Source organism: Xiphias gladius, chromosome 15 (assembly GCF_016859285.1).
Source record: "Xiphias gladius isolate SHS-SW01 ecotype Sanya breed wild chromosome 15, ASM1685928v1, whole genome shotgun sequence".
NCBI lineage: Eukaryota > Metazoa > Chordata > Actinopteri > Istiophoriformes > Xiphiidae > Xiphias > Xiphias gladius.
Genome location: NC_053414.1, coordinates 5689305 through 5757016, shown reverse-complemented (window position 1 = coordinate 5757016; position 67712 = coordinate 5689305). Strand labels below are relative to the sequence as shown.

At 43.5% G+C, this 67712-nt stretch overlaps 4 protein-coding genes across 9 annotated transcripts in view; 3 read left to right on the top strand and 1 right to left on the bottom strand.

Moving 5' to 3' along the window:
- Positions 1 to 4989, top strand: part of LOC120799845 (E3 ubiquitin/ISG15 ligase TRIM25-like) — a 12941-nt gene extending 7952 nt beyond the window's left edge. Inside the window, exons 7-9 of the mRNA XM_040145277.1 lie at positions 209 to 283; positions 1740 to 1817; positions 3068 to 4989. Of these exons, the coding sequence (XP_040001211.1) occupies positions 209 to 283; positions 1740 to 1817; positions 3068 to 3621 (707 nt within the window). The 3' untranslated portion in view covers positions 3622 to 4989. The remainder of the gene's footprint in view (positions 1 to 208; positions 284 to 1739; positions 1818 to 3067) is intronic.
- A 2110-nt stretch (positions 4990 to 7099) lies between these two features.
- man2b1 (mannosidase, alpha, class 2B, member 1) lies at positions 7100 to 18969 on the top strand. 3 transcript variants are annotated; one of them, XM_040145533.1, is made up of 23 exons: positions 7100 to 7326; positions 7861 to 7963; positions 8177 to 8350; positions 8438 to 8631; positions 9286 to 9418; positions 9598 to 9743; positions 10171 to 10370; positions 10503 to 10623; positions 10847 to 10925; positions 11101 to 11210; positions 11311 to 11418; positions 11632 to 11748; positions 12328 to 12510; positions 12855 to 12952; positions 13049 to 13169; positions 13568 to 13686; positions 13848 to 13949; positions 14492 to 14579; positions 14790 to 14870; positions 14975 to 15199; positions 15851 to 16000; positions 16283 to 16385; positions 18177 to 18969. In XM_040145533.1, exons 1-23 carry the CDS (start codon positions 7150 to 7152, stop codon positions 18278 to 18280), a joined length of 3036 nt encoding a protein of 1011 aa, XP_040001467.1. In that variant the 5' UTR covers positions 7100 to 7149; the 3' UTR covers positions 18281 to 18969. The 3 variants fall into 3 exon arrangements, with proteins under 3 accessions (XP_040001467.1, XP_040001468.1, XP_040001469.1); XM_040145534.1 differs by lacking the exon at positions 7100 to 7326 and adding an exon at positions 7410 to 7564; XM_040145535.1 differs by lacking the exon at positions 7100 to 7326 and adding an exon at positions 7591 to 7707.
- Positions 18694 to 35491, bottom strand: trmt1 (tRNA methyltransferase 1). Of its 4 annotated transcripts, none has more exons than XM_040145537.1 (16): positions 35298 to 35491; positions 33637 to 34035; positions 31976 to 32165; positions 29079 to 29266; positions 28446 to 28561; positions 27211 to 27323; positions 25668 to 25816; positions 25140 to 25223; positions 24782 to 24851; positions 24357 to 24491; positions 24042 to 24127; positions 23209 to 23317; positions 22958 to 23127; positions 22556 to 22675; positions 21946 to 22060; positions 18694 to 19682 (listed from the first exon to the last, which is right to left on the bottom strand). In XM_040145537.1, the coding sequence occupies exons 2-16, from the start codon at positions 34020 to 34022 to the stop codon at positions 19608 to 19610; spliced, it is 2106 nt and encodes a 701-aa protein (XP_040001471.1). In that variant the 5' UTR covers positions 34023 to 34035; positions 35298 to 35491; the 3' UTR covers positions 18694 to 19607. The 4 variants fall into 4 exon arrangements, with proteins under 4 accessions (XP_040001471.1, XP_040001474.1, XP_040001473.1 ...); XM_040145540.1 differs by having other exon boundaries at positions 22958 to 23034; positions 35298 to 35489; XM_040145539.1 differs by lacking the exon at positions 35298 to 35491 and adding an exon at positions 35035 to 35248.
- A 3004-nt stretch (positions 35492 to 38495) lies between these two features.
- Positions 38496 to 59471, top strand: nacc1b (nucleus accumbens associated 1, BEN and BTB (POZ) domain containing b). The gene is made up of 8 exons (XM_040146644.1): positions 38496 to 38595; positions 47099 to 47249; positions 48393 to 48635; positions 50175 to 50396; positions 52220 to 52673; positions 56412 to 56709; positions 58375 to 58472; positions 58714 to 59471. The coding sequence occupies exons 1-8, from the start codon at positions 38498 to 38500 to the stop codon at positions 59040 to 59042; spliced, it is 1893 nt and encodes a 630-aa protein (XP_040002578.1). The 5' UTR covers positions 38496 to 38497; the 3' UTR covers positions 59043 to 59471.
- The last annotated feature ends 8241 nt before the right edge of the window (positions 59472 to 67712 follow it).

Below are 67712 nucleotides of genomic sequence, written 5' to 3'. Positions count from 1 at the left end.
AACTAATATGGTGAACATGGCAAACGTTACGCCTGCTAAACATCAGCATATTAGCGTATTAGCTGTAATTAGTTGGTAGTGAAAAGAGCCCACAGCTGACGGGGACTAGTGGGACATTGTTTTGTCATTTTGTTTTGTCGTTATTGGCATTGTTGAGTTTTTAAAAAATATATCCAATACCATTCATATCCATCGTATTGGGGGGGAGGTGCCGGAAATCTGAGAGTGGAAAACGCCAAACCTCAGCAAATGCAGACACCTGCAGGGCAACATACTAATAGGGGTAAGTGGAAAAATGTGGTTTTTTTTTGGTAAATTTTGGTGAACTGACCCTTTAACTCACACAAACAGCCAATTTTGGCTGTTTTTTTTTTTTTTTTTTTTGGTCAAAGGGCTAATTTAACAAATCAGCCAACGTTAACATTAAAGCTGCTATGTGTAGAAAAAAAAATATCTGCACTGTTAAATTCTTTACTCTGGCGCCATCTGGTGGTTGTAGCAAAAACGTCACTGTGGCAGACAGAATGCACACACTATTGAATATCCCCATCCCCATCCCCTCCCCGTCCCGCCCCCCTTGGATCTGACCTGGGGAAACAGACCAAAATATCTGCATGAAATTTTGCACAGACATTCACAATTCCTAAAGGAGGTATTCAAATATCATTGGCGATTCCCTGACTTTTCCTCTAGCGCCACCGGCAGGTTCACATTTGCGGTTTATAGTGAAATGTCTTGACAACCATCGGATGGACCAGAATTTTGATTTTGTTCTCATACCTAGCACGCTAAAACACTAAACTCAGATGAGGAACATAGTTAACGCCTGCTAAGCCTCACCATGTAAGCGCTGTCATTGTTTGCATGCTGACATTAGCATTTGCTCAAAGCAGCAACCTAAGTGCAGCCTTACAGAGCCGCTAGCATGTCTGTAGACTCCTAGTCTCGTTCTACGATCGAAAACATAGGCCACCAAAAGAGATGTAAAGATGTTTCTTACGCAAAAAATTGTGCACACAGTTGATTTCATGTTAAGACTTTACACTTTTACGATTGCTAGACAGGATTTGCTTGTTAACGTGGTGTTAAGTTAACTAGGTAAAAAAAATCAATGAGATGTATTTTCATGAAGTTCCTTCTCTTTGCCTGTCTGTTGATCTCACTGCCTAACAGCCTGGGACAGGGATGGTCCGCCGTGGCCACGGAGGGCCAACGGCATCTTAACAGGGATCTTAATGCACTGCTTCAGTGCATGTAAACGCATTTCCTCTGTAACCTAATTTTTCCTCCAATTCCCTGGTCTCTCCTGCGCATGTAAACATACTGATTGAAATCCTTTGTCCCCCCATGGCACCCGGTCTGCCGACCGCTGGCTTAAGACCTCCAATCAAAAACACAAAAAACTCCTTTCCTTTTGCTACCTTGAAATGTTTGGCAGAGCTTTGTGAACGTTCTATTTTGAAATTCCTTATTTTGCCCCCTTTCTTTTTGTTGTAGCTCCTCCATGATTTGCCATCCATACACACACATTTATCTTCATTTCTCTCATTTGTGCTTTTTTCCCCCACATTTCTTTTTACTTGACTTTCTCCTTTGGCTTCCGTCTTTTCCTTCTCTGCCACTCTTTTCACTCTTATTCGGTTCATTAAAGTTAAGCAGTTTTTTTTCCTCCGACGCAGACAAAAGTTTTCAATAACACCTCTCTTTGTTTTGTTTTTTTGTCATTTGTCCCCTTTCAGCAGTGCCAGTGTCATTCCCTCTGTCCTCTTTGTCTCTGCAGCCGGCTGATCAGAGGATGAGGGCAGCTTTCCTGCGGTGTAAGTGCTTCGTCCTTCTGTCTATTCTTCCTGTAGTTGTTTCTTTCTTATTTTGTGGCCTATCCCTCCACTCCCTCTTCGTCTTCCACCCTCTACCGCTTCATTTAATCTTTCCCTTCCTCTCTGCATCACTTCTACTCTCTCTTTCTCTGGTGCGACCATTCAGTATGACTGTCCGGCATGTCATTTCCCATCTTGCGCTCGCTCATCCTCCCCCCCTTTCTTTGACCCTCTTTCCTCCTCCTATCTCCTCTCCATGCTCCTAGTTCACCACATAATGAGAGTCCTGCTGAGAAATCCGAGAGCCCGGTCTGGATCCTCATCAATGATGGATGGCAATCATACTGTCTTTATGACATCCAGATCCGTCATTAAGGCCGGTGCCTTGTCCCGACAGAAGCGAGCCGGCTGACAGGATGACAGCGTAGCGGCGCCCTTGTTAGGCATTAATAATTCATTCGGTGAAGGGAGGACCAAGGCCGTTTGTGTCATTTATCCTCTCTGTGCCAAAACGCCAACCGATACAGTGGACGGCTTAACATGCTATCTGTCTGTGCCCCACTCAGCCCTTGGAAAACTTGGGGAAAAAAGAGCGTGAAGAGCAAAATCTTTTTAAGTACACCTGAGTCCACTTTTCCGCTGGTACAGATTTCAATAGCTGTTGCTGAGGTATGAACCAAAGCAGTGGACGGAAAGATAGACGGACCGACGTTACCATCCTTGGAGCCAAGCTGCTAGCGTGGGCAAATGTTATCTGTGTAGCCCCAAATCACAAATTTGGCTCAAAGGGGTTTCACAGTCTGTACAGCATTAAGAACCCTCTATCCTCAGATCCTCCCTCGGTATGGATCCGGTAAAAGAATTAATTAATTGAATATCACAGTTGCTGCGAACCGACTTTTTGGTCGATCAACTAACCGATTAAACAACTGATCATTTCACCTCGTTATTTGCTAAACAACCACCGACTGAAAACACAATTCCCTCCTGGGACAATAAAAAAAAAGTACCTATCTCTCTCTCTCTGACTGGCTACTGCAACAACCAAACTTTTGGGAATTGGGACACCGGTTACATTCATTTCTGCAGGTCAAAGTGAGGGTCTTGGATGCAGATAATTGTGTTTTCGTAAACACGTGTTTATGCCACTACTCCGTCAGTCTGCCTTGCAGAATATCACGGCCGTTTAGTTTGGGGCAGTGAAACTCCCTATTCCCGCCTCTTAAACTCTTCGCTTTGTTCCCTCTCAGTTTCTTGTCGTCTGTCCTTGGACCCCGATACGGCCCACCCTACTCTGATTCTTCTGGAGGGGCCCCAGGGCGCCCACTGTGGCGAGGAGCCGCAGTCCTACCCCCCTCACCCCCAGCGCTTCGATTCAGTGGCCCAGGTCCTGTGCAGGGAGGGCCAGTTCGGCGGCGCCAGCTACTGGGAGGTGGAGTGGCGGGGCGGGGGATGGATCGACATCGGCGTCACCTATCGAGGTATTGGGCGCAAAGGTGGCGGAAAACCCTGCCTGCTGGGGCGCAATGAGAACTCCTGGCGGCTGAGGTGTACGCACGCCGGATATGCCGCCTGGCACGACAACCGTAAGACCACGGTGGCTGCGCCGCCCTGCCCCAGGATCGGCGTGTTCCTGGAACGCCAGAAAGGGGTGTTATCCTTCTACAGCGTGTCGGACACAGTGGTGCTCCTGCACACGTTTCAATGCCTGTTCTCTCAGCCACTGTACCCGGCCTTCCGCCTAGACCTGGACTCCACCCTGCTCATCTGCCCCCATGAGGGAGTCAACGGAAACCCATTCTAGCCTTCCCTCCCTCCTCCGTCCAGGACCTTTCATGTAGCTACTGCAGGAAGGGGCTGTTCGCTCCGCTCATGGATACGAACATTCAAAAATAGAAGCAACAACATCATGACGAAGCATCACAGTCGGGAATCGAACAGTTTTCTTTTTCCATACATGTCTGTCTGCATATTTCCTCCCTGTCGGTGTCTCCGGTGACAAAAACATATTTTTCTTTGTTTTTTTAAAACAAATCCTCTTAATTGTAAAATGGGTCAGATGGACTGAGCCGTGTGATGCACATTGTAGCCGACTTTTTCGCGTTGCGCGTTGTGACCCGTCCTGGTAGGAAAAGCCCAGGTTTTGCTAATAACGCGCGGGTGTCCCAGGAAACCACCACAGTGTGACAGTGGGCCGGCATGCAAAATGTCAGGACCACGGAACTGAAACACCTGAAGGGAATTCAGCCACCATTCGTTTTTGCTACTTACACCTGCGCTTTTCCAACCGTGACGTGCAAAGCGTCTTCCGTGGAAAAAGGCCCATTCAAGACAGACTGGCTGAGCAAAAAAGTGCAGTGGAGGATTGAAACTTGTGAAAACCATCCACTTTGATGGTTCGATACTAAAAAGTATTCACCCCTGTTTGTGTTTTTATATTGTTTTCTTTTTCGTAAAAAAAAAAGAAAAAAAAGAAAATAGTTGCAAGTACATTTATTGGAAATGTTTTGTATCAGAGGGTGGATTTTTTTATTTTTACTTTTTTATTTTATTTAGCGCTCTACAACGACAGGCTGAATATTTGGTACCTGCGACTACTTGAATACCCACAGCGAGAGATTTTTCTGAATCGGCCTCGCTGCCATGTGATATGGGAAACCTCACTCAAGTTTTCTTCATAATGAAAATGTCACCTGTCAAAGTGGCCTCAGCTCCAGATCTAGACAAACTAAATGCCTTATTATTGTAGTGAATGTTTTTCTTTGGGGTGGTGTCTGTCATGTTTTTTTTTTTTTTTTTGGGGGGGGGGTCATCTGGGGTCATTTTCTTTTCAGGTGGGTGAGCTTTTGTGTACAACACACTGCCGGTCTGTCTTTAAAGTAGAATAGCATGAATTAAAAAAACAGTTTGATATATCCGGGAAATGTGCTTCTTCGCTTTCCTGTCGAGGGTTAAATGCGAAGATTGACGCCGCCCTCGTGTCCGTACAGTAGCTAAGCTACTCTCAGCGGCCGGCTAGCTTAGCTTAGCGCAAAGACTGGAAGCAGAGGGGAGAGAGCTAGCCTAGCTCCGTCTAAAGATAGCAAAACTTCTTACTTTTACACTTTGGCCTCAGCAACAGTGAGTGCTGATGAGTGTGCGTTAGAGCGGCGGGTAGCTCCGATTTTGTTACCTTCGGACAGAGCCAGGCTAGCCGCCCCCCCCCCATTTCCAGTCTTTATGCTAAGCTAAGCTAGCGGTGGCTTCACATTTACGGTGGTACAGATGTTCTTCTGTAACTCTAGGCAACAAAGCGAATAAGCCCAAATCCAAGAAAGTCAAATATTCCTTTCTTGGCTGCGTTCACATCGCAGGTTTCCATTTTCAATTTCAAATTTTCAATAACGTGATTTTTTTTTTTCTTTTTCTGGGGAACATCATATCTATGTCAGGTGTATATGTCACCCATATTCATTAACAATATATGATCACATATTCTAAATGATGACATGTAAGCCCTGGTTTTCATTGTTGTCTCCACCGTGCTAATGCTGGCTCAGGCAAGTCACGCAAGCCACGACGAACTGGCAATAATCCGATGGTTTATGGCGAATGATTTGAAACATACTTAGTGTCACTGGAACACTAGTTCCTATCACGCCTCATGTCCAGTCGAATCTAATCGAGTCCAGCCCTGCTATTACCTCCCCGCAGTCAGGGTTGGATTTGAAAAGATGTGACCGTTCCCATGGATAAGAGAACATCAGGCGGGCGTTAAGTGCGAGGAAACGTAGCGGAAACAAGAACCTGAACATTTGAAGTCTGCCAGTGTTTCCACCGACTCCTCTTTGCTTCTTTGAAACGGTTTGACTGGGGCACCGCCGGGGGACAAGGACGCATGTGTAACGCTGGTGCAAGAGTCGCCTCGTCTCCCATCCGCGTGGATGCCATAACTCTCGGGTTGTGGTATCGTCTTTCACTGAAGCTCTGTTTTCCAAAGGTGCTACTCCAGCGGCGTCGTGACCACTTGACCGAGCGCTGTGTGGGGCCTTTACTTCAGCAATTTATAAATCCAAAGACAGGACGGAACGACATAGGCACATGTAGTCTATCAACTTTACATGTATCTGTCCAATGCACGTCCAACCAGAGTGGCACCCAGAAGAGCTCCTACCTCTGCCAAGGCCAAACAATCAAACAATCTCACTCGTCTGGTTTTTGTTGTTTTTGTTTTTAACATCGAGGTACGTGCGTCGTTTCCTGAGAAACTGTGGGGAAATGCCCTGTCTCGCAATGTTAAGGTAAGTGAAAATTTAATAAAATCCTGGATCTGCCCCTTAAACCGGATCAGCACCAAAAATGTCACGGGTTCTTACCTGGCCCCTGGCCCCGTCCCTCGGCCAAGCTCGGCGCAAATCGGCTCAGTACTTTTTTGTGTAATCCTGCTGACAAACAAACAAACAGACAGACAGAGGGGGTAAAATAAAAAACAAAACGAAAAGGTTCCAATGTATTACAGCAATGCTACACATTAACCTGGGAGTTACAATTCCACACAGGCAGGTCTAGAAAACCATTTTTCTGAGCCTGATTTTATCCTGCAGGTCAATCCAAAGTTTTATTTATTTTATTTTACCCTTTTATTTATTTGCAATGAAGTGCATTCTCGCACGAGCTGCAGCCGACGACCGTCACGTGAACTCAGCCGTCCACGCTGCCCCGTTAGGACTGTATCTCCCTGTGGCCTTTGTCGCCCCCCCCCCCCAGGGCGACTTCATCCGGCCGCCGGTCGCAGTAGACTGCCCCGGGTCTGAATTAGCAGTCTGGGGTTATTATTATTATTATTTTTTTTTTTTTTTGTTCTGTTTGAAGGTCAGACCAGCTCCTCGGGATGCATCACAACAAATAAGACCCGCGTCCAGTTGTCAAAATAAAGCTTAGTGCTTCAGCAGCTCATCGACTTCCTTCAAACATTTAAAAGGTTTGATCAGTTGACATTAAAAAAAACAAAAAACAAAACAATTGACAGCAGATTTAGTGATCAATAAATTATTTAAGTAATTTATCACGACCAACTGCCAAACGCTGCTTAGTTCCCATTTCATATTCAAACGTGTGAGCTTTTAGATGTGTTTTTAATATATTTGGGTTGTGTACAGTAGGTCCAACAAAAGAAGAAATTATTGACAGACTTGTGAACGTTTTAAAAAAAACATTTTCTAGATTAATTCAATTAAAAAAAAACTTAATAGATCAATGTATGGAAAGGAAAAAAAATGAATAGTAGAGCTAGTATTTATATAATCATTAGTACGAGAATGTAGTGTGTGTACTGCCATCAACAGCATGATTTATGAGAGTATTTTTCGGTTTGGGGAAAGAATTCCGGTCAGGTGACCGACTACAAGGGACTCGTCTACGGAGGGACTCATCTTATTGCAGCGACACTCTTTGGCTGGGGGGGGTTGGTGGTATACGGCAGTGCTGCCTGAGAGTCTCAGCTGAGGGAACAAAACTGCCCCAACCCACGGTTTGTTTGTTTTGTTTTTTTGTTTTTTTTTCTCCACTAGGCCCAGTGGAAGTGTTGTCAGCTGACCTCCATAGTTAAAAAAAAAAAAAAAAAAAGTGTCATATGATTTGCAGTTTTATTTTCCAACATGGCGGCCGGGTCGCGGCAGCTGGCCGTGGCTCTCCTGTCCGTCCTCGGTGGGGTTTTGAGTTTGCCCCTCGGCCAGGAAACGGAGCGCGCCGCCACCTGCGGATACGAGGTTAGACGGCCTTCGCGTTTTCCCGTCGCCGTGTTGTAACCGGGTCCATTTCGCTCGTTTAACATCGCTGGTTCGCTAAAGCTCGGGACTTTTCGTGTCCCTGCTACTTTCAGTTTCACTCATCCGTCTTTTGTGCTTTAGCGGTTTGTATGAGAAACTGAAAAAGCTGAAATAAACTCTTTAATAAAACTCTTTATATTTATTATCATTGTGTCTCTGCAGACTTTGTACCTTCCTCTGTCAGTTTTGTCAATGGCGTGTACTCTATCTGTGTGTGTGTGTGTGTGTGTTTGCAGTCATGTCATGCCACCAAACCCAATATGCTGAATGTCCACCTGGTCCCTCACACACATGATGATGTTGGCTGGCTCAAGACCGTGGACCAGTACTTCTATGGGGGTCAGTCTCTCTCTCTGTCACTCACACACACAAACAGTATTTTTCTGCGTTTACTTTAAGCAAGAATGTGTTTTATCAGTTTAGACTTTTGTCTTCAAACCCTGTGTGTGTGTGTGTGTGTGTGTGTGTGTGTGTGTGTGTGTGTGTGTGTGTGTGTGTGTGTGTGTGTGTGTCTGCCTGTCTGTCTGCCTGCCTGCCTGCCTGCCTGCGCAGACCGTAACAACATCCAGCATGCCGGGGTGCAGTACATCCTGGACTCGGTGGTGGATCAGCTGTTGAAGAACCCGGACAGGAGGTTTATCTACGTGGAGACGGCGTTCTTCTACCGCTGGTGGAAGCAGCAGAGCTCCAGTGCACAGCGGACGGTCAAACAGCTGGTAAACGAAGGTACGTGAACCCGTGCTGAGCCGTCGCATTTTACACTGGACGGGTTCCGGTCCGTAACCCGGCCACACTCTCCCCGCTTCCTTCCAGGCCGTCTGGAGTTCGTGAACGGCGGCTGGTGTATGAGCGACGAGGCCACGACGCACTACAGCGCCGTCATTGACCAGATGACCATGGGCCTGAGGTTCCTGAACGAGACGTTCGGGCCTTGCGGGCGTCCCCGAGTTGCCTGGCACATCGACCCGTTTGGCCATGCCCGCGAACACGCCTCCGTGTTTGCGCAGGTAGCTTAGCCGGGGACCCAGACCAGAGCCAAGCAAGTCCTGCATCTCTGTGAAAAGACAGTGGAATGCGTACATTTTTTTGCCACTCTTAAAGAAATATGTAATTAATGAAGGAATCGATTTAGGATCATGGGAAACGAAAACATATCAGAGCCTGCGATTCTGCCCCTTTTTTGAAAGCTAACTTATCAGTACCACAGATTTTGTTATCGGTGCAGTTAAGTTGTAGGAGTTGAAACTAAGACAACAGACATCCTATTACTGGTTTGGAAACAACTTTTAAAAAAAAACAGCCATTTTGAACAAATATCAGTGTTGTTCATGTTTGAGCATTTCAAATACAGTTTATTCTTTATCTATTTATATCATTACTTTTTTGTAATTACATTTGTTGGCGCGCTTCTTTTATTATTATTATTTTGTTCATTTTTAAAAAACTTCTACTAACTTCTGTGTTTTTATGTTATGCGTGTCTGATACAAGCCATACAAAAACTAGAATAAATATTTTTTTTAAATAAACTTTTACTTTACACAGTGAAAATTGCTTAGCATTTTAGCACCCGTTTCCAGTCTTTGTGCTAAGCTAAGCTAACCAGCTAGTGGCTTTCCAGTCAAGCTCTGCCCGTACGCTTTTTTTTCACCCCCCCCCCAGATGGGATACGACGGCTTCTTCTTTGGTCGTCTGGACTACCAGGACCGGGCCCGCAGGATGGTGGAGAAGGAGCAGGAGCTTCTGTGGAGAGCCTCTGACAGCCTCACACCCCCCATGGCTGACCTCTTCACCGGTAACAAAACTCCGCCACATGCGCAAACGCTACCTCTCTCTCCTATTCGTCTGTTTTCCTAAGGGGTCAGTCCCCCTGAAATATTTTCCCCATTCAGGGCCAGACATCACATGGGGTGAGTGACAGGAGTGTGTTTTTTTTGTAACTTGGGCGACTCGACCCTTCAACCTTTCCAACAGGGATCCTTCCCAACGGTTACAACCCTCCGGAGGGATTCTGCTGGGACCAGCTGTGTGATGACCCCCCAATCAGAGACGACCCTGACCTGGAGGACTATAATGTTGATGATGTGGTGAAGCGCTTCCTCGCCATTGCCAACAGTCAGGTTCGACACACACACACACACACACACACACACACGGACGCAGCCATGCGCTCACTTAAACATAAACGTACCCTATCTTATTGGGGAATGCGTGAAGGGTAGGACGACTGATGACGAGCTCACTGTACACAATCCTGCGTACCAAAGCATAAATATTTCCAATGAAATGTTTCTGAATTTTAACTTTTATTACAAGCTAAATGAATTAACAAGCTTCAGCCAGAAAAAAAGTCTCCACAAGTATTTTCTGCCGCGTTCGAGATTTCACCAGATGCCGACATGACATTTACGCGACGGTCAGACGACTGTATGAGCGAGGTTGCGTGAACTGTTTAATGCCGATGGACTTGATATCCTGCATTTATAATCCACAGACGAGCCCAAAAATAGACTGATAACTCGTAACCGTCCATCCCTCCCGTGTCAGGCTTTGGCGTATAAGACGAATCACATCATCATGACCATGGGCTCGGACTTCCAGTACGAGAATGCCAACCTGTGGTACAAGAACCTGGACAAGCTGATCCACTATGTCAACGCCCAGCAGGCGAACGGCAGCAAAGTCAACGTGCTCTACTCTACCCCCTCCTGTTACCTCCAGGAGCTGCACCGAGCAAACCTCACCTGGTAGTATGAACTTTAAATGAGCAGGGAAAGTGGTATTACTGGGGTAGCAATGTAGCAGAATCCTACCCAGACGGTATAAATACCGTTCTCGGGTTGTTTTTTGGCTGCAACGTTGTCGTCTTTTCAACCCAGGGCTTTGAAGACGGACGACTTTTTCCCTTATGCAGACGACGCTCATGATTTCTGGACCGGCTACTTTACCAGCCGGCCGGCGCTGAAACGCTACGAGAGGATCAGCAACGGGAATCTGCAGGTAGTTTGGGGTTTGAGTCCAGACCCGGATCCGTTCGTATTTAAAGCCAAAATCAATCTACTTATCAATCACACATGCATAAAGAGGTGGAAAACTTTGACCTCTCGGTCGAAGAACTGGTCTTTTGCATTCACACTCTGGGACCATGAATATTAAAATATAAGTTGTATTAAATATAGTTCCTTTTTTTTGTTTTTAAATCTTCGTCGTCTTCGTGTTTTAGATATGTAACCAGCTGGAGGTGCTCGGTGGCCCGGTCTCCAGGAAGGGACCCTTCGGGGAAGGCGACAGCCAGACCATGAGTGAGATTTTGGTTTCCATCACTTTTCAGTTGTAAAACATGACTACCGGATCCAGACCAGTGGGGAGAGACGCCAATGTGTCTCCCCCTTGTGGCGGTCTCTCACAGACAGACCGACATGAGTCGGTTCTCAGTGTCGTAATGGTCTAATGGAAAGCTACTTGTTTCCTTGGCAGAGAAGGCCATGGCGGTGGCTCAGCACCACGACGCGGTGTCGGGCACAGAGAAGCAACACGTAGCCAACGACTACGCCAGGAGGCTGGCTAACGGCTGGCAACACTGTCAGGTAGTTCAAACTTCACACCGGCGTGTTGCTCCACATACTCCTCAGGTCGGATGTGGTCGTGGATCGTTCCGTTCAGTTCTAACCCACGGTTCTCCCTCAGGTTTTGGTGAGCAACAGTCTGGCTGCTCTGAGTGGCTCGTCCGCTGAGCGGATCTACTGTGACAACCTCAACATCAGTGTGTGTCCTCTCACCGAGTCCAGCAAAAAGGTGAACCACATTCTCTCTCTCTCTCACACACACACACACCATGCAAACAAAAACAGATATCAAAATATATATTCCTGTCCTACAGCAAAAGTTTGTGCACTTTAAATTAAAAACAGCACATGCCATAGCTGCTTTAGGTCTGATGTCAACTGACATCATCTCATTGGTTGATTGGTGCTCGACCCCGCCCCCCTGTTTCTGTCCCGCCCCCAGTTCTCAGTCAACGTGTACAACCCTCTCGCTCGGCCCGTCACTTGGCCCGTCAGGCTGCCCGTGAATGGAACCGCATACACCGTATCTGATGCTAGAGGCGAATCTGTGGACTGTCGGGTGAGTGTGTGTGTGTGTGGCATCTATAGTGTTGGGTAACTGACGACAGGCTGTGCATTTGTAAGACACATAATGTGGACGACACTAACTAGCCTCCGATCTACATAGACTTTTTTTTATTTGATAATGAGTTGAAGGCGAATATCCAGCTTTTATGGCAACTTGCTAGTACTTAAAATATATTGCTTTTTAATTCATAATTCTGGGCAGTACACATTCTATAAGCAAATGTTTTTGTCCACCTACGGATAATAATTTTTTACAAGTGGAAGTTTTCTGTGGTTATAATTTACAATAACTGTAAACTCCAATAGCTTTCAGGGCTAAATATCATATCACATCTGGCCAGCATCACTGATGGCTGTAGCCGAAAATCAGTACAATTTCAATATGTGATGTCAAAAGTGCTGTGAAATAAGATGTTTTTTCAAATAACCACAACAATCCCGCAGTCATGTTGTGTGCGTGCGTCATTTGTTTTCAATATTTAAAGCGTTTTCTGGCATTTAAATATAAAAGTAATGATATAAAATGAAAAAGACTTAACCAGATAACGGCTTCTTTGTGTCTGTGTTCCAGGTGGTTCCGGTGTCCAGAGCCACTCGGGGGGTGAGGCGGAACCGGGGCTTCGCCGTCAACGAGCTGGTGTTCCAGGTTCAGGCTCCCCCTCTGGGCTACAGCACCTACTCCGTGTCCCTGCTCCGGGATGGACCTCCACCCGCCTCCGCACAGCACCGCACTCCCACAGTGATCCAGAACAAGGTCCCAACGCAGCAGCGTTTTTTTTTTGGAAAATTGCATTAAAACTCTGAAGGATTTAAAACATTTGAATCCAAAACAAGTTGTCCACATTCAGAAATTCAGAAAGAGGTGTATTCTGCACACATTACAAAATGATCAACAGAGACAAGTGTAAAAGAAATTTGATTTCACCTTTCTCACAGAATGGAGCTTTTACACTTTAGAAACTGAGCGGATGAATTTCAGGTTTAGAAGGTCTGCCTGAAGGGGTTAATACAGTGTACAACACGCACCTGTCTGCATTTTCCAAGCCGTAAAGTACATTTGTGTTCTCTCCTGAAAACTTGCGTGTCCATGTGCTGCAGTTCCTGCAAGTGACCTTTGACCCGGATACCGGCCTCTTGAGCAGCCTCAGCAACCTAGAGACCAAGCAGAGCATCAAGCTGACGCAGAACTTCTATTGGTTAGTGTGTCTAGAAAAAAAAAAAAAACCTAAAACGCGTTTGCATCCTCTCTTTTTGTTGGTAACGCGTAGGTTTGTGTGTGTCGCACGTTCCAGGTACAATGCCAGTGACGGTAACAACTTGGAGAGTGCTCAGCCCTCGGGAGCCTACATCTTCAGGCCCAACTCGTCCGAGCCTTTCGTCATCAGCCAGACGGCCGAGACCGAGACGGTTCAGGTACAGAGGGAGCAGCGTCCCAGCTATGTTCACGTTCGGTTTTCTCTCTGTGCAGCGATTCCCCACTCGCATCCCTAAAAGACGACGACTAATTGAGTTAATTATACATCTTCATTTTGACATCGGGCTGCTGTGCCGCGTCTGTGTGTATCAGACGTGACACGCGAGATGCCAGGCTACTGGGATTCCACATGTAATAATTGGGCACCAGCCTGTCAGAGATGTCATTCCTTAAATACGTCCAAACCCGACAGACTTTCTAAAATGTGCCTAAAAATGTCGAGCGTTCTGTTGTCTGTCTGTCTAGTCTTCAGATTTGTTTGTTTTTTGTTTAGTGGCGAAATAACGGAAACATTTTCAGTGTTAAGTGCAATAATTCTTATCCATTTCTACTGCAGACCTCGGCGGTGCAGGAGGTGAGGCAGCGGTTTTCCCCCTGGGTGTCTCAGGTGGTTCGTCTCTACACAGACAGCAGAGCTCTGGAGCTGGAGTGGACGGTCGGACCGCTGCCCATACAGTGAGCGTGTGCTTACCACGGCGTCGCCGCACGGCGTCGCGGCAGACATGCCAATAGAAACGGCAGCACATACGTGTTCTAGACGTTGGTTTCATCGCGTCGTTGACCCTTGTGTTGTGTTCATGACTGAAACCACTCTCTCTGTCTTCTCTCCCAATCAGCGACAACCTGGGGAAGGAGGTAATCACACGTCTAGACACCAGCATCAGAACCTCAGAAATCTTCTACACCGACTCCAACGGCAGAGAGGTGCTGCAGAGAAAGTAAGCTGGCTGCCTACAGGCCGGAGTTTAACAACCTCACCCTAGTAACTCTGTAAAAATCTGCACCGCCGATGTGAAGGTTCAACTGGCTTGTCGGCTTAAGTCGTCGGATAGGATGGATTTGCCGCGTTTCCCCCAACGTCTGGGAGCGCGGTCCAAAACTGTCACTCAAACCCAACGACTCGGCGTTTTAAACCGAGTTGGCCCACTTAAAAATCTGCCCATCAAGTGAAAAAAGTTTTTGTTTTTTTGAACAGTTTTCTTAATTCTCGTGACATTGTTTTGATACCAGCAGTGAAGCCATCAGCCTCACGACAACATATTTTCAGTTTCTCCCGGAAAATGCATTCTAGAAACGGTCGGGGTTACACGAGGAACATGTCGCTCTTCACACGGAACACGGTGCTGGATTAAGATTGTTCCGGCACCGGCTGTCCATCGGGCAGAGCGCGCCTGAATCGGACTGAAACTGTGCTTTCCCTGAACTCACAAACTCAGGTAGTGACTGTGAGTGTGTGTGTGTGTGTGTTTTTTCCCCACAGGAAAGACTTCCGGCCCACATGGCACCTGAAGCAGTCGGAGCCCATTGCTGGAAACTATTACCCCATCAACTCCCGTGCATTCATCAAGGTGTGCGTGTGTGTGTACGCTGAAAGATACACTGTTATTCTGCAATAATGTAAAATTTAGAGGAACTACTTTCTACTCCAAGTAAAAGCTTTCAACTATGAGTTTTACTATTTGGATTTCTAATGAAAGATTTTGCGTGTTCACCTGTTTGTTTGTGTCTTGTTTACTTTTTGCTGGTCTCTCCCTCCTCCTCGTGTACATGGTTTTCAGGATGACGTGGACCAACTCACTGTGGTGACCGATCGCTCTCAGGGGGGCGGGAGCATCCACAACGGCTCCCTGGAGATCATGGTGAGACGGAGACGCTCATAGCCCGCGACTGTCAACGTGGGAATTGCTCCAACACATAAACACACACACTCACGCTCTGAACCCCCACCCTCTTCCCCCCTCAGCTCCACCGCCGGCTGTTGTACGACGACGTTCGCGGCGTTGGCGAGCCTCTCAACGAGACCTCCGGCGTCTTCCCGGAGGGGCTGGTGGTCCGCGGCCGCCTCCTGCTCTCCCTCGACCGCCCGCCCGCCGCCGCCGACGCGCACCGACCCCTGGCACAGGGGGTGGTGCTGCAGCCGCTGCTGACGTTCACGAATGGGGATCTGAGCCCAAACACTCGACTGGAGGTGTGTGTGTGTGTGTGTGTGTTTTGTGGTGTCTTATATTCAAATAATGACTCAAATTTTTAAAAAAAGCAAGCAAAAAAATGTGAAAACAGCAATGTAGACTGCAAACTCCAAGAACTAAAACAATCACTCGATTAATTTATTAGAGACAAAATTAATTGGCTATAAACTTTATAATTGATTACTTTTAAAAATTTCTATGCAAAAATACCAAATATTCCCTGGTTTTAGCTGCTCAAAAGCTTTTCTTTTTCATATGACAGTAAACTGAATATGTCACCTTGAGTTCTGGGAAATTATAAAGGGGTATTTGTCCATTAATTTCTGGCATTTTATAAAGAAACAATTAATCTTTTTATCAAAAAAATTAGTAGTAGATTAATTAATAATGAAAATTTTAGTCGGTTGTAGCCTTTAACTCTTCTAGGTCAGATAGAGCCTGTAATTAGAGATACATTCTGCTCTTTCTAGTCATTATGGAGAAAATTAGTAGTCAATATAGAACAAATATTACCAAACTATATCCCGCAGTCCATGTAAGGCAGCTCACACTGGTCCAATCAAAAACGACCAGGCTGCTGTGAGGCACGTTCAGTTTTTATGCGGTCGAATGTATGAATAGAGTAACGGCAGCTGTCTGTGTGTCTGTAGTTCTCAGGTCTTCAGGCCGCACTGCCTTCTGCAGTCCACCTCCTGACACTGACACAGTGGGACAAGGACTCGGTGCTGCTGAGACTGGAGCATCAGTTCCAGAGCTGGGAGAGCAAAGTGAACTCGCAACCAGTCACCGTCAACCTGCAGGTCAGACGGCGAAAAACCCGCCCGACAATTATTACTGAGCAATAGCTTATTAATGAATGGAAGTAGATCGCCAGAAAGTTTAATTAAACCCAAACTTTTCTTGTCTTAAGCTTAAAAAAATAAGATTTGCCTGTATTTTGCTTCTTCATGTGGTGTGGACATTTTATAGATGGATAATTAACCTGTTAAGTAAAATAAAACAAAGTAGAGTAAATACAATGAAATCTAAATAATTACTATTTTGACTATAATTCTGTCGACCTGTCTCTTCTGTCCGTGTAGAAGCTGTTTTCCACTCTGGAGGTGCTTGGCGTGTCCGAGCTGAACCTGTCGGCCAATCAGTGGAAAGACGAGATGATACGTTTTGACTGGACGCCACAGACAGGTACCCACAAGCTGTCATTAACTTGATCACGAAGGCTTTGAACATGCTGACATTAACGTTTGTCCGGAGGAGCATGCGAGCACAGATAATCCCGGATTCTGGACCAGACCTAACAACAAGACTGACTCACGCTAATTCTCTGAGTACACAGACAGACAGACACACAGACAGACACACAGACACACACAGCTGAAGCGTAGATGTAGTTATAGAGCACCACAAAGAGAGTTGGGTAAAAATGGTCAATATTTTTTTGGTCATTAACATGTCATCGTACAATAATTATACAATTATGCAAAAAACAAAAAAAGTAAAAGTTTAAAGTTGCTATACGTAAGTTTTGCTATTGCTACATAGCTAACGTTAGCATTAACAGCTGTTTACTTGTTTACTAGAAAATTTCAGCATTTCAGCATCAAACTTTATCCCTTTACTCTCCAAGAGCTGCCTCCAGCGGTGGAAAGCAACAACAATCTTAATTCTTGTTTCGTTTTGTTTTTAATTCTATCACTGCAATTCTTCTAGTGCAGTTAGCATGCTAACCAGCTAGCCGGCCCCATCTCTGCCCTTTCCGATAGCGAGTCACTGTAGCGCCCAGAGGGCGTATTATAACTTCTTGTCTCGCACATGCAGCAATGGCTGAAGCTCTTGGCGAGCGACCGTTATCACCACCACCCGCTCCCGGCAAGAAACCACGTTCAACGGCAGAGAAAACATACATGAGCGGCTGCAGCTTTTCTAGCACTATATAATACAAGAGGATGATAGATTTAAAAGCATTCTTCCTCCGCCAATCTACCAATAAGACTATTAGACCATTTGGTCTGTATTATTTGGCCTGTATGTGGCACTGGAGAAAAGCTCTGTCCAAAATGGAAAGGGTTTGTCCTCTGGGAAGCATGAATGCGCTTGGTAGAATTTTTTAACATTCACCCATTTGAGGTTTCTTGTGTAAAAGTGGAAATTTTGGCAGTGAAGGCTCGATCAGTGGACTTTTGAACTGGAAAAATTGGGTTCTATCCTCCGGTGATGACAAATGTCAACAGTAAACTTTATCACGATCTGGCCAGCGGTTGTTGAACACTCCCACTGTGCTCAACGATCACCCTCATCTTAAACTCCCCTCGCTAGCAGAGCAAATACACAAATGATTCCAGCAGATTTACGGTTTTTGGCCGGAGCGAAAGAGACCAAAATATAATCTGTTCTTTGTAAATAAGTCGGCACTCACCCAAAATGTGGGTGACCTTGTCTCATCCGTCGGCACTCTGGCGCTTCACCGGCTTCCTGCCGGTCACTGACGGACCCACCCGGCTGAAGGTTCGAGGGTCGTGTTCCGTTTGAGTTGCAGAGTGGAGGAGGGTGGTGAACACAGAAATCCATTGCGCATTGCCTTTTAATTCTTCGAGGGGGGTAATCACTGCTCCACTACAGTCAACTTAACCGTAAAGACTCTTTCCCCGCAGGGACTAATTAAGCAGGCAGTGTAAAATAATGAGTCATAAATGCATTGTTATGGTTCATAGCTTTATTAGTAAACTACAGGGTGTTTTAGTGGCTTAACAAGACTCATTTTGTCAAGTTAAAACAGACGAACTGTGCCTCCTAACTATAGCTATTAAGTTTTGGTTGTTTTTTTTTGTGAGGGAACTTTGACCCTTGGCCATAATACTGTTAGTTTTATGAAAAAAAGCTAACAAACTGAGCCCAGTACTGGATATTTTTAGGAATAATGTTTGTTTTATGGTCGTCTTTTTTTTTTTTTTTAAACAAGCTTTTCTTCCCTTTCAGATAAGAAGCCCCCGCTGAAGATGTCCAAAGACCCCTCCACATGGGAGGTGACCTTGAGGCCAATGGAGATCCGAACCTTCCTGCTCAAAGTCAGCCTCAGATAGCCAATCACACGCTTCGAATTTTTACCAGAAGACGGGAATAATCGATACAATTTCAATCCAATGAAGTTCCTGTGGCCTCTTGCTTGGGTTTGATTCGACCGAGCGGGGACTTTCTTTACACCCAGCTAGAAATTGTGCAGACACTTGAGAAAGGATGAAAAGGATGAAAAGGATTTCTCTATACAAACAAATGAGAGGTGGTGTGGGCACGGCTCGATTTTGAACGCAGGGACAGACGACACTGACCACGACGCTAGATCAGATCCACCTGGGCGGGGGTTCCGGGAACACGTCGAGATTTGTTCTCCTTTTACGAAGAAATGAACCGGATGTTGAGATGTTTTTGAAAACCTAAGCCATGACACTTAGTGACACCGAATGTCTGAGCACGTTTCTCATTTGCTGAAGCTGCCTTTTTTTTTTTTTTTTTAAACTGCAGACACATCAAAAATCAACGAGAAAATACAGCCATATCCCTCCAAAACTGACACATTCACTTCCAACCACACAGAAACCCAATTCCCTGTTCAGATATTTTCTCTCGAGAAACTGGTGCCGACACGTACTGCCTGCCTGCCTGAGTGCAATAAGTGTAACTTGTCTATTTCTGCCTGTGTGTTTGTATATATACTTTGAAAATGATTTTATACTGATCACCACAAAGCTCATAATAAATTCTGTCATTCTTACTGTGTTACTTGCGCGTTAATGTCACAGATGCTGTGCACAGTCACAAACAGGCTGAGGCAGGTTTCGCTCTTAATTTGGATGTTGAGCAGATGTTGCGCCGTTGGCTTGAGACACGTGTTTTCAAAAAGAAGCTGGGATCTCCTCAGTCACCATCGACTGCGACATGCAGCATTTGTGCCACGGGGACGGGAACATTTTTATGCTAAGACATTTCGACCCTTCGCTACGACTGAGCAACCCACCTGAGGCACGCGCTCACAGCCCGACTGTGTGAATCCAGTGACTGTTAAAAAACTGATGACCAAACAAACACACCCGAATGACCCGTAAAGAGGACAAAGAAACGTTTAAAGTCTTAGCGGGGACTTTATTGGTACGTAATACGCGTTGGCGACGGCATAATAATAAAAAATAAAAAAAATTGACGCTAACGCAAACACCTCTGGCATAAAACTGAATGATGGATATGTTCTGTATATTAGGTTCTTGTCCTCAAACCTGACTGCAGCGCATCATGCTCACTTTATCCAGGCTGCCCTAAGGCCATTCAAACTCCAGACATAAAATTATTTTTAAAAAATGGAAGAAAAAAAAAAACAAAAACACCACACAACTGGTTTAGGAGAACATGGTGGAATCATTCCATTTCCTCTTCTTTTGTCTGCTCCAGGCCATGGGAGTAGCAGCATTTGTCTCCATGTGTACATGTCCCCTGAAAAAAAAAAAAAAAGACAACGATAACATAGATGATAACAGGCCTGTATACATCTTATTACAATGTCTAAAACACCCAGAGGAACATTTTGGCTGCGTCTGGTGGAACTGCTCAGTTCATCTGGCAGAACACCAACAGCGAGTGGCGACTCGCCAAAGCAGCTGATGGAGACTAATTCACCAGAATGTGCCTGGTGTTTCATTCCCCATCCAGGACATGAAGACTTTACAAGTGTAATTAGTATTTAAGTTAATTGTCTGCCTTTAGTTCGGTGGGACTTCTTTGTTCAAGGCTTATCATAAAGCACGTGAGGCGCTGAGTTGATCCTCAACCTGCACCAACTCAATCAGCCGAAGTAAACCGCTGGAACAGAAACCACCGCGTTACTATTCATCTGCCCGGCCGTTGCGTGCAGCCAATTAATTATTCTCTGAAAATCCTGACGAATGATCACAATCCCTGTATCATTTGAAAAAAAAAAAAAAAAAACAATACCTGGTATTGAATGTACAATTTAAAAAAAAACAACAAAAAAAAACACCAAAAGTTGTGCAACTATAAAAGGATACTATGCAAAGATTCTACACAATGTGAAATAGCAAGTGGAACATAAGTTGTTACGTTAAGTATGTAACTGCCTTTATATGGTTAAAAAAATAAAATAGCTTTTTTTCTTTTGGCTTCGTGGGAGCAGAACTCCACAGCAAGCGGAACACTGCACTCATGACTGACATATTACGGCCTTATAAAGTCCCTAAGGATCCATGAGTCTGAGCAAACAGTTGCCTATTTACACATCCAGCAGACACGGAGCAACACCTGGCTCTCATTTGGAGTCACGGTTGTTGTTCACGCAGCGAACTTATGTCCGCCTTTCAGCACTGTTTTGGTTCCCACCAACTCCACCGGAAAAAAAAAAAACCAACACCCTCTAAATGCTCCACTAAGTTCACCAGGTAGTTGCTAACTTAGTCTTCAGTTTGTTGCTTGGCAGGTAGCGGACGGTCGGTTGTAGGAGCTTTTTTTTCCTCTTAGGACAGACGCTGCACCTGAAGATGATGCTGATGAAAGTGAAACAGAACCATGAAGGTGTTCGTGACTACGAGCGTCCCCTTTCATATTCCACGTAGTAATCGGACCCGTTGTTCATAGGAAGATATTGATTCATGCAGCTTTAAAGTTGGTAACAAACTTGTAATATTTCAGGCTTTTCAAGGATATAACATCATCAAGAGCAAAAGTAATAAGAGGAGATGCAAACGTTTCGTTCCCTCTCGACTCTTCTTCTTCATTTGAGTGGAACAAATCACCGAAATTCAACCAAGAACATGGCCGTCTCCCGTTGCCACAACTTGGACCAGCTTGTGCGTTTCTCCCACAACATTTTCATCACTGATGTATGAAATAATATTGATTCAACCCGCAGTCAATTCATGAAAGCGGCTCTCAACACTGCAGCAGGTGGGGAGATGATTTTTTTTTTTTTTTTTCTTCTTCCTATGATGGCATTGAGGACTTCTGAATTATTCATAAATCATTAATGAACTTTGGTGTCATTGGGGTTTGTGTTAAAATAAGTGTGTCTTCAGGCATTAGGACGGCTTTATCTCGCAGCACAAAAGTGACTGGATCATTTCTGGTATAAAGCCGCAGATAAATTATTCATGCGTCTTCCACTGCTGTTCTAGGAAAAGAAAAGGGCCAGGTGGGTGTTTTCCAGGAGAAAGCAGCTTTTCTAAGAAACAAAAGGAAGAAAAGAAAAAAAAAAAAAAAAAGCGAAATTGTTTGGTCCGCCCAAACAAAATAGCCTTTGTTACAGAGGAAGAAAAGTGTTTCACATTTCAGCAGAAGCTGCCACGAATTAACCGAGAGTTCCACCTACAGACACTTCATCGGGGAGGGAAAAAAAAAAAATGGACAAAAGACACGACCAGCAGTGCCGCCCACTTTTTGGGACTGACAGATGCTGAACACCAGCACAGTAATGAGCAGGTAGCTTTAACTTACTGGAGTCCACACATGTAAGAGGGTCAATATGCAGTTAATCGTTTTTGTTAAGTCCTCCTTGTTTCAAAGATATTTTAAAAAAATCTTTCCAATGAACCAACTGCAGCTGCTTTTACCTTTGTTGTGAGCTGACTGTATGAGTGTAAATGCATGAAAATAATATCTTCAATTCGGATCATAAATCTCTTCATTTTTAGAGGTTGAATATTATTTAATCCGTCATTGGCTTTTTTTTGTCTGTAGGGGAACTGACCTGTCTGAACCTCTTGCAGGGGAAGTTTTTCAGCTGAGCAGAGTCTGTGATCTGGTTCTTCCTCTTGTTCTGGAACTTCTTCCTCTTGTCCTGCAGGTCGGTAGAGATGCTACCGCTGGAGGAGAGACCACAGTTAAGAGATGGATTTTTTTTTTTTTTTTTTGGGGGGGATTGTTGCAAAGGAGCAAATCAAAGTGGAAGGTGAAGGGGCTGGTGTTGATTCTGAATTCACAGCTTCATTTTCCAAAAAGGACGACGACCAGTAGTTTCAAGAAGTACAAGTCCCCAAAAAAGCCGTTAAAGTATCTTTGAATTTAATTCTACGTGTACTCAGGTTCATGCAAGTATTTGGAAATTGTGAAATACAACTTTTTCCTCACTAACTTCAGGTTGACGTCTAAAATGTGATGATTTCGAGCACAATTTATTTGAATTTGAAATGATCCAGACTTTTAAAGTCTCTCTCGATCAAAGTGTCGGGCTAATTTGCAGTCCCATTTCAACGCATTAAAGAAAACCGTATCGCGTCTTGGACCCTCGTCAAAACTGTGACTGCTTGTTGTTTGTTAGTCCGTCAGTGTGCGCGCGTGCGTCCCGCTGTGCTGGTTACCTGGCTTTGGCGCGAGCTTTGGGCCCCCAGAACGCCTGAGGGTTCTCCTGGAACCGGGTCAGGTGGCGTTTACGGGACTGAGGGTTGGCGTCCTCCCTCACGGTGAAACAAGCCTCCAGGCTACAAACACAGACACGCAATCCAGCACGAAGATGTTAGCTAAGTACATGTTAAGGTTGTGCCGACTGTGTTCTTGTGAGAAACAAATGCAAATAAACCATGTGTTTTGTTTTGTTTTTGTTACAGAGAAAATTAGTATTACAGGTTTGCCTCGACCTTATGCTTCCTATAAAACAAATCATCCACCATCTCAACAAGCGTCGCCCTTGGGCATTGCGTCGATATTATCGGCCTACTGAAAGGTCATTGATAAACGAGTTCAAGTCCAGGATGAGGTCTCACCTGGGCTCAGTGGAGAGGATCTTAAAGGCAGGGCTAGTCTGGGACAGCTTCTCCCTCTTCACAGGATTAGCCTTCTCCTGTGGCACACGACCAGTCAAACATACGTGTGTAAGTAAGGATTGTGCATTATGTGATTCAGGAGCCTGTGAATTCTGGGAGGTCGAGGAAACCTTCACCAGGGAGTTCGGAATGATTAAAAATAGCTCCGGGTGCGTTTTTACTTATTCATTTAGTAGACCAGCCGTGCTCACCCAGCATCGCATGATGTCCCAGATGGCCCCAGGAGGAGCGTCTGTCTTGATGGCGTTCTTACAGGCATGAGAGAGGGAAACCCTGTGACCGGCATGCAGAAGGGCAGACCTGCAGAGGGAGAGGGAGAGAAAACCTAGCTAAAACCCAGCTGTATGCTGCACGGTGCTGACAGGTGTCGGTACAACAGCAGATTAATTTACAAATATCTCTCAAAGACAAGACAAAGCTTCTCCGAGGGAAAAAAAAAAAAAACTGGAATAGAGTGAAACCTGTAAAAATGTTGAAACTCACTGAAAGAAATTAATCTGGTCCCAAGAAGTTGGGTCTGCTTATTCAAGTCGTTCACCAAATCTTAAAACTGAGGGAATTTTTTTTCTACCTGCTTGATGACAGGAGAACAACCAAAAGAAAAGAAAAAAAAAAAAAACCACACAACTTGGTTCCTGTTACTTGAATTGCTGAAATAAATATAAGATGTAAACAGTGATTCCGAATTCGGGAAACCAGGGGACCGGCCAAAAATATGAGCTAAAAGAGGCTAAAATGCTCCGCGGAGCTGAGAGTGACTAACGAGTTGTGGGTCCGACACCACAAACTCCACTGTTCATATAAAAATATGGATGAGTGAAGCTTCGAAAACGTATTAAATAATCCAGGCTCTATAATCCAGGTTAGCTAGGTGCCGAGCCTCCTAACATTCGTTCACGTACTTTGACCAGATTTCTTTATTTCATACTTGTTTTCCAGTTACAGTCACGGTCTCAAAAAAAAAAAAAAAAAGCAATATAATACACTGCATGCTTATTTTTGTGTGTGTGAGACACGTGTTTACCTAAACTGGAGCAGGGGTGGAGTATTGCAGTGTATCGTGCTGCTCAGACTGTCCACAGTGCAATAAAGAGGCACGTCTTCCAACTCCTGAAACAAACACCGCACGTAAGAGCTGATAACGGCAGGATGTGGCCACCGAAGTCACCAGTCAGGAGGGTCATTTTCATACTTTTAAAAAGAATCTGTGTGTTCTTCACACAATTTAAAGTCACCTGTCGCAACTGGCCGCATCCACACGACATTAGCGCAAGATGACGACAAGTCCCCTAACGAGTCTATATAAAAAAAAAAAAAAAAAAAAAGGTAAATAAAATACCTCAGTCACCATGCTGAGCACCCCCTGGATGCGTTTGGATGTTCCAAATCGGGACGGGTTCCCAGACACGGCAGACAAAACCTTTTGGACAAACGCCAAGTCGTGGATGGGCTCCGCCCAGATAGGACCACCCAGCTGCAGACAGGACAGACACAGGCCTCAGCCGGTGCATCGGGTGCACGTGTGTTTGCACAGCAATAACCATAAACAAGCACAGCGGGTTCGGGAAGCAAAAGGCTTCCTGAGATCGTATCATCTGGGAGCAGAAGCAGCAAATCCAGGTGTAAGCAGTGAATTTAAACCCACTAAGGAACTTTAAAACACTTGTATAGAACTATAGTTATACCTATTAATACGATGCATATGAGTTGAACACCAATGAGTGTCAGTTTTTGTTACTGCCTTAGTGTGTGTGTGTGTGTGACCTGATGTCTCTGTCCACAGTGGTCACACTCTGGTCCGACGGGGGGTCCAGTGGCAGCAGAATACTTCATACTGACATCGTGTAACATTCAGGTTTACCACACACACGGTCAGGAAGAAGCACATGCAACAAGGACACATGACATTAAAAACAAAAAACAAAAAAAAGACTTTCACAACATTATTTAGAAAAACTCTCGCACATTTCGCAGTGAAGCGTCCACGGCTGAAATTTTCCTTTGATTTTCCACCAAACGGGTGAATCTACAGCTCCTCGCCTGGTGGCGACGGGGCCTTGTATTTGTACCCGCACGCGCGAAACATCGTGAGACGCAGTCGTAACGGTGTGTGCTGCCTTACTTTTTTCCATTGCTCGTTCTCCTGCCCATTCTCTGTAAGTGGAAAGACCCGCAGCCGACGCAGTTGTAGACCAGAGCCTGTTTACTGTGGTGACGCAACAGAGGGGGAGGAAAAAAAGGCAGAATGTGAAAACTAAACACTGGTTTTTGTTTTTTGTATGTGTTGAGCGTATTTGCCACATGTGACGTGAGTGCGTGCGTGCACCCCGTGGGACAGCTAGTGTGTGCGCATACGTGCACCTGCACTAGCTGTTCACACGAATACAGGCATGTTAACAGCACATCAATTCACCTAGAAACTCAACATTACATTTTTTTTATACGTTCCCCTATTTTCTATGAAATTTCATTTCTTTTCTTTTTTCCCCTTATCTCACCAAGTCCTGCCGCTGCCATTACTTTTAGCATTTGTTGCTGCGGTGACCTAGTTTCAGGATCATTCATCTTTCATCATATATCTGCCTTTGTCAGAAGACAGAATATGCATCCGTGTGTGTGTGTGTGTGTGTGTCTGCGAGCGAGCGAGCACCTGGCTGAGTTTTTGACTGTAGCCTGTCCTGTGAAGACACGCACAAAGACTCGAATGTAAAAGTCGACGCTGACGGACAGCAGGGGCTGGATGTATCGCTGGTACACCCCCGCCCTCTGGTCCAGACTGTGGAGGATGATACGAAGAGCCTGGAGGGAACAAAGAAAGAGACGCGCGCACTCTTTTTGATGTGAAACTCTGTGAAACATCCCGGAAAGTCTCATTTCCTTGCACCATTTGCAAGGCTAAATGAGCTATAAACTAAAATCAGTGGGATACGTGAGGCGAAGCAACGTCTCTCTGCCCCATGTTTCGAAGAAGAAGCTTATTTGACTGCTACTGCCTGTATCCATAAAATCCTTTCTTCTCCTACTAAAGCTTCACATTGTATTAATGAATTATTCCAAATAAAAAACATTGCTGTTAAAAACACAGTGATTTATCTACCAGTAATAATTATCACAAACATCTTCAGTGTCCACGAACATTAAACTATTTATTTGAGAGGAATAAAACATGGCAAACTTTAAAAACAGATTTTTTTTAGTTTAAATTACTATTAAACTGTTGTTTAAATTACTGTCACGTGTGTACTTCCCCCTTCCACATATCATGATGTCTGTCATGTCTGTTTTCAATGAGAACGAAAGGAAATGCACACATACACCTAAAAATATATTTCAAAAAAAGACAGGGGTGTAGGAAAGTTCATGAAAACCGAATGAATAAACTACAGTTTTCTCAGACTTAGTTCTGACACAATAATCCATAACCCTTTACTCCAGCTGTTGCAGAAATTTTTTGGTCAACTGGTCTGTTCTCGATGCAAAGTTGACCAAACGGAGAGACAACAGCACATCAAGAGGCTTTACCGTCCATCGGTTTATTCCTACAGACCACAGAGAAATCCCCTAAAGCCACTGTGCGTGTGATTAAAGCATCTTTATTCTATGGAAAAAGCTTTTGTTTGTGGAAAAACTAAACAATCCCGATGAAAACTGATGCTGTTTGTACGTTGATTTATGCTGCTCCACTGTAGCTTTGTCTCCCTGGGGCGGTTTTTTTTCTGTCTGCTACAGTGTCTTTTTTTTTTTTGTTACTACCACTGGGGGGCGCCAGGGTTGGAAAACTTCAAATTTAAACTTTATAAAATCATTAAGATTTTCATGAAAACATACCCTGCGCTTTTATACAACTTATAGTCATAATTTCTTCAGCTAGAGCCAATTAATATATTTATATTTGGAAATGAATTCTCTATATAGGACTTCTGTTGCACACACACACACACACACACACACACACACACACACACACACACACACACACACACACACACACACACACACACACACACACACACACACACACACAAAAACAAGTTCACTAACTTGTAGCCTCCGGCCAGAATTCATGACAACATTGTTTGTGTTGGACTAAAACACATAGTGTACACACTCATGCACAAAAGGATTAAGATCAGTATCAGAGCACACATGGGGACATGTCTGTCCGCGTACTGTGTGGGAATCTGTGTCCTCACCATTTCATGGCAGTATTTGGATTTGATGGAGACTGAACCGTATTTGCTGTAGCAGGTCTCGCCACTGTTTCCCGCCATCACCGCCATGTCTGTACATGTTACACACAACAGGCCTAAGAGGGGAGAGAAACACAGGGACAGGGAGAGTGAGACGGAGTCGGCAAAGAGGACAAAAGAGAATGCGAAGTATTTAAAAAAAAAAAACATCCTCTCACGCCGCGGTCGAACAGTACAGCAAAGAAACTCGTGATGTTTGCTTTAACCCTCTAGTTGCAAAACATGGGAGAAGTTTTTCCAAATCAGGACATTTCAGTCAGTGTCAAGTCAGCTTTCGAGACTAAACATCGCTGTCTGTTTTGTCCCATATGGAGCAGACTCATTCTGAGACTCAAACGGGATAAAACCAAACAAGGATTATTTCACAAACAGTATCTGACCTACTTCTGATCCAACTGCCAAGCTGATTTTATGGCAATTTTTTGAAATATAATGAAAACTTAAATGCAACGGAATGCACCTCCTCAAAGCTGTGGGAAAGCAAACGGATAACTTTAATGCACACATACATTACCAAAAAAAAAAATAACCACGTGCAAAATGGTATTGTTTGAAAATGACACATCTGACACCAAAATAAAGAAATACAACCAGTATTTTCTTTTTTTAAAACTTCATAAAGACACAACGGGGACAACATTTCTATAGGTCACAGTGGAGGAGGCCAAAGAGACTTTAACTCTCTGGTGGAGGATGGTGAGCCAACAACAGCGACTGGATTTTCAGCCCAGAACCTCTAATATTTAGAAGCAGTCACGTGTAATTAAAAGACTGAGCACAAACATTTTGAATTTCAATATTCAGAAAATTCTGAGATGTGACACCAGTGAAAACCACTGCAGCGTCTCACTCACGTCTACCAACCTGTTTTTCTTAGCTCGTGAAAACTTAGCATTTGGGAGGTACATGCTTTTCACAGGACAGCGTCATCTTAATTGTTGGGAATATCAATGCTTAAAAAACAAACAAACTTTTCCAGCTATGCAACTCAAAGCTTATCTCTTCCTGTATGCACTACACTTGTTGAGACACATCAGCCTTTTATATTCACAAGAAAATGATCGAAAAAAATATATATATATGAGTTGGAAACCCCACTGATACTACAAAATGCTCGTTAACGAGAAAGTTCAAACCGAAAACTGACTGACAGATGGCCGGCAGACTGAGCTGCTCACCTCCTTCACCGACGGCCTGTACGGCGGCATCCAGGAAGGAGGCGGGGCTTCCGTAGGGATCCAGATCAATGACGTCATAGCGCTCCTTCTTCCCTCGCATCTCATACATCAGCATACTGGAAAAACATTTCAAGGATTAAAAAAGAAAAAAAAGTGAGAAGAAATGAAAGGAAATAATAGACAAATTCACATCTATGAAAACAAGGCAAATACCCAAGATAGAACAGCAATTAAAAATGGAGCCGAGAAGGACAAAGGAAAGAGAGGAGCATAAATAAGATGAGTCAAGGCCAGTTTACAAAGAATAGCAGATTACTTCAGAGAAGAAAGAGGACAGACGACCGGAGAGAGGCATGAAGACGAGCAAGCCAAAGAGAAGAGAGACATGACTGAAAGAGAAGGGACAAAACAGTTCATTAAAAGAAGGAAGACAAAGAAACAAGAATGGAGGAGATCAGACCAGGAGCAGAGGAATGAACAGAACAAGACGAATGAAGATGAGAGATGAACATTTGATAAATACAAGAGGGGGAGAAACAAACATACGGCAAATCAGTGAAGCAGATAAATAACAGTGGCAGAGGCAGACCAGCGGCAAACAGGCATTTCCCCGAACGTGCCGAGTCCCCGTACCTGGCGTCCCTGCAGCTGGGCTGGAGCAGGTGGCTGACTCCGTTGTACTGGGCGTTCCTGGCGATCAGGGCCGCAGCCTTGGCGGAGAAGTCGTTGGCGGTGACGCTCTGCAGGCCCGGGACTTCCAGAGCAAAACGCACCGAGCGCAAACCCGATGCCGCCAGACCCTCCAGGACACGAAGACCAAGCTGAAATGAAGGGCCGAGGAAACTAAATTAAAGCGGCATGAACTCGTTTTTGGTCTACTTGGGGGCCAAAACACAACACGGCCATATTATCAGCTCACAACGCTGATACAGCAAACAGCTGCTTACTTTCACATCCAGCAGACACAGAGCAGCATTATAATTTATCTGGAGTTGTGTTTAATGAATGTAATCCCAAGATTAACTCTCCCTTTAGTTCTGTTTTGGTGTCTCCAAACTCCTGAGAAAAATGTCTGGCTCTTCAGCCGATAAATACTCTGTGCCCATCTGCTAGTTGCTGACTTCAACCTTCCTGTTAGTGCTGCCTGCTTCATCTGGATTAGTGCAGAATATAGAATATCTTCACAAATAAATCCAAATTAACCATATTTGTCTAATCAGAATATTTTAATAAACGTGTCCAACGTTACTGAACAAAACAAAATAAAAAACAAAACCTGCATAATAGTGAACATTACAACAAAAAACGTAGCCCAGACACAGTCATTGGCAGCCTTCACTACTATTTGGTTGCAGAACCTTTGGCAACACCACCGGCCTCTGGACGTTTCCTGTAGCCATCTGGAACCTTCTCGCACCCGTCTGCCGGTAGCTGCTGCTGCTGCTGCTGCTGCTGCTGCTCTTCCATTGCTGTTCGTTCCAGCTCTTTTAAGTTTGCAGGACTCCTTTTTGCAGTGGCGGATTTCAGCTCTCTCTCTAAAGGTGTTCAATGGGATTTAGGTCAGGACTCACTGCTGACCGGTTTCAAACAGTCCATCTTTTCCTTTTCAACCATTCTTCTGTGCTGCTGGATTTGTGCTTTGGGTTGTTTTCCTGCTGAAAGACCCAAGACCTTCACCTTAAACCTACTTTTCTGACACTATAACACATTTGGCCCTAAAATGCCTCTTCGGATTTCATCAGAAGACTTTGCAAACACTAGTCTTTCCTCCTTGGACCTCACCCATGGAGCCCCCCCCTTGGTTTAGTGTGTGGCGTACAGTACGGGCTGAAACCATCACTCTGGACCGGTCCAGGTCGGCCTGAAGCTCTTTATATGTCTTGTGTGGTGTTTTTTTCCACAATCTGCATCAACCTTAGCAGACTTCTGTCCTTGACTTTCTTCTTAGCACCACGTCCTGGAAGTGTCTCAACATTTTTTTGACTGTGAAACTTCCTGATAACATTACAAACGGTTGAAACGGGGATTTCAAAATCTTTGGCGATTGCCCCGTAGCCTTTGGAATTGTAATGTTTTTATATAATAGCATTTCTGATGCTCTCTTGTCTTCGCCACTGTGAAAAAGAAACTGGAAACAATGAGCTCCTTTTTATGCAGTAAAACCATCAATTCAGGTCACATGAACACAAAAAAATCAGGCACAGGTGAGTCTTATTTTTTAATTTTGGAGGAACTCATTTAAATTCATCCAAAGGGTGAAAACAATTGTGTCACACATACATTTTGTGTCTGTATTTTTTTGTTTCACCATGTGAAAGCACTTTTTGTTGTTGTTGTTGTTCAGTAACCTTGGAAATTCTATTAAATGTTTTCCGATTATACAAAATTGGTTAATTTGCATATATTTCTGAAGATATTCTAAATTCTGTGTTAAAAATTCAGGGATGCCAAGAATTTCAACCAGGACTGCATATGCCATCATCTGATCCATGATGTTATTATGAAAATATGGATTAAAACACTTTTAAAAAGGTACAGTAACAAAGTAATATTTGTGTGTAAAAACTCCTTTGCCAAGTTAAATCCCAAGTGTTGTGACAGAAAATATTAAAGAAAATGTTCCTACTATTGTAATTCAGACGCTGCATATTCCGACAAAAATCTAATTTTTACAACTGGTCACTGTCAGAATGTTTTCTCTTCGACCAGTAATCAGCTGACAGTTACAAATGTGAGTGCTCTAGACAGAAAAAAAAAATTGGGATGACCAGCAATGGCACCTCACTAAGCGACTAAGGAGAAGAAACTTCAGTATCGGGTGTTTTTACTGACCACTGATGACATTATTTCAACGTAGCAGCCACAACAAGTGTCGCAAACTGGGCTAATTAAACCTCTCCCTACCGCTTGGGACCACCAGGGTGTGAAATTATCTGGAAGCTCTTATCCAAACTGCTTTCCAGCAGCATCAGTGTGTATATTTTTAGCACGGGAAGCCCCGGTGGAAATTAAACCACTAATCCTGGTACTGCTCTAAACTACGGAACCACAGTCAGGGGACTGCAGCAGGTGGTACAGCATCAGCAAAACTGGATGTGTGTAACTTTTTCTGACTATGTGTGGCTTTAATTTCTTTAATGTTGAGTTTTGGAGACTGTTCATGTTTATTGGGACCCCATTAGCTACTACCGCCACTATAGTAGCTTTATTTCCAGAGGTGTTCAACCCTTTGACTCCTTACTACTAGCATGTTATGTCAACAACAAATAAGACACACAAAACAAATTTTCATCTAAATTGGACGATCTGCACACAAATGATTTAAAAAGATTTTGTTTCCATTCATTAATCAGTTCGTTCGTTCGTCGATTTGTCCATCAGTCCGTCCATTCATCTGTTCGTCCATTCATCTGTTCATTCATTCATTCGTCCATCCATTCATTCATTCAGGGGCACTTTTATGGTCGAGAGAAACATAGCGATGAAATCTGCTCCATGACGGTCAGAATGTAAAAATCGGTCCCACGTACCTCGCATTTCTCCCCCACTTTCGCGGTTAGGGCCGGCTCCTCTGCTCCGTTTTTCTCCTCCATCTGCACATCGGCCTCGTTCTGCTCCTCTGACAGAGAGACCACCACCCTCTCTTTCTCTCCAGGCACCACCACCTTCACCCCACGCTGAGCCAGCAGATCTCTGGCAAACTCTGTGATCACAGCACATCTAGAGGGGGAAAGAGGAAATCGATTGCTTATATATAAACACGGACTGCAGATATTATAACAGGATAAAAACTAAAAACTAAATAAAATTAAAACAGTTTACTAAATATTCATGACATTTGTTTTCCTCCAAATATAACAAGTGACTCCTTTCCGCCAGTGGTTTAAAATTACAAATCTCGTTCTAAAGTTACAAATCTTGATTTGCACAATCTTGTAGAACGGACTTGACCCTTTCTCGTGGAGTAACTGATGCACTGTGACTGAGCGACGGAGTGACTGTGTGAAACACAACAATGATAAAGCAATTAAAAACCAGGGAAGGCTGGGTCAGCAGAGTAAAATACGGCTGCAGATTCAAAAATATGAATGCATTCAGCAAAAGTTGGGCTCTATGAATACATTTGAGACTAAGCGAAAGTGTCTCGTCCTGCTGACAGAAAATATTTTCCACTGCCAGTGAGGTTAAGGACTCAGTCCTGTGTGTGGTTTCCTAGTTACTGGAATATCTCCAAAACAACCCAACAAACTATGATGAAACTTGATCAAAAGTTTTGCCAGGGGCCAAGAAACGACTTACTGGGTTTTGGTTCAGATGACGCCACCGTGTTGCCACTGGCAACGTGTATTACTGTGAGGCATGAGGGCAAAATTCATTTTTGTCTGGATTTCCTGCAAAATTTGATTGCATTTTCTCCACAGGTGTTGCTACAGCAACATGATGAATTTAACTGGCTTTAACTGATCTGATCCACTTAAAATAATTCATCCCAGCACAAAAGCCTGACAGGACTATATATTCCACCGTGTCTACTTTGAAGCATATCTCGATACTGATTAAACACTTTTATATATTTTCTATTATTAAAGCAAGACCATGTCACCATTGAGCGAAGAGCTAACACAATCTCCCTCCTACAAATTGAAAGTGGAGCTCATGAGCAAACGCACCCTTGCGCATTTCAGTACATTCAGGGGGTTTTTGCCACTATAGGCTCAGGTGGTCTGGTAGATGGCTACGGTTGTCTAATGTCAGCCCACTTTGGATATACAGAATATTGCTGTGCAACTGCCATCTCTACTTGTGAGCCTGTTATACTGTATTTAGCATTTACTATTATCCCTGTTTTATCGCATGTTCAGCAGAAGCTTTGCTCTTAAAATGCAACATTTAGAACATTGCCATACTTTGCAGAGGTATGTTGGTATGTAGGTATGTATGAGTTTAACTACCTAGCGTGTCCTCAGAAGGCACAATGCTGACTGGACAATGATTTTTTTTAAATTGTCTCTGCAGTTTATCATGCCAAACTGATGACCTGCTAAAAGATACTTTCTCTGTGGTGATTCACTTTATATTGCATCAATCTGAGGAGAGACTCATGTCTGTGGTGTGTGTGTGTGTGTGTGTGTGTGTGTGTGTGTGGTTAGTCTTCAGAGCAGATGCCAAAGTAGCTAGTGTTTATACTTACGTCAAATCTCTGTTAAACTCCTGGACTGGGTTGTAAAAGACTTCATTTGCATTGGGAAACAAGATGGCCGCCTTGCCCTCCTTGACCACCGTCTCCCCTGGTAAAAGACCCACAGGAGGTGTCCTCTCTTCTTCAGAGGCTGTATCTGTGGGGGATGGGCTCACAACATCTGCCGAAGATCCAGCAGACGTAGACGGAGGGTTGGTGGTGGGAACCTCGGGGTCCTGAGAGGCGTTTAGGGGCTCCATAGATTTCAGGCCCCTGCTGATAGCGGCAGCACCACCGCGTAGCCTCCACTGAAATGCCCGTCCGGCAGAACGGGTGCAAGAAGGTCGCAGGTGATTGGAGACGATGAGGGGGAACAGCCGAGCTGACTGCACCAGCATAAAGGGACGGTGCCTGGAAAAATACAAATAAAAACACATGAATGCTGCAAAACGTCAAAAGAAAGAATCTAGATCTCACCACTAGTGCATAAATGTGAAGAAATTTGATTCACACTCCCATGCAAGTCTTTGTTTATTCTTAACCTGACATTTAAACTCACATGGAGGCTTTTACAGGTCACAAATGAAGTAATCTTTTATTTGGTCTTCTATGGATATATTAATATTCCAAATATCATCAAAACAATCGTTATATTGATGCATTACGATATTAAATTATTTTAAATCATATGATAACGTGTTTAGTTGTTTATACTGTTTTACAAAATATGACATTTTAAAAAGACACATTTTCAAATATTTGAGGGCTCGTGCTGTGACAGATGTCACTTCAGGTTAGTTTGATATTATTTAGCGATGAGGACCCTGAGGAAAAGTATTCTGAAGGAAGGAGTTGTCAGGAAATGAATATATGGTGGGACATTAAGGATGATTATACTCAATTATCACCCGACCTTGGTCTCATGTTTGTAACATGGACCGTGGGATAAATCATCGGCTCTTCTGAGGACTGAACAACCTAAAACTTAAACCACTTGCTGACGGCAAACTCAACAGACGGGGTTCGCCCAGTTGTCGTGGACAAACAGCCCCTGAAATGCTCAGGAAAAATGGTGATTTAAATATCTACACCTCCCATTAAACTTGTGTGTGTAGAGCATCAGAAAATACCTGACAAATGCCCCTCATCCCAGCAAGGTGGTGTCTGAAATTGCTTTAAACTGGGTCCGACCAACAGCCAAAACCCCCATTATATTTGGTGGACAACTGAGAAAAGCTGAAAATCCTCACAGATAGAGATTGATACATGGCTTAAAACTACTTATTGATTATCGAAAGTGCTGTTGACTATCGTTCGGTGCATCGACTAATCGATTAGCTGACTAGCCGTTTCAGGACTAGAGTCAACCCAGGGATTGAGCAGGACTTTCACAGGTTATCTGGACTGTACCTTTAACTTACCCCCGGCACCTTTAGCTTTGTGGCTTTCAATTTAACAGCAGTGAGTTGACCCGTCGGCAAGGCAGCCTTTTACACTGGAGCAAAAATGTTTGTTACTTTGGGTTGACTGAGGTCAGGAAAGCTAACGTCAAGCGTTTTAGGCAACACAGAAAACTGCCCTCGAAGCTCTGCAGCCGCTGCCCACATCATACCAGCAAAGTTATTAGCATGTTTGCTAGCCAGGCTAAACGGGCAGCGTTTAGCAGTTTTTACCTGTGACAACAGGCGGACGCTGCTCTTCGACTCTGGTCGGGGTTCTTTCGTGTAAAAGCGGCGCCGGTGGCCGTGCGGTGTCTGTCGCCTCGCTGCCGCAGTGCAGGCTCGGCTACCAGTCTACTCTCACGTTAGCACATGGAAGCGGCCATGTTTGGAGCGTCGCTACGGAAGCCCGCGCGGCCCCTCAAGCCCGGCGAGCTGCTGAGGCCGCCCCCGCCTCCGCCTCCGCCTCCGCCCCCCCGGCGGGGCCGTGTAATGTCAGGGAAACGGTGTAATGTAAGGACAAGAGGGAGCTCAGTCAGCCGCCGCACGCCCTGGCCTACTTTCCCCCCGCGGTGAACATGTGAGGAGACTGGGGGGGAAAAAAAAAAACAACACACCAGTCCGCTTTCATGAATAATCTAATTTAGTCGGTAATGCATTCTGATGAAGAGGCACAGCGTATGGATTAACCAAAATACCTGTATCTCAGAATATCTCAAACCAATGAGGAGAGGAGATCAAGAGCGCCTCAGAGAAAACAAGGTCAACGCAGGTTAACGCTCAGCGGATCAGGCAATGTACAGTAAACTGAATTTGGGGTCGTTATGGCAGGAATGTGACGCCGGGCGGAGGCTGAAAACAGACCGTTTGTGTTTTGCCTGTGGCCCGCTGTTCTCTTTTCTTTTGTTTTATCTTCTTCTCCTCCTTCTCGCACTGGGTTTATACTCGACTACCCTGGATTTATTTGACAGCTGGCAGATTCGCATTTCATCTACAAAACGTCCCCTACGACGATCACAAATGCAAAAAAAACCAACAAACAAACAAAACATGATGCAAAACGCGTTACTGATTAAACCACGCGAATTCTGTCCTGCCCTTTGAGCTTTCCAAGGCAAGTTCCCGACCGGGTCTGTTGCAATGGCAAAACATGGCAGCGGAGCAAACTCGGCTCGGGTGCGACAGCCGGTCCGGCCCGCACACGTCCACTTCGGGTACTGTTTTTAATAATATGATCGTGATCATGATAACGGCTTCTGTGCTTCTCGCCGACTGACCGCAGCTGGAGTCGGCTTAAAAAGTTTAAACTGGTTTCAGTATTTTTAGGCTCGGCGTGTTTGAACGGGACCAGCTTAGGCCGGCAAAAAAAAAAAAAAAAGATTGAAATACACAGGCTTCACAATCCCAGTTTATTCCTGAAATAGCAACTGTAATTGAACAAGTTACCGGCACAAGAATAAAATAAGAAAAAAAAATCAAAGTAATTAAAAAAGAGTGACTCTTTCTGGCGAAAGTTATTTGAGGGTGGTGGTGTGTGTGTGTGTGTGTGTGTGGGGGGGGGGGGGGGTAACTGAGGAGTACTGCTTCTCACAATGTGGTATTGCTACGTTCACGCGCCGAAGCGCCTATATTGCCTCGTTGGTATCCAGTCTGCGATGGACGCACGGTCTACGCCGAGAAAAAACAAAACCCCCAAATACGTTCAAGCGTCTCACGCTGAACCGTCATAACGGCTGCGATCGCCTCGTCTCGGTTGCCGTAAAGAAAAAAAAAAGAAAAAAAGAAAAGAGGGGCATGGGTGAGTGTGGAGGAGGTTAAAATAAATAAATAAAAAGATAAATAAATAAATCTGGCTCTACTGTATGCACACCAGCCTGAACATCTGGATGGGGGCGCTGTGACAATAAATGCCCAGAGAGCGTGGCGCTATACATCTGACACAGGAGAATTATAGAGTTAATAGCATTTGGCATGACAGGGAGAGCGAGCGGGGAGCGCAGTGCCGTGCCCGAATGCAGTCTCATCCTGTTTAGTATTCACCCCGCGCAGCGCCTGGAGGCCCCGCAGGGCTCACCTGCCCGGAGTCTAGACTCGCCACCGCGCACTTCCCCGGCGGCGGGATCGAACCGCCGTTCCCCCGTCCTCGCGGCCCGCGCGGCGTCCGGCAGCAGGGAGTCGCCTCCACCACCACCCGAGGCCGAAGACGCCCCCGGTGAGTGGCGAGTGGGTGGGGCTCAGACGGCCGGGTCGGCCGGGGACGCTGCCCGTCTACCTGCCCGCGGCGGTGCGTGGGCTCAAACCTGCGGTCCGCCGCGCTTTCAAATCTGATCGCGTTGCTTGGTCTTGATGCCGATGCCGTTGCAGCACTCGTCACAGCAGATGTACCCGCCAAAAAAATAGCATTTCTGATCTCGTCTAGCCTCGTAAAGTAACAGTCTGAAAACATAATCTAAAATGAAATGAAAATAAATATTATAAAAACATCTAAATGCGACCCACAGAGCGTTCCTTTTCCATGGCTCGCCATTGTTTTGACTGGTTAAAAAAAATCCCACCAGACTGTTTCCACGTGTACTTAAGTCAACTTTCCTGCTGTTACTCATCCAAATGATTGTGTCTGTGCCAAGTTATTCTTAGTAATGCTGAGTGAAACAAATTGAACGCCGAGTGACCCTATCGTTTACCTTCAGCCCGCCATTTAAGGGATTTGGTGACAAAAGTGGGGATTCGGTGAGGTCTGTTGTCATAACCACTGGGGGGCAAATTTAAATTTGCCCTCGGTTTCAATTATTAGGCTACACTTTTTTCTTTTTTTTTTTTTTTTTGGATGAAATTTTTTTGCTGTTTTACCAGTTTACGTGCAGTGACGTGCACGTCAATGTGCGGTTAAAATGGAAAAAAAAAAAAGTTTTACAGTGGAGGATTAGCTTTTGACAGTATAATAATTTTTGGATTAGTCTGCAGTCAAATTCACACACCCAATTTACCATGGCTCACTGTCGGCGGCTCGAATTACTGCGCGTAAGGTGCAGCGGTAATTCGTTACTGGCAAAAAGTAGTGAGACAATGCAGACTGCCTCCCCGTCTGTCTGTCTGTCTTATCTGTCTGCCTGCCTGCCTGCCTGCCCGTCTGTCTGCCTGTCTGTCTGCCTGCTTGCCTGCCTGCCTGCCTGCCTGCCTGTCTGTCTGTCTGTCAGGTCGATCGGTTGCTCTGCGATCTGTCTGCAACCCCTGGGAGAGTTAAAAAAAAAAAAAAAAAAAATCTCCGCTCTGCTCCTCTGCGTCCCCCTCCTCGATAGCTCTGCGCTCCTCTCCTCGCCTGTGTGTGTGTGTGTGTGTGTGTGTGTGTGTGTGTGTGTCTGTAAAGTATGCATGTGTATGCCTGAATTGTGCGCGTGCTCCGGCTGCTGGTTCACGGCGTACAGTCACAATGAATGGCTGCCTGTAGCGAGGCGGAGGGAGACACTAGACCGCTTCTTCTCCGCTGCTCTCCGCCGCTGAAACACTTTCCAACGGAACACGGCTCAGGGGGGTGAGTTGAGCACGGCGGGTCACCGGGGACGGCGGTTCGGGCTCGCCCGGCGAGGCGGTTCGGTCGGCTGGCCAGCCGGCCGGCCGGCCGGCCGGTCGTCCGTCCGTCCGAGCCCCGAACTGTGCGGGGGTTGCGGGGTTGGGGTTGCCTTCTTGAATTCGGATGGGAATTTGGATGGAGTGGTGGTGTATGTTCTGCGGTGGTGTGTTGAGGCGGAGGGGGTCCGGGGGGGGGGGGGGGGGGTTAAGCTATTGTTTGTTTGTTTGTTTTTGTTTTTTTTTGTTTAGGGGAGGGAGGTGGTAAAGTTCTGCTAGCTACTATGGGGGATGGGCTCATGGGGACAGACCAAACTTTAACCACTTCACCGGCTTCACTCACTCGTCGCCGCGGGCTGCCCCCCCCCCTTTCCCTCGGTGAGTGACTTGATGAGTCCTCCGATCCTCTTTCTCTCTTCTCTCGCATTCCTGAACTTTCCCAAAAAAAAAACGAAAAAAAAAAACTACTTGGTGTTTTTTTTTTTTGGGAGGGGGGTGCAGTTTTTTTTTTTTTCCAAGTGACATGCTGCCTTTGAGAAGCCCAGGCAGCCGTTGATTCGCCCAATATCACCGTGTCCTGTCGGTAAACGGGTTAAGATTTTTACAGCCAGCCCCCTACTTTCCTTTCCCCTCCTCTCCTTTCTCCTCTCGCCATGCCGGATCCATCCGTCTGTCTCGCCCACAGTTGCAGCGTATTTGTGTCCCGGGATGACCTGTTGATGTCGGGTAAAGATGGAGTGCCAGGATCGCCGTCCGCAATAGACCACCCCTCTCCGCTCCGGTAAAAAAAACAAAACAAAAAAAAAAACCGTTAAAACATTGATTGATTTCACGTCGGAGTTCAGTCAAGTGAGCGAAGCCCGTGTGGCTTCCAGAGTCCCCTGTTCGGCGGAGATTAAATAAATAATTTATTCGCCGTAATATATCACAAGCGACATTTTGGAGGGGAACAACGCGTGTCTGTCCCGTATCGGTAGCTGCCACTCGGCCGGAGTCGGAGGAGGGAACTCGGTCTAAACGGACATCACAGCGCGCTGGCACGGAACGAGGGGAGACGGGGGAGAGCGTTGAACTGCTGAATATTTTATCCCCTCGACTGTTCTTGTGGCAGATTTCGTGCCCCCGGTTCCTCGGAGGATAAACGCGTGTGTACTGGGGGGAGTTGATACCGGGGCTGACAAACAAAATAGGGGAAAAGATCTTTTTTCTTTTTTATCGTCCCTTTCCGCTGCTGCCGCCGCCGCCGCCTCCTCCCTCCCTCCCCTCCGTCCGTCCCGCCCGCCCGCCGCTGAACGCACGCACACACACACACCGGCCCGGGCCAGCCGAGGACTCCCAAATCCTACCGGGCATCGAGGCTGGCACACGGCGGGGAAACAGAGAGCTCTCTGCCCGCCCTGACAGCCCTGCTGCCCCCGTGGTGGCGGGCTCTTTCTCTCCCGACCGTCTACCGTCGAGACATCGGCTCTGCTAGACTTTCATGTGAGATTAATTGATGTATAATTGATGTGTATGAATAATATTTCGTTTTTGAAGTTTCAGCGCTGGTCGTGCTCAAGGGAGGCTACACTATAGCCACATTTTGGTGCCTGTCTACCCACGAGTGTCGGTAAATACAGCATTTTCAGCCTCAAACGCCTTTTAAACTAAAAGTCACACAAGGCTAGAATTTATTACTTGCGATTTAAAGGCATGTTTACGAATTATTTGCCTAGTAAAGTGTTTTACTAATGCCAGTGTTAGCCCTAGCTTTAGCTTGCTACTTGCTAACAGGCCACCTTTAACCTCCCCAAACCAGGAAACTGAATATGATCAGGTAGTGATTGATGTTGATAATCATTAGCTTGTGTTAGTGCTGAATCAAATAATTTTCCGGATTGATTATGTGCCAGCAAAGCCGACTGCAGTGATCGAGTTACTTTTTTTTCCTGGCATTTGGGTGTTAGCTGAAACATGTGGTTAGTTTGCATAGAGTAATCCAGAGTTTATGGCACTGGAGATGACTTTAAAAAAAAAAAAAAAAAATGTGGAGGAGACACACACACACACACACAGAGAGAGACACGCACAGTTTAGCATGGAGTCAGAGCACATAATGGGGCACACGGGGACTGCAGGGCAGGGGTCAAGTGGTGTGAATTAACTACCCTTTATGTTTCCTGGAAGTTGTTGTGACCTCTCTGACCTGTGAAGAGGATAGGAGGCTGATAGGATGTCCTTGGGTGACATCTCAGCGCTCCGCAGTGTGTTGAAATCAAATCGGAGTGGAAGAAAAAGTTAGCTTTTAGGCTACCAAAATATGCTTGAGCAATTTTCAGATTTCATGACAGATTCTGGTGTCCTATTGTGAATGTCAGCATAACCGTAGACCCTTTATTTTTCCCTACTTTTTGGTGTGATCAGTGCATTTATTTTTGCATTTGATCACTGAGGTTAAGGATTTTCTTCACATAAGTGCTTTGGCTTAGCAAACTGCATGGTTATCATTCATATGGCTGCACATATTTACACCTGGAAACAAACACGGGAATCTAATATTGGTCACCGAGAAGCGCCACTTACCCCAGCCACTCCAGCGGTCAAAACCAACAACTTTTTATCATAATCTTGCTGCTCTATCAGCAGACTTAGGTACTGCTACCAGTTTTGATAAGATAGTAATCCACAATATCACTGAGATCAATGCACTGACTAAAGTAGGAGTAATTTATGTAAACAAATCCTGGATAAGGCCCAAAATTCACGGAAAAAAATATCACTCGGAGCCACGTCAGTTGAATTATAATTACATATTTGTAATGCATATTGATTTCTTTACATCAACACAAACTGTCATGGCGCAATAATGTGTCAAGGTACACTGCCAAACAAATACCGACGTTGTTATGTCAGAACATTATTGATTTTTACAGAATAAGTAGGAGAAAACTCAACAGTAATTTATACGTTCAGACGCTAATAGTGTTTTGATATGATGGGAATGTTGTTCAGATCAAATTGTACAAAGCACTCCCAGTCCAATAAGCAGCCTGTGATCTTAATTGTTTTGTCCAGAATAGGGCTGTCTAATTAATTAAGCGTAATAATTTTGTAATGGAAGCTTACCCAAATAATACACACTATTAGCATTTCTGCAAGATTTGTGTATCTTATATCCACTGATTTGCTAGCTGCTGTAGGAAACACTAATATTCAGTGTTTTTTATTTTAACCTTAACTGTCCAGGAACTTATAAATATAAAATGAAAGCATTGTTGATGAAATGCGTAGCACTGGAGTTGTAAATAGACAACTTCAGTACTTTTGTGCTCTTTCTCTTAGCCCAGTGCCTTACTTACTATGCCCGTATCTATCAAAATGAATAACCTATAAACTTTATTAAAAATAATTATGTTTAATTTATTAAGTTAATCATGATGAAATGCTGATGGCCCCCCTATTCTCAGTGCTGCCCTTACGTAGGCATAAGGCAGGAGCTCAGGACCGCTTTAGCCTGCTGTTTTCAAGTTTTATTTTTCAACTAGGAAAGGTTTGCTGAGCAGTCATGCTACAATACAGTAACCCCCTGCCCCACATTCACACCTGGAAGTTTCCCAGTACAACCACTATCATTTATTGTCGGCCAAGGAGCAGCGCCACTAAAGGAGTTGGGATATTCAATTCAATTCAATTTTGTTTATACAGCGCCAAATCATAACAGAGGTTATCTCAGGGCACTTTTCCCGTAGAGCAGGTCTAGACCAGGACCCTTTATAGTTATATTTACAGAGACCCAACATTCCCACACGAGCAAGCACTTGGCTACAGCGGCAAAGAAAAACTCCCTTTTAACAGGTAGAAACCCGGCTCATAGTGGGCGACCGTCTGCCCCGAGAGAGAGGTTGAGGTTGAGAGAGAAAGAGACAGAGGGAGGGAGGGAGGGAGGGAGGGAAGGAAAGAAGGGGCATAGCACAGTAGATGTATAACATAAAGAAGTGTAACAATAATGAGACTAATAATAAAAATAATTATTATAATAATAGTACTTATAAAACAAAATAATAACTATAGATATTATTATAATTAATAATAATAGATGATAATCATAATATTTGACGCAGTGTGTGTTGAGCAGGATCGTGGGGGCAGTAGGTGGTTTGCAGTCACAGGTCCAGACTCTCTAGCACCAGGGGCAGAAATACCTGCAGAAAGCGACGGGAGGAGAGAGACGAGAAAGAACAAAACTGTGGGGGAGAAGAAGTCAAGTTAGTAGCGAGCATTGATGGCATATGAATGCGTGCAGTTGGAGAGGAAGAGGAGGAGAGAGGAGCTCGGTGCATAATGGGAAGCCACCCGGCAGTCAAGGCCTATAGCTGCATAACTAGGGGATGGTTCAAGACAAGCCTGAGCCAGCCCTGACTGTAAGCTTTATCAGAAAGGAAGGTACTCTCACCTTCAGACACTCTACAACAGTTTTGTAATTTGCAGTTGGCTTTTCTGGTTAACCTTGCTTTCCCTTTACCTGTCCTGTCTTTAAGTTTCCCAAAAGGACTTTCAACAACCACTAGAGAATGGGTGTTGTTTTTTTTGTTTTTGTTTTGTGCTGGCCTTGATGTATACTGAATGTGAGGTAGAAATGAGGTTTTATGATAAAAGGCATTGTCATGATGTGTCATGCCTAGTTGTTAGGATAACATTAAAGCTGTCACCACTTACTATAGAGCGACAAAGGTTCAAGGTATTGCTGCAGTGCATAATGCTCTGCTCATTGTTGATGTACAAAAATATGCATCTCTGCCTCTTCCCACTCTGAACATCAATATGAATTGAAAAAAAAAAAAAAAAACCCTTAAAGTTTGATGGAAAGAAAAACAACCAAAGTTGGTCCTTAACTTAAAATTAATGTATTACTATCCAGCTGTGTTGTGGATTAGCTAAAAAATCCTTGGTCAAGTTGTTTACATTTGGCCTGTTAAACAAAAGAAAAAAGCACAATATGCCCCCGAACATCAAAGAACATGGTGATATATATTAGGTTGGTCTCTGCTAGTGTTTTTATTGTTTTTTGAACTTATATTCTAAATTTGGAATCTCCTGTTTCCCTCCAAAGTGTTGCATCCTGATCCTTCTCATAGATGTAGGTGGCTGAGGTGTTGTATGTTCTGGGGCTGTTTTCCAAGGTCGATTTCAGTCGGTTTTGTTGTTGAATAATTGTTTTTATAACACGTAAGGGGAATTGTGCTGTGAGTGGATTGGGTTTACATTTTCCAGCTGTGGAGGTAGCCACCCCTTTTAAACTAAGTCATGTTGGATCTGGTTGTTTGTTGCAGATGGTCCTGTAGTAAGAGTGGGCTGGAGAACAGCTGACTCAAGGTGTTTGGCCCAGAGTGAGAGGTTGTCCAAAACCTCAGAGTGAGAGTCACAACAGCCAATCTGTGAGGATTAGGGAAATTAACACCCTGCAATGCACAGCCTGAAAACAAGATTCCCGACTGTTTTTGTCAAACTTGTGATAAGTTGCTGTACAATTCTTCCTTCACCATAGGCTGAATAGCTGAACCTCCAAATATAGAGCTGGGCATTACTGCAATGTTTCCTATTCAGCATTTGTCATTGCACTCATGTTTTGTTTGACTTCTAATACACAACTGTGCTGACTACATAAGCACAGCAGATCACTAACCAAATCAGATTTCTCCAGGAATGATGCGTGAAACACTTGAGATTGCAGCTGAAAGTCAGTCGTACTCTGACTTGCTATTGTCAGTGTGATGGATGGATGTTTTCAACCTTTTTTCAGGTGACCTATTTCTTTAAACCCAGATCTATAATGAAGGGAAGTATGCATAGTATTCCAGTGTAAATGCAATTTGTCGCCATATGTATATACGTAAATGTATGAGTAAATGTGTATGTGTATATAAATATATGTATATGTATGTGTGCGTGTATATGTGTGTGTATACGTGCGTGTGTGCGTGCGTGTGCGTGTGTGTGTGTGTGTGTGTGTGTGTGTGTGTGTGTGTGTGTGTGTGTGTGTGTGTATATATATATATATATATATACGTGTGTATACATACATATACGTTTATGTGTGTGTGTGTGTGTGTATACGTCTGTATATACGTGTGTGTGTGTGTGTGTGTGTGTGTGTGTGTATATGTGTATATGTGTATATGTGTATATATGTAAAAACTATTGGCAACAACTTACAGAGAACCCCTGTTTCTTGACCGTATAAATTGGGGCCATGTCTTTGCAGATGAAAGTTGCAATAGCAGCCGTTATTGCCTTCCATCTTTGTGATTCTTTGCAAGATGGTGTGCTGCGGGCAAAAGCCTCTTGCAGCGTCTGAGTCTGGGGTTTGTTTTGAGCACTCGAATGTACTTTTGTGGTTCTCATCCATAGACTCTCTCCATACTGTTTGACAGGATTCTTGTGTAGGTGGTGAAAGAGATTAATGGTGTTTGAGTCTGTTGGGGATCGGTCTTTAGCATAATTAGCAAAGTTTTCTTGACCGTGTCTGACTTTTCACACCCAAACTGCGTCCATGCGACAGAAGTAGCCACTCTTTTATGTACGAGCCCCTCGTTATGTCTTCGCTGGTCGTAGTCCTTCACCTGTACCTCCATGTTTTTTGGTGTTGCCCTCATGCAAATTTCCTGCCTGCATCCGCGCCGTGTGGAAGAAGGCAAAGCGTCGTCCAAATGACGAAAAATATAGCCGTAAACAGTGTGATTTACGACACAATGAAATAAATAATAGCGTACAATATGAAACGACAGAAGTTTTTATATCCTCACATGATGTATATCGGCATGTCGCACAGCCCTAATCAATCATGAAATAAAGGATACATTAGCAGATAATGAAAGTCGCCTTTTGTAGCCCGAGGGGTGCAGCAGTGAATCAGCTTACTGTATATACAGTCGTTTTTACTGAGAAATTGTTTGACAGCTTTTGGTTTATATGTATTTTACAAATTTGCCTCTTAAGATTAAAGATCTCCCAAGAGCCATGGGTTTGTGTCATGACCCAGACTTTGAATAACAACAATCTACAGAGTTCTAGATGTTCTCCATACATAGAGACATCAAATGATTGTTTTCTTACTATCGTGAAGTTTGCCTTTTTTTTTTTTTTTTTTGGTTTTCTGTCGAGCGGACGATGAGAATGTAGTCTGACGTTGCAGTTTTCAAGTTGAGTTGAGTGTTAGATCAAAGTTGTAAAAACACTGAAATTTCTGCTGATGTGCCCTCTCTGTGACCTCTGGCCTTCCGCTGTGGCATCAGCGTGCATTCTCCCCAACATTTGTTAAGAGAACTAGAGGTGATTGCAGAAGTCTGCTGTTTACGTTACAAGGTCTCGTCTGCGAGTCTTCCTCCCAGTGGAGGAACAAGGCTAATCACTATAATATTGTTTCCTATTAGTAGTTTGTTTTGGGTTGTAGCCAGCGTAGGAGCATAGCATCATCCACTACTACCCGCTACTGTCCAAATGATGCAGAACTTTGTGTGTCGGCTAAGCTTGTACACTATCCATCACTTGAAGATCATGATCTTGTATAAAATGTATTTGTTCAGTACTGTAGTGACTCACCTTTGTGTTCTCATCTGTTTACTTCCGCTCCATCACATATGGCATTAGCGTCCTTCTGTGAATACATATTGTCCATTTATAAACAAAAATAAAGGGTAAATGCAAAAGTGATGCTTCCAGCCTTTAGAAAAAGATTTTTTTTGTAGAGAGAGATTTCTATTTTTTTATCACAAGTTTGACATTTCCTCCACATTTTATCAAAGGCATCTTTTTTGGATTCTGATGAAGACTAGTGAAATAGATGAGTTATGTAAGCGACTGTGTTTTGACTGAGAAGGGGCGACAAGAAAATAACAAAGTAGGCCAAAAACCACCAAACAGTTTATTAACTGTGAATTAGATGTAATGAAACAAGGTTTAAAAAAAAAAAAAAGAGAAAGATGGCTTATATAACTGCCACTGGTGGCCCAGAATTCTCTTTCATTCTAAGTTCATCTGGAATTTAGAGTTTTGAATTAAAGTTGTTTACCAAATACTTAATTCATTAATCATCATACCCTTTACTTACCCTCCTCCTTTATTTTAAGTCTCTTTTCCTCCTTCCTAATTTCTGTCTTCTCTGCATTTTTGTTTATCTTCCAGACCTTCTTTACTCTGTTATCCCTTTCTCATCACTCCTTCATTAACTGTGTTATTAACCTTCTCTCCTGCTCTGCTGTCTCATCTTGTTCTCGCTTCCGCATCACCTCTCTGATGTCTCTGTTTACCCATTTCTTAGCCTCTTCCTCACCTTCCCTGCAGTCGTCTGAATGTTGTCCCCTCATCGTACGTATCTTTCCTTTCTTTCAGGTATCTCCTACCTCTCTCTCTCCATTTTTCGGGCATACGACCCCTCCGTTCCCCTCTTTATAACCTTTCCATTCTAACTTCTAAGTTTCTATTTCCTGCAGATCCTGTGGTGCTGGGCAGAGCGTTATGGCTCAGACACTGCAGATGGCGATCCCCAACTTTGGCAACAACGTCCTGGAGTGTCTGAACGAACAGCGGCTGCAGGGCCTTTACTGTGATGTCTCCGTGGTCGTCAAGGGACACGCCTTCAAGGTCCGAAAAGAGTTTGTTTTTTTTGTTTTTTAAACTGTTTTCTATTCAAGGATAAGCATTTGTATTCAGACTTAGATACATGTCCGCGTGGGAGCTGCACAGTGTGACCACAGTCCTCTGTTGTTGGTTACAAAACAGCTGCACTGGTGTAATTGGCGGATACGTGATTTTCCTAAAGAACTGCTTCATTTTTTTTTCTGGCACATTGGCCCCTTGGTCATCTTACCTGCTCAGTAATAAGCTTATTGTCGTCATATTATCTAAACTACTATAGCATTACATTGAAATCTTAAAGCTTGTGAAGCAGAAGTGGCATAAAAACTAAATAATATTTCTTTGACCAAGAAGTTGTCAAAGTAGAATTAGAATCAAAACCTTTTGATAAAGGCACAAGGTTTAAATAATTTCAATTTTCATGTTTTTGTCACTATTTTTCTTGACAAAGTATGCAACATCTGTGGTGAGACAACATGCTTTGGTTTTATCTTGTGTGAGAGTGTCCATTGGTCCTGTAGCACTGGTTCTGAGGGCTACAGTAAGGTGTTATTAGTTTAACAGTGAACCTATTGACAAGATTTCGGTCAAAATCAATTGGTAAGACACAAAAATATGGTCCAGGTCAAAAATGGCCAGAGTCTTGTCTTAAGTAATTTCTAATAGATTTTCTGATCTCAATCTAGCCACCTCTCTCCCTAGGGGCATAAATCGTTGGTTTTGCCACTGTTCAAAACAATTTCACTTTGTAAGGTCAAGAGTTAAAAGTTGGCTGTATTTCAGAAGTTACTGCAATACAATTGGAAATAATTCCTTTATAGTTAGATACAATTTGGATATGGTCAAAATGAAATTTAGAAGAAAAAAAAAACTCCACCAAAGTGAGATTACTGTAAACATTTTTTCAAGTAGCTGAGATGAAGCCAATCTTTCCCTACATACGTGTTGTTTGGGTTTACTCCCTCATTATACTTGACTGCACACACAAGCAAGTGCAAACTACGCAACCAGTAAAATAGTTGGGATTAAAATTCTCCACAGATCAGCCCCATTTCAAGATATGTATCTTGACATGTACGCTGCATCAAAATCGGTATATTTTACACCCTTATGACTTTACACCCTTATGACCTGCTGTTTACCCCTCAGGCCCACCGTGCGGTTCTGGCAGCCAGCAGCTCCTACTTCCGGGATCTGTTCAACGCTGGGGGGAAGAGTTCGGTGGTGGAGCTGCCCCCAGCCGTGCAGCCGCAGAGCTTCCAGCAGATCCTGGCCTTCTGCTACACAGGACGCCTCAGCATGAATGTTGGAGACCAGTTCCTGCTCATGTACACCGCCGGCTTCCTTCAGATCCAACAGATCATGGAGAAAGGCACAGAGTTTTTCCTCAAGGTAACCTGCTAATGAAAATTTAATATACAATGATTTATGACTTTCTCAGATGAATCCAGATGTAGAACTATTGGTGAAGGGGTCATAGGTACATAGGAATTTTAGAAACACCGTGTAGCGCTAGTTTCTACATATTAAAAATCCTGTGAATCGTAATCATGGAGAGAAGATATGCCAAATTTGAGTATAATTAATTTTTTTTTCTGCTGCCACCGTGGCACCTGTTGTGTGTGACATTATTCATGGCGTTATGTTGTCATGGGGGTGTCTGTGTTTGTAGATCTGATTAGATTTGGAGTGCCTTGCTGCATAAATCTGCATTTTAATAAGGAATAACAGATTTCCTTGAATGTACCCTTTCAGACACAGAGTTAATATTATAAACGCTACGTGTTGTGTGAAGCATGTGAGGAAAAATACAGTATTTCCTACTAAGGCATACATTAAGTTGCTTGGTCATTTTAAAATGATGGTTATCAGACATGGTTGTGTTTTTGTAGGAGTTTTCTACTACACCAACTTGAATTTGATACTAAAAATCCGTCCAGCTCGTATCCTTATAAAATTAGTTAAATTTGTACAAAAGAAGAAATACTCATTCTAGGTTTGGGCTTCTGGGTTGGGTTAGGTCTCATTTTCAGTTTTTTTTAGTACTAGTGTCGATACGATGAACCAAACTTTGATACCAAAACCACAACTTTTTTGGTACCTTATTTAAGAAATATGAACCAGGACTGCAACTTTTTTTTCCCCATATTTGATTATACTAGCTGTTATTTTTTCTGTTCAATAATCGTTTAGTCAAAAAATAGTCGAAAATGCACATCACAAGTCCCGGAGCCTTGATCAAGCTTAATTCATATAAATGGGATGGAGTCCTTTTGAATTTGTATTATTATCGTAACACAGCAGTGACATGGAAATTAGATGATGATGTTGACTACATGATTGAATAAAATACTGAACTATTAATGAGATAACAAGCACGTTTTGAGCAGGCAGCGCACTGGTCATATAAGATGAAGAAAGCCAGCAAATTCTGATGTGTCAGAAGCCCGAACCAAATAAACGTTAGCAATTTTGCGTTATAGATGACTTCAAACAGTTATTATTAGTGTTGTTGGTGATTTTTTTTTTTTTTTTTTTTTTTTTTTCAGATTTTCACTAATATAAACATAATTTCTGCAAAATCATTTAAACTTAAAAAGCCTCAAGTGTTACAAGCAGGTGTACAGGTAATTGTACCTGTATAAAATACTCTAAAATTGGCAAAATTGTGATTGAATTCAGGAGTTGTCATAGATTAAGTAAACCAGATTATGAATACGTTAAATTTTGGTGCTTAACAGTTTTCCATACTCAACACATTCAGTCGATACCAAACAAGTACTGAGGTTTAATACCCAGCCCTACTTAGGATGGGGTATTATGACATTTTAAACCTGCATGAACATGAAAAAATGGCATGATATATTGTCTACATCGTCATAAGTAATGGTATGAGACAAAAGCTTGATCCTTCTTCACCAACCCCCCCAGGTCTCTTCTCCGAGCTGTGACTCCCAGGGTCTCCACACCGAGGAGACCCCGCCCTCTGAGCCCCAGAGCCCCGTTACTCAGACAGTGGGAGGGGGCGGAGTCGGCGTCGTTGCCACGGCCGCAGGAAGGCCCTCCTCTTGTCTCACGCCCCTCCCCCTGGTGTCCAAGGTGAAGACGGAACAGACAGCCACCACACCTCAGCCCACCCCACACCCGCAGCAGGTAGGCTCCGACTGATATCTTAAGACAAGCAGTAACAAGCAGTTGCTTTGGTGCAGTAATTAACAGCATCTATCTATGTGTGAATTATGTGAAGTAATCCGAAAAAAGAATAAATCAGTATTCGCTCTCAGTGTCGTTTTAAGCAGGGTATCGTGTATGGGTGTCTGTTTGAGTTTGAGAAAGGGCTGTGATAGTCTTTCAAGGAAAGCTTGCTCCCCGTACCTGCGGCTACAAACAGATCATTTACTTGTTGAAACGGCAGCTGAAAAGCTAATTTTATAAAACGCTATCCGTCCATATTTTTTTTTGACGAATCATAACCTGAAAAGTTACATCTGAAATATAGCATAGGCAGTCTCAAAAATGTTTTCGGGCAAGGACATAAATTCTGTTGGAAGTTAGTTTGTCATTTAAATTGTTTACAGTCAACCACTTCATACGAGCTGTAAATGGAGGTGGCGAAGAGCCTTAGAGACGAGTATGGTTTGTGTCTGTATCATATTGCCATAGCTATTAAGGAGTAGTGGGTCATAAAATAGCATAAAAGTGTAGAAATAAAACTTCATTTACTGTCGTAAAACGGTGGCTTAATTCAGACACCAGAGTGGCTATTTCAATTATTCATTTTTTTTTTACTTTCTTGTTAAAAGAAAGTTGAGCCACAATCTGGTAAACTAAAGAAATGTACCTTCCAAGAACTCTTTTAACCAGATTATATACAGTACATACAGGTTTTTTCATTAAAACTGTTGTGCTTTCAGTGCCGATTCATATGCATTATTAGGGTTTAAAATTTTGTTTTAGGTTGAAACTTAGACAATGAACAGAAGATTGTCAATTTTTATTAAAAAAAAAAAATAAAATCTGTGTGTCAAGGTTAAAATAGGTCAGGTAAATTAGAAACTGGCGAAACCAGTTTCTTGTCATTTAATTCAGAGGAAAGCATCTGTTGGCTGCTCAAAAATAGATTCTGTGTGATGTCAGGTGCTAATCTGCATACTGGTGTATTCCGTGCACTGGGAGAGCAGGGAGGCTGCAATGGGAGACAAGTGTGACCATCACATATTTTTGATTGAGACGAGTAAATGGCTTCTTATGTCCAGATTCGTTGGCGATTGGCTCAGGAAGCAACGGTGTTAACATTTCCCGCTGTTGGGAAAATTTCAGCGGATTTGTTGCTTTTTAGGAGGTAAAATCTTAAATTCTGTTGAAAACTGACGATAAAAACAGAGAGAGACTTATTTAATCAGCACCTGGCATTTAGCGTGTGAGCTGGGTACTGAATCTGAGTACTTCTTGGTAAAGGCAGTTCCTGGCAAAGCTCATCTCATGCTCAGTCAAGTTAGTCAATGACTGTCTAAACATTTAGCAGAGTCTACAAATAGACGTCCTTTGCTGTGTGAATTAGTGCCCGTTTGTTTTTCTTGAAGATTAATATACAGTATTTAATTAAAGTCAAACTATTTTTTAAAATGAAGAGTGGAGGCGCTCTTTATGTCAGGTGAGGCAGTGCACCTCCACTGTAATAAACTGCAGGGATCAATACCCCGGCCTATTAGTGAGAAGTGATTTCTGACACAGTTTGAGAAGCTTAAATATAAAGTTTGTACCAAAAGCCTTGAAGCCAAATCAGATAGTGTTGGTCATGTTTTGGCCACAGAAAGTTGCTGTGCAAATGACATACATACATTTGCTGTTATTATGCTTTAGTGAGATTGTGTTTGTTGACTGTCAGTTGTGAGTTGTCAGTTTTTTAAGAGTTGTCCTGAGCGTTCCTGTCAGGCGGTTGTAAATAACTGGTATTTCTCTCTCCTCCTCCTCAGCAGGAAGGCTCTCCCTACTCGGTGGTCTGCACCCCCGTGGCCAAACGGCTGTGGGAAGGGGGCAACCGTGACGGGGGAGGGGGGTCTGGAGGGGGCGGAGGAGGTGGGATGAGGAAGGCCGCACGCTACTCTTCCTCCTCCTCTTCCTCCTCCTCCTCCAACAACACTACCCAGGATGCCTCTGGGCGTGGACCCGCAGCCAGTGCTGCGATGGCGGCCACTTCAGTGGGAGGAGCCGGACTCAACAGTAACCATAACAACAATAACAACAACAATGGTGGGACCCCTGAGGGCACGAGCCCCGGCACACTGAGCATGTACACCAGTGACTCACCAATCAGTTACCACGACGACGAGGAAGAGGACGACATAGCGGATGAGAGCGCCGAAGAGCAGTACAGACAGATCTGCAACATGTACACCATGTACAGCATGCTGAACGCCGGGGCAGCAGGTAAGCTCTGACAGCAGATGAATACATAAGTGTGTGAGCTCATTTCAAGGTTGCTGCGTTTTCATGTACATCTGAAAGCTCTCGTCTTCTGAGCTCTGTAAGTCTTGCTGTCGCGGGTTCATAGGAGTCCTGCAGAGTCCTGTTTATCCGAACTTCTCAGCGGTGGAGGGCAGTGAATCGCTCAAAACACTGAAACCACTGGAAGTTGTGGATCCCGTCTCAGGCTTACGAACTGTTTTCAGTTTATTTAATCAAGAGTGTCAGGACGATCGTATGGTTGCTTGGAATGAAATATTCAAAACACTGATGATAAACTGGAGTTTATTCAGAATACAGGAGAAATATGCAGTAAGCTCAACAGTGTCATCAGCAGTTAAAATATAAAAATTTCTTACAATTAACATTGTAGTTTTGTACCACAATATGTTTTACCTGTTGTTTGGTCTCGTCGTGGACCAATGGCGGAAGGGCCTGTTTAAGCCTTAAGGTCCGGGTTTGATTTGAAAACATAGGTGAAGTCGCTCAGGTCCTTCCTCGTGATCCATGTATCGGGATTCCATGTATCTCCACTGACCTAGAACTGAATAATCAGAGTTTGATATCCAGCCTGACCTCCATCCTCAAATTTCGGCTGAAAGACGTGTGAATAAAAAACCTGGGGATATGCACCAGAGGAATTTAATGCATGAATAAAGGCAATGAAGCAGGCAGTGCAAAGTGGAGTGTAATTGCCTCTGTGTTAAAGTCCTTTCAACACATATTTTGGAATGAATTATCTCACTTATACCGTGGTTACATGACAAAAATTAGTACCAAGGGTTATTTTTGTCTTTTTTTTTTTTTTTTTTTTTTTTAACTGAATGTTTTGGACTCAGAATTGAACATTTACAAAGCAAAATTTGATAACTTTTAATTTTTACGCTTTCAAAAACACCTTATCTAGGAAGTATAATTCCTAGCGTCACCAAACTTTGTAGGAAGGGAGACGAACGGGTTCTCAGTATGACTAGCCCATTAATAGTTTGTACTACGTGCCTATTGATTTTCTATAAGGCCCTAGAATTGGGGGGGAAAAAGTGTTCCTTAACCAATGTGATATTGAGAGTATTATAAACCCATTTTTTGCACTCATATGATATCTATCATTAGTTTTTCTTCAAATACAATCTTTTGTTAATTTTCAGCCAATATTTGAGGTCTCTATCACAAATTGACGTAAAGATATTCAGGAAAAAAAAACAAGGCGGGGTTGTATTTTTCGTCATTTTCATTAAGACCAAAATGGTATTTGGGCTAGCTAGAGGGAAAATGAAAATCTATGTGGAAACAGGTTAACGTATGGTCATTTAGTGGATAAAATGCCTTGAGTCCTTCAATGTTCCCTTCATAGATAAATAAACAGTTATCAGCCTTATTTTACCTCTAGGAAAAAAACGTCCATAATGAAGAAGCAGGGTCTTCCCTTATGTCCCGGCCTCTGAAACATTGATTGGTGTAAAGAAATGCGTGTTTTCAGTAGAATGACATGTTGTCTGTGGGCTCATTTTACCGTAGGTCATTAATGCAAGCTATGGTCTTCGCTATCAGGGCCTAGTATAAAAAGTCATTAACTCTAATAGATAATATATTCAGTCGACTGGTTGAATTTTTATATTCCATATTTATATTAGAATAAGATACTCAATAAAAAATTTAAATAACTTTATAGAAAATGATGTGCAATGGAGCAAATTTTGTACTAGAAATTACATGTGATGAAAAGTAGTATAACCAGTTTCATAACCATATAACTTGAACAACGGGGCTGAATTGGGTACTTGCTTGGTGTTTTCTTGATAACATGTAAGGGCATATACTGATATATCTATATCTATATATAGAGATACATCTATATATGTATATCTATCTATATATACACACACACACACACACACTGATTTCACAGTGTGGAAATGTTTCAACATGCGTGTCAGTACAATTTCCATTTATAGCTTTCTAACATGTACACTGTAAAACTACATGTATAAAAACATCCACCCTTTAATGTGGAAATGCATTTAGGTACTCCCACTGGAGCTTGAGTGGGCCATTTAGAATACCACTTATTCCTCCTTATGCCAGAGGTTTTATCAAAACATTTCACTCATTCTCAGTGTCAAGGACCTTACTGGAGACAGCACGGCTATGTCAGTGGAGCAGGCGGTCCTTCAGTGTGGCCCAGGACACATTTGCGTTCACACTCTTAAAAGAATGTTGGCCATATGCGGCCCAGACCCCCTCCAAATGTGGTCTGAGTAATCGGATCTCGGTGCGTCTTGGGTGCATTCGCACCTCTACTTAGAGCTGTCCACTTGAGATCAGATTACCCAAGACACATGTTAATGAATCTCAAATGCCCTCTACTCTAATGAACATTCTGAAAACACGTTTATCCTTTTATTTCTTACAATTCCTATGGGACTGGGATTCAGCAATCATGGAGATGCTGAGGCAAAAAAAAAAATGGGATCCTGAAATGGATGTTTCCCTAGCAGAGGTAAAATACCTCTCAAATCTCTGTCTGTTTTCGTATGAAGGAAAAACAGAAGGACAATGGCAATTTGTACACTTAATAACCACACATCAAGCAATTTCCCATGTACATTTACATGTTCCTACTTGCTACCCTGCATATTATTTTTGGTCCTATGAAAATGACCAAAATATGCTACCCTGCCTCGTTCTGTTCTGAATATCTTCATGTCCATTAGTGGCAGAGACCTCAAATATTGGCACAAAATTAATAAAACATTGTATTTGCAGAAAAAATAGTGAGGGGAAAAAAATGTGGGTTTGTACTACCTTCATTATCCCCCTCATTTAGGAATTTTGCACTTTTTTTCCCTAAATCTAGGGCCTTATACGAATAAAATGGCATGTAGCACAGCCTTTTAATGGATGTGGCATACAAATAACATGTTTGTCTTCCATCCTCCCAGTTTTTGTGAGGCTAAGAACAATGCTTGTCAAGATAGCGATGCCAACACATGGCTTCCCAGCTATAAAAAGGAAATAATATATAGGGCTGAACAAAATACGAAAACATAGGATTTCAACAGAAACATTTCACAGGCCTTGGTTTTGGGACCCATTCAGGATACAGACAAAGTCTGAACAGAATCTGAGACGGTGCTGCAACAGCCTTATCTGATTTGACACAGAATGACCCGTTAGCCGTTAATTTTGCCATCGACATACGGGTTCATAGCAGTAATTTAATATGAGCTGAACTCCAATATGAGCGCATGTAAATTGTCCTAATGTGCACACTTAGGCCAATCAGAAGCACATATTTCCCCCCGAACGTGGTGTAATTAACTGTTAACTAATTCTCCATTTCCAGATACTATGATACCTAGTTATCAGCGTGAAAGCCTTTGTTTAAGTATAACCAGGGCTGAGTCCTTGGGGTTTCTTTGACTTATCCTTTGATCACACAGTTGCTGATGTGAATCACATTATTATATTCAGGCTAAGTTCTTGCAAGACTGCTTTTAACATTTGAGAAGTTTGTTTGGCATCTCTTCCTAACGGAACAAAAAGGGGTTTTTGTAGAAATCAGGTTTACAGTACTCAGAGTAAGATTTTGTATCTACTCTGAAACTCTGGCACTTGTGTACCGATAGTAAAATTTCAATTGAAACCCAGCCCACAAAGTAAGTAAAAAACTGATGACAATCTACCGTCCTCCCTCCTAAGTGGTTGGGGAGAGGGTGGAGGCTCTGCCGGACTTGGCCCCAGACTCGGGCGGTGGACGGGGAGGCAGGGGGGGACGCTCCCGGCAGGACCTGGCGTCCCTGCCAGCCGAGCTCATTAGCCAGATCGGGAACCGCTGCCACCCGAAGCTGTACGAGGAGGGCGACCCGGCCGAGAAGCTGGAGCTGGTGAGCGGCACCTCCGTGTTCATCTCCCGTGCCCAGCTCATGAACTGCCACGTCAGCGCCGGCACCCGCCACAAAGTTCTGCTCAGACGCCTGCTGGCTGCATTCTTTGACAGGTCAGTGTCCCGACATGTTTCACCTACCAAGCGTTTGGCTCGTGAAACGTAGTACAATAACAAGTGGTTATCAAATGATGGACTGCAGGGTATGAGCTGGATTACAATCAGAGCCTCAACAACATGCACATACAGTATATTGCTTAATTAAGCCCCATGCTGCCAGATCCATTGCAACCGATAACTAATAACTCAAGCCTCAATTATACGCCTCAGGCTTGACGCGTTGAATGTCTGGATGGAGACGTTTACAATTAAAGATTTATAATCCTAAACACTGTCGATGTGCGTTCTGACTGTACTTGTCCTGTCATCCGACCGGGCTGCCTAGTTGTTCAGTATAATATTAATACCAGTGGATTTTGTTTCTAAAGTGTATTTATTTCATTATTTTCAAACATGATAAGACAATAGACATGTTGAGCTTCAGTTTGGTGATATGGTTAAAAAAAATTGATAATAGATAAACTAAGTTAAAAATAGTAACTTTTTTTTTTCCAAACGCAAACCTTTAATACTGGCATACTAACAGGGTTAGGCTTCTAATCGTCTATGTTTCATCTGGTGAAATGACATGTAAATTATTACTTTGCTCACAAGTTCTCGACAGACGAGCCAAACAGTGAATTTTATGTGCCTTTCCGTCAGGTTGCGATATAATTATTATACGCTTTGATAGCAGAAGGCATAAGTAATAAGTGTCAAAGTTTGAAAATACAGAAAAATGCCAACTGAAGCAGAAGCTGACTGAGGGAAAACTGAATTACCAAAGACGCTAAGTTTCTCACAAGGAGCATCTGGAATGCACCGAAGACGACAGAATTGTGCTGTAAAACTGTGCAAGCTTCTTTTTCCTTCAGTCAGACCTGTGAGCTGTGTTTATTGAATGTCACAGGACATGACACAGGATGCAAACTCTTCTGTTAGAAACCACCGAGCTGTTAGTGAGGATCACTGTCTTGTTGGCAGCCGACAGAAACAGTGTGAAACAATGTGAAACGTGTGAGGGTTGACTCGATGAACAAAACTATAAAGTACATGGGGGGGGTTTAGCCTGTCTAAAAATGTGAAATTTGTGCTTCAAATGAAAGCTTAGGAGTGCGTATGCTGTTAGCGTGTTATTGGGTGCAGGGTTGCGACTAATGTTTTAATCATCAATTAAGCGTATTATTTTTTTTCGATAAATAATTTGGGTCTGCAAAAACATCAAAAACTCAAAACTTTGCAGAGCTGGAGGTGATGTCTTCAAATGGCTTGTGTTGTTTGACTGAACGGTCCGAAACCCAAAGATATTCAGTTTACAATAATGCAAGAACAAGAAAAGCAGCAAATACTCACATTTGAGAAGCTGGAATCAGAGAATATTTGGCTTTTTTTTCACTGGCTTTGCTTGAAAAATGACTTCAATGATTAGTCAATTGACAAAAATAATTTCAAAGAGTTATTTTTACTGTAGGTTGAAAATTTGGAAATTGAAGGCGACTAACTTCCAGCGTCATTCACAGTTCAAACTGTGTATCCCAGTGTGCTCCACAGAATGTCTTTTAGTTGCCTTAGTTGCCAAAAAAATAAATAAATCTGTATATAAAATACATTTAGTCTTCTTACCTTTTTATCTGCTGTTGATGTGATGTTTGTGGGTTTTCTTTTTTTTCCCTTTCCTAGGAGCACTCTGGCTAACAGCTGTGGAACTGGCATCCGTTCTTCAACCAACGACCCAAGTCGTAAACCCCTGGACAACAGAGTTCTGCATGCTGTCAAATGTGAGTCATACAGACACGCGCGCGCACACACACACACACACACACACACACACACACACACACACACACACACACACACACACACACACAGTCTCTGATACTATACTGTGAGTTACAGCTCAGTGTCTGTACATTTTAAGACTCCTCATCATCCTGTCTTCTTCTTTTGCTGTTTTTGTTTTTGTTTTTTTGTTTTAAACCTTCCTCTCTCTCCCTTTTTCCCCTCTTTTCCTTCCCGCAGTTTACTGCCAGAACTTCGCGCCGAGCTTCAAGGAGAGCGAGATGAACGCCATTGCAGCTGACATGTGCACCAACGCCCGTCGCGTCGTCCGCAAGAGCTGGATCCCCAAGCTCAAACTGCTGATGGCCGACAGTGACGCCTACTCTGCCTTCCTGGCCGACAGCGTGAAGATGGAGGCTGATGCGCTGGGGGCAGACCAAGGCTTTGACCCTTCCCTGGAGGCCGTGGCGGCGGCGGCGGCAGCCGCTAACAGTATGGAAGCGGGAGGTGGAGCCATGCAGGCAGACAACCTCCAGGGGGCGGGAGGAGACAGCAGCACTTTGTTTTGAGTGAGTGAATGGACAGATAGATGAATGGACAGATTGATGGAGGGAGGGATCGCATTTCTCTGGGGCGATGAGTAAAGAACAGTGGCCGCTGTGGTTGTGATGACAGTCGCCACTCCTCCCCTAGCCGCCATGTGTTGGGGGATCTGTATCTTCTTTTACAACTCTTTCGGTCAGTTTGTTCTGCTGTCCTTCGTTCGTTTGTCCACATTTTGCGCTCTCTCCACGGCCCAGAATGCCTCAATTTGGGTTGTTTTCCTCCTTCCTTTTCTGGTGGAGAGAGATAGAAAGACAGCAGAGAAAGGTAGCAGAGGGAAGCGGTTGACAGTCAGTCTACGCCCCCCCCCAATCCCTCTGCGACCTTTCAAGACCTGATAGTTTCAGCCTTTATTTTTTATGTTTTAAAAGTGTGTACTGTCACTAAGGCCCCTTTCTTACCATACTCAATCACAGACATTCCCTGGGGAAGGGGGAGGGGGGGAGGGGTAATCCTGTTTTGAGAAAGTGATATTTCCTTTCCCAAACTCCAGTAACACTGTTGTTTTGATATTGAATGTATGTTCGGCGAAGCATCCAAACCGCAGCGTCGTAAGTCAGTGGAGGCTGAGTGAGATTGTACAGAGCCCTTTTTTTTTTTTCTTTTCTTTTCTTTTCTTTCATTGGTTGGTTTGTTTTTTTGTTTTCTTTTATCTCATCTGGATGGCCAGATGAAAGCTTCTCTGAAAGTGTGGGGTTGATGAGGTCAGGGGTTGAAATGAATATTAATATGTATATTGGCATTGGTTTATGATCTACCCGACCTAGGCCCAACCCCACCAACCCTGCTTTTTAACTCCTGCCAGGCATGCTGGGAAACTGACTCGCCAGCCGCTAGAGAAATGCTGCTGAATTCTCACTGACTTGGTTGGGAAGGCGGACAGCATTTTTGATTTGTTAGTGAGTGTTTGGATTTGTCAGCCAATATGGTGGCAGACTAAAAAAACTAAGATTTGCTTGACTAAAACCTCCCCCCTCCCCTACATTTTGACCCTTAAACAAAAAAAAAAATAACCATTTCAGTTTGTTTACTTTTTCTGTGTTTAATTTTTTTCTTTTGTGTGGGATTTTTGCCAAGGCTCCTGAGGGAGAAGAAACTTGTTACCGATGATTGTCAAAGAGTTGGCGCACGATAAATGCACTGTGTTATTTCCTGCGGTATGAGTACAATCGAACCACGTTTTTGTATGTCTAAGAACGAGAGGAGGGGTGGTTTTATTTAAGAAAATGAAAAAAAGAAAAAATACTAGCTAAAATCCAATTTATATCTCCGTTTATCACCCCTTTTTTTTTTTTTTTTTTAAATCTGAAGGAAAGTCAAGAAATAGCCAAAAGCAAGTTTCTCCCTGTGAGCAAAGGAACGAGTCGTGTGTGTGTGTCTGTTTGTCTGTCTGTCTGTGTGTGTGTGGATACAGTGGCAATGTTCTTTTGTTTTCAACTCACGTTTAGGTTGTTTTCCCTACGAATATTCACAACCACGCCTGCTAGCAGCTCAAGTTTTGTCAGGCTCACTGCCTGGATGCGTGCTTGCCTGGCATGGACGAAGGTGCTAATTCAAGCATTGGTACATGGCAAGAAATGCAGCTCTGCGTGTGTCTGTGTAGGTGTGTATTTGTGCGGCGCACACAGTTTGTCTGTGTGCTGCAACAGAGAGTGAGAGAGAGAGAGAGAGAGAGAGCGAGTGTGAGTGGGAGGCCAGACGGCGTGTTTTCACACACGCTTGGTCGATTAATCCACCCAACACTGGGGTGAGCACACATACACGCTAATACGCATTTGGGCACTGTCAGCTGCATCGGCAACAGTACACCAGACCAAGGTGGGAATTAAAGGGGAATTACACTGAAGCAGACCTGAGAAGCTGTATGTAACATATAAGCTATCAGCTGAAATGTATTTTTTGTTTTGATGAAGCAACATTAGAGCTGATGGAAAAGGCAAACTTTCACTGCACCTGCTGAAAGTGTTGTTTGTCGGTTTGACAGTTAATTTCCTGGCTTTATGTGATGCGGTGTTTAGAATTATAAAGAGAAAGCGGCTAAATAATGGAAATCAAAGCAGAGGTTTGGCGGAGAAACAACCCCAAAAGTTGTGTCGTAGTCATATTCGCTTTTGATACTTGTGTGGCTGAATGGTGGCCACCAGATCTTTTTTTCTTTTAGAAAAAAAAAAAAAAAAGACCTCCAGAATCCACAATACAGCTGAATATACTCATCAGCTAATCCCAGGAGAGGGATTTTTGCTCTTGTTCAGTTTAAGGTTGAAAACCGGGGGCTCCAGGTGAACTTTTTGATTTGCTACCACTGATATTTTCGTCCTCAACAGTATTTTGGTCTTTCTATTGAGATCTCAGTCTCTGTCTTTTTTTTTTTTTTTAATCATAAACTCAATCCCAGTCAGTCCTACCTTATGACAGATCTGACACATCTGTCTGTTTGGTTAGCCAACAGTAAATTTACGTGCTGTCTTTTAAACAGATTTAATCATTGCCCAAACTATTCGCAGTCCATTAGTTTATGTTTAAGAAATCAAAACAACAGGGTAAAACTAAGAATAGTTTGTCTTTATATCCAACATAAACTGTGGCAGATTCGTAACAAATTTCATATCCTCTCTTGGGGAATGATATTGGGGGGGGGGTGAAATAGACCGATGTGCGTTAATTACATCCAGGCAACAAAAGGGCACTTTTATTGCCTGACGCCGAAGTGCGATAATGATTCTGTTGAAGTGTGAACAAGTTAACACTGAGAGCAGAGCAGTCCAACTCAAGATGGTGACTGTTGTCAAGTCCCTAAATTGTCAGGCAAGTTATCGATCCTTGATGCACGAAAGAAAAATTAGGCTGATACAAAACCATATCTGACCCCTGCACCCACTGGTTACATTACAGCGTGATGGCAATGCAGCGCGGTGTCATTTACCGCATGTTATTAAGAAAATGATAACATACCAACAGCCACTTTGGTGTTACGAAAGTACATTAAAAATGGATTTAACTTTACTGAATGTTTTGATCATTTATTTATCACCGTTCTTCTGTGTAATAGAAACATATTTATATGGGGGTTTTTTGTTTTTTTTGTTGAAAGAAAATATGAAGTGGCACTAGATGAAAATTTCCCTCTGGAACCCCCGAGAGCTGAATTCTGGCAAAAAAATTATGGAAATGATCATTTATTATAACTGGTGAACTGCTTTGTTGGGTTTGGCACCTTGGTCACCTCCGGTGTGTTCGGTCAGCAGGAATTTCTTACTGAAATGAAACGTCATGTACCAACTGTGGGAGGCAGCAGTATTCCTTTTAGTGTCAAAGGTGCCATCACTGTTTTAAAAAGGGAACGCGTTGAGTGTTTTAATTTGAAAGATAATTCAGCTGTTATATGATGAGCTGTTTACATTTACATTTAAAATATCTAATTTACGCTGTTTTTATGTACCACTGCGATAAGTATGCATACTTGCCAGGACCAAACTTACTGGTACATTGGATTACTGTTGCTATGAAATTCCCAGTGCGAAAAGCATCATATAGTATTAAGAAAAAGTAGTTTTGTTTTTTTTCAAGCATCTAAAGGACTAAAACTTTAAAACCCAAACTACAATACATATTATAGACTTGATACTTGACTTGAGTTCTTTTTTGTTTTCTTTTATGAATATTTGGCCTGTTTGGGTGATTTTTTTTATTTTTTATTTTAATGAGAAGAAACCTCAAGCACCTTATTGCCAGTGTGGCATCAGAAGTGGGCAAGTGGAACTGTTTAATGTCACTGTTACAGGTTTATAATGATGTTTGGACTGCCCCCCACCCACACACACACACACACACACACACATATATATGCACAGACCTTCAAGTTAGTGGGCATGTCATTAAATAGCCCTTTGAGTATAACACAGAAATGGCGGTGCACAAAATCTGAGCGTTGAAACCCCCCGGAGAAGAACCAAAAATCAGCCTTTGAGGCAGCGTGTAACCTGTCTTGAACTGAACCAGTCTTGTAGACCAGTGTTATATAAAAAAAATTGCTTTTTAGGGCCTGGCTTTTAAGGAAAGATGTTTACTTGACTATTTTTTTTTTTATATATATATTTACATGTATATCAAGTTTTTTTTTTGATTATTTCTTTTAAAAAAGGCTATCAGTCAAAGAACCCTTGATCCTGAGACGAGCACCTTAAGGGTAAGAGGGGAAGCGGGAAGGTAACTGTGGGGTTTTTATTTTTCTTTTAATCCCCGCCCTGCCACACCCTCTATTCTGAAGCACATGGTACAATCCGCGGAGACTTAACCAAGTTCAGTAACTGAGGACAGCAAGAAGAAGTGTGAGAGATAAAGAGAGAACGAAAGTGAAGGGAACTGGGGGGAGGGCAGGGAGGAAGGGGGAAGAAAGAGGGGACAGTTTGCACATTAATGTTTTGTTTTCCTTTTAAAAAAAAAAAAAATGTTTTTATTCCAATGCTTTGTTAAAAACCGCCGCCTTAAGTAGGAAAACAATTCTGAGAGAGAGAGAGAGGGAAGAAGAGGACAGTCTGAGCCTCCCTAGAGAGGAGGGACGAATGAGGGGGGGGGGTGGCTGGGACGCTCGGATGATTTGGTGTGCATGCATGCATGCATACTGGTGTGCACATATGTGCGTGCGTGTGGTTTGTTGCAGGGTGGATTTGGGAGCTGTTTGTAAAGGCTTTGTGTGAATGTGCATCTGTGGGCGAACATAATGCGTGGGTGTGTTTTGAATGTTTGTGTGTGTGTGTGTGTGTTTGCATATTAATGTATGTATGCAGTTTTTTTTTTTTTTCCCCCTCTTCCCTCCATCTCCATTTATGGCATGTTAATGTCTGCCTCCTCACTCGAAAGAGCTTTTGACAGTGGTACCGTGTGTGTGTGTGTGTGTGAGTATGTGAGTGTGTCTGTCTGTAATGCGCATGCCTATACCAGGCTGGGTCTGCGTCTCGATCTATGTGCTGCATACGTGTGTGTCTGGTTTCATGTGGCGACTGCGCATGTCTGTCACTGTGTGTGGGTGGTTTGGGTGCTCAGCTCTGCAAGGTTTGTCTATATGTGTGTGTGTGTGTGTGTGTGTGTGTGTGTGTGTGTGTGTGAGTATGAGTGTGAGTGGGTGGTATGTGCGCAGAGGTTGAGATGAGTGGCTGTTTGTTTTTTGTTTTTTTCTTCCTCAGAGAGCGGCATACCTTTTTTTTTTTTTTTTTTTTTCTTTTCTTTTTTTCTTCCATCTGCCTTACACACACACATCTGTATTCATATATCCATATCTACAGTACAGAGTCTATACATGTGTGCCATATCAAAGCTGCAGATGTATTGCGGCCATGTTAAACGGTGTGGCGGCAGCACTACTGTTCCTGGACGAGCGTTTTTTGTTTTTTTTTGTATAAATATCATTTAAATGTAAAATAGATTTCAGACCAAGCAGAACATAAGCGCTCGGTTCGGCTGCTCCGTTCAGATTTTTTTGTTTTGTTTTTGTTTTTTTTCATCCTACAGATTCCCTCCCTATATATCCTGTCGCTGCTTGGTAAACGTTCTGTACTCCTGCATGACATAGCAGCACAACTGCAGCCAGGAAACAGACACTTTTTTTTCCCTCCATCTTTTTGTTGTTTCTTTTTTTTTTTTTTTTTTGCCCTCAGTTCTCCTTTCCTTCTCTCCATCTCAGTCCTCCCCTGCCTCTCTACTTTTCTGTTTTCCATTTTCTTTGTTTACATCTCCTTCTGTCTCATCTCCTCGTTATGTATACATTTCTCTCTCTATCTCCCCATCTCTCACACGCACAAACGCACACACCACACACGGAGAAAGGAGCTTAATAGTGTCGGTCCCTTGTTGCTTCATTATGTGAACCATCAGTTTCCAAGTATCGATGCTTCATTTCTGTGTCGACTACATTTTCTTCATAGAAAGCAAATCCCTGCCAAATTCTCACCCATAAATCCGTATATCCGTGTGTGTGTGTGTGTGTGTGTGTGTGTGTGTGTGTGCGCGCATTTGCTGTCTACAACAACAACAGATGGGGCTGCCAAATATGTTGCTGCATGTGTATGTGCATACATGTGAGCTATTCAAATGCAAATATGCAAATAAATGGGCGTAGGTACGTTTGACCAGGCACATGAGGGCTTTGTGTTTGTCTGGTTGTGTGTGAGTGTGCGTGTACTGCCCACCCCCCTCTAGAGGGACACTATGGTCCGTTTGTTTGATTTTTCTTTTTGTGTGTGTGTGTGTGTGTGTGTGTGTGTGTGTGTGTGTGTGTTTACTGCACTTTTAATAATCAGACTATTGATGACAAAGGTCTATCTGTCCCTGTATTCCCCTGGCTGCTGTCTTCGACCAATCAGAATGTCCACATGAGAGATGTAGCCAAGCATGAAGCGAATATACGCCAGACTTTTGAACCAAGTCACCAAGTATAGTTAAAAAAAATAATAATTATAATCATCCTAGACTTGAGCAGTGAGAGAGAGAGGGGGGGGGTTTGCTGTTTTTCCTGATGAGGAGATGTTTGTTAAGAATCTCCCAGGACAGATGAGGCATTGCGGCAGTCTGCCGTCACATGAGCGAAGCCACAATCCAGACAAAGAGACAAGAGTGAGAGGAGAGTGAGGAGACTAATGACAGAGAGGAGGAGAAGGAGGAGGTGATCGTCTCCCTCTCTGGCCCCGTGCCACCACGATAAATACCTGGGTGCGTGTTTGTTTACGTAGCGCTGCTTTTTGCGGAGGTGTGGGGTCGGCGGCTGAATGACTAAACGGTAGTTTTGCCCAAATCCTCTAAAACGACTCCAGCAAGACTGGTAGCCACTTAGTGGACGCTAATGGAGATCCAGATAAAGAGTGAAGCTTCCGAAATTTAAGTTGAGATTTTCTCTGGAGAACATGAAAAATTAGTGGGGTTTTTTGTTTTGTTTTGTTTTGTCTTTTTGTGTGTGTGTGTGTGTGTGTGTGTGTGTGTGTGTTTACTGCACTTTTAATAATCAGACTATTGATGACAAAGGTCTATCTGTCCCTGTATTCCCCTGGCTGCTGTCTTCGACCAATCAGAATGTCCACATGAGAGATGTAGCCAAGCATGAAGCGAATATATGCCAGACTTTTGAACCAAGTCACCAAGTATGGTTAAAAAAAATAATAATTATAATCATCCTAGACTTGAGCAGTGAGAGAGAGGGGGGGGTTTGCTGTTTTTCCTGATGAGGAGATGTTTGTTAAGAATCTCCCAGGACAGATGAGGCATTGCGGCAGTCTGCCGTCACATGAGCGAAGCCACAATCCAGACAAAGAGACAAGAGTGAGAGGAGAGTGAGGAGACTAATGACAGAGAGGAGGAGAAGGAGGAGGTGATCGTCTCCCTCTCTGGCCCCGTGCCACCACGATAAATACCTGGGTGCGTGTTTGTTTACGTAGCGCTGCTTTTTGCGGAGGTGTGGGGTCGGCGGCTGAATGACTAAACGGTAGTTTTGCCCAAATCCTCTAAAACGACTCCAGCAAGACTGGTAGCCACTTAGTGGACGCTAATGGAGATCCAGATAAAGAGTGAAGCTTCCGAAATTTAAGTTGAGATTTTCTCTGGAGAACATGAAAAATTAGTGGGTTTTTTGTTTTGTTTTGTTTTGTCTCGCCCCACAAAGTTGACATTGCACTAAATATCTGTAAAAGAGTGGAAAAACTATCTTTTATGTCCAGAAACACATTTGGCTGAATGTTTTACCCCGCTTTCCCTTTTAGCACTGTGATATGAAAATGTGAAGACAATTTTGCTGCAACTGTAGAGGTGATCTGGCCTCGTAGGCAGTCGATCTGCCCAGCCGTTGTCAGTGTGTGTTATGTTGAACATCGGGCAAATCTTCGTCTGTAGTCAAGAATTAGAGATCTGGGAAAACAATGGATTTTTGAGTGAGCAGGAGCCTGATATTAAGGGGTAGTGCGGATAGACATCATATTTAGTAATACAGTGGTTCCCAAACTCTTGTCACTGTGACCCCTTACTCAATACTAAATCATGTCTGAATGCCATCCATCAGAAGTTGGATCTTCAAACTGTAATGTTCCCTTCATTCGTTTTAGTAATTTAAAAGAGGCCACAAGAGTTAGAACTACAGCTGAAAGGATGAGTTGATTACTTGGTCAACAGTAAATCGATCAGCAACAATTTTGACGATTGATTAATTTGTTAAAATTAATTTTTAAGCAAAAATGCCAAACACTGGCTCCAGCTTCGTTTGTGGTTCCAAATGTAAATATTGGCCCGTTTTCTTAGGATTCTATGATAATGAATTGAATATCATTGGGTTTTTTTGGACCGTTGGTTAAACAAGCAAATTAGAAGACATCCTCCTGTGCTCACCGCCTGTGGCGGACATTTTACACCATTATCTGACGTTTTACAAACCAAACAATTTTGTCGAAAAAGTCATGAAAATGAGTGGCAGAGTAATCAATGAATCGACAATTGTTAGTTGCAACCCTAGTTAAAATGATACAGACGTTCACAAGAAAAACAGCAAAAATTTGAATAATTTTATCTTTCAGATTTTCGTGTTATCGTCTCGTGACCCCTAAGATTCCTCTCGCAGCCCCACGCGGGGAAGCCACAGGTAGGGAACCACTGTAGCACTA

What these genes read in the sequence shown, in the direction of transcription:
- man2b1 (XM_040145533.1), top strand. Translation starts at nt 7,150, where the DNA reads ATGAGAGTATTTTTCGGTTTGGGGAAAGAATTCCGGTCAGGTGACCGA. An exon ending in CCACAGTGATCCAGAACAAG is followed by an intron (nt 12,511 to 12,854) that starts GTCCCAACGCAG and finishes CATGTGCTGCAG; the next exon opens with TTCCTGCAAGTGACCTTTGA. An exon ending in ACGGCTCCCTGGAGATCATG is followed by an intron (nt 14,871 to 14,974) that starts GTGAGACGGAGA and finishes TTCCCCCCTCAG; the next exon opens with CTCCACCGCCGGCTGTTGTA.
- trmt1 (XM_040145537.1), bottom strand. Translation starts at nt 34,022, where the DNA reads ATGCTGGTGCAGTCAGCTCGGCTGTTCCCCCTCATCGTCTCCAATCAC. An exon ending in ACAGTCAAAAACTCAGCCAG is followed by an intron (nt 25,224 to 25,667) that starts GTGCTCGCTCGC and finishes GCGTCACCACAG; the next exon opens with TAAACAGGCTCTGGTCTACA. An exon ending in CCACCCCTGCTCCAGTTTAG is followed by an intron (nt 23,318 to 24,041) that starts GTAAACACGTGT and finishes CTCCCTCTGCAG; the next exon opens with GTCTGCCCTTCTGCATGCCG.
- nacc1b (XM_040146644.1), top strand. Translation starts at nt 38,498, where the DNA reads ATGGCTGCCTGTAGCGAGGCGGAGGGAGACACTAGACCGCTTCTTCTC. An exon ending in TCAAGGGACACGCCTTCAAG is followed by an intron (nt 47,250 to 48,392) that starts GTCCGAAAAGAG and finishes TTTACCCCTCAG; the next exon opens with GCCCACCGTGCGGTTCTGGC. An exon ending in GCTGAACGCCGGGGCAGCAG is followed by an intron (nt 52,674 to 56,411) that starts GTAAGCTCTGAC and finishes CTCCCTCCTAAG; the next exon opens with TGGTTGGGGAGAGGGTGGAG.